The sequence below is a fragment of the Lynx canadensis genome, chromosome A1, assembly GCF_007474595.2.
Source record: "Lynx canadensis isolate LIC74 chromosome A1, mLynCan4.pri.v2, whole genome shotgun sequence".
NCBI classification, from domain to species: domain Eukaryota; kingdom Metazoa; phylum Chordata; class Mammalia; order Carnivora; family Felidae; genus Lynx; species Lynx canadensis.
In genome coordinates this window covers 207,127,122-207,182,668 of record NC_044303.2, presented here as the reverse complement: position 1 = coordinate 207,182,668, position 55,547 = coordinate 207,127,122, and the positions used below count along the sequence as shown (strand labels likewise).

The 55,547-nt window shown below is 39.9% G+C and overlaps 1 protein-coding gene across 1 annotated transcript; it reads left to right on the top strand.

Moving 5' to 3' along the window:
* Positions 1-40,136: 40,136 nt before the first annotated feature.
* On the top strand, positions 40,137-53,017 carry PTGER4 (prostaglandin E receptor 4). Its single transcript, XM_030330728.1, has 2 exons — positions 40,137-41,039; positions 51,087-53,017. Exons 1-2 carry the CDS (start codon positions 40,161-40,163, stop codon positions 51,675-51,677), a joined length of 1,470 nt encoding a protein of 489 aa, XP_030186588.1. The 5' UTR covers positions 40,137-40,160; the 3' UTR covers positions 51,678-53,017.
* Positions 53,018-55,547: the final 2,530 nt, after the last annotated feature.

The following is a 55,547-nucleotide window of genomic DNA, read 5'->3' as shown; positions in this document are numbered from 1 at the left end:
AGTAAAGAGGGCACCACAGGAACAGGGACCATAATCTAGGGTGAAAATTGTAGTACCAAGTATTTGAAGTTGTTTTTTGGTTTTTGGGGTTTTTTTAGTTCAAGTTAGTTAACATACAATGTAGTCTTGGCTTCAGGAGTAGAACCCAGTGACTTGGCTCTTACATATGACGCCCAGTGCTCATCCCAAAGGTGCCCTCCTTAATGCCCATTACCCATTTAACCTACCCTCTACCCAATACCTCTTGAGTGACCCTCAGTTTATTCTCTGTATTTAAGAGTCTCTTATGGTTTGCCTCCCTCTCTGTTTTTATCTTATTTTTCCTTCCCTTCCCCTACGTTCATTTGTCGAGTTTCCCAAATACCACATATGAGTGAAATCATATGGTATCTGTCTTTCTCTGACTGACTTGTTTCCCTTAGTATAATACCCTCTAGTTTCATCCACATTGTTGCAAATGGCAAGATTTCATTCTTTTTCATCTCTTAGTATTCCAGTGTGTGTGTGTGTGTGTGTGTGTGTGTGTATCTTTCCATAATTTGACTATTGTTGATAGTCAAACATTGGGGTACATGTCCCCTTTGAATCAGCATTTTTGTATCCTTTGGATAAATTCCTAGCAGTGCAATTGCTCACTGAAGTTGTATTCTGAAGGTCATGGGGACACTGACAGAGAAAAGAGAAAGGAATGGCGCACTCAACGGAAGGGGAACAAAAGAGTGTTATGCAGAATAAGGCCTGGAGGTCAAGTTTGGCTTGGGCTATCAATGATTTCCATCTTTGATTGCACCTGCAAACTTTTTAAACACACCCACACCCAGAGTTCTAACTTCACTGATCCATGTAGTGCCCAGGCATGAGTATTTTTAAGAGAATTCCCCACGTGGTTCTGGTGTTCAGCCAATGTTGAGAATCCCTGAGTAAAAGGACCATGTAACTCAGTAAGGAAAGATGATGTACTTGAAATGGGAAACAGATATTTGCAACTTAGTTAAAAGACAGCTTTAAATTCTGGAATTAATTTGGTGTGTTAGACTGTGAACTTCTTAGAAGCAGAAATCATGTTTTTGTTCATTTTAAAATAAACATAATATCAAATTTGTATTTTTGAATGAAACGTTGAATAAATGAATGAATAATTACCTTAGGCAATTCAGTCAACAGAGATGATGATAATGGTTAAGGGAGATTGCTTCAATATTATAACAGAAGAAAGAAGAGATAGACAACAGCTAACATCCACTGAGTGTTCCCTACGTATCAGGCTGGTTCATACTTAGAACCAGCCTATTAAGTGGAAATTGTTATCCCAAATTAGGGAATGGAGGCCTACAGTGATTCAGTGTTGATGAACAGCAAAGCTGGAATCTGGCTTTACAAAAATGACATAGTAGTTCTTCCTGGTGGATGCCTACATGTATATGAGCAGTATACAAACAGTATACAGTATACAAACCAACACAAGCTCAAATTTCTGAACAGAGCTTCAGCTTTTGACTTATTCTAATGATGCAGAAATGGCATGTGATTTAATTAAGGTATTTACCTAACTACAAGATTAGACCTCTTAACAGTAATCAGACAGGTGGGTCAACATCTGGTGTTTCTGGAAAATAATTTCTATTGCTCTGTCTCTTCTCACATAGGACTTTATTAGAAATATAATAAGAAAGAAACCATGCCCCAGTGCAGTCTGTTTTGAAATAGGAAATATAATTGCTTTATAATTTAGGGGAAATTGTTCACCATCTATTGTTTCTCTGTTCAATTTAAGGAAAATTTTTCCTTTCATCCTTTCAAAGCTTGTCTGAAAAGAAATGTTTCCACTCTACCTGATGCCATGTATTATGTAGAACAGCAGGATTATATGTCAGTAGAAATAAGAAATTAGTAAACTGAGGAGGGTTTCTCACACTCATGTGTTAAAGATTGTGATTGACATTAAAACACTGCTTTGGATGACTTTACACTGGGAACTACAAGAGAACCAGCCACTCAAAACAGTAAATTTGTTAAAAAAAAAAAAAAAAAAAAAGTAAAATTGAGGACATTTTAGGTAGTATCTCTCTGCTTAAGGGTAAGTAGAAGCCCTCAATTGCTAAAAGAAAAACTTAGCTTTCTTAAGAAGGAAAATGGGAAACCATTCTATTAGCATACAGTAATATCAATATAAACTTAAGCACATTAACCGCTCTGTGATTTCTTGGGGAAACCAGAAACTAGATCTTTTGAGAAGCTCTGTGTTTGGGTATAACCAAAGTCAATTTACCTGAACAACAATTTGCAATATATCGCCAACTGGAAACACAGTTGAATTTTTCTTCTGTCCCTAAAACACTTTAACTTTGTAAACTCAAAAATCATAACCTTTACACATTTCTCATTCTATCTCCTTTTTACATTAATGATCTTCTCCCTTGAAAACCTTGAATTCCCTATTAGCATTTTAGGCTCAAGCTCAGCAACTATGCTCTCTGAAATATTCATTCATTTATTAATGAAGTTTGCTCATATTTTTAAATATCAAGCTTTTAATGTCCCTCTCTGTGGTTTGTTCCTCCTCCCTCAGATCCATGTATGACTCTATCATAAACAGCATCATTTATTTTTAATTGGCATCAAAACTTCAAGGTTCTAATTGGAGGTTTCATTTGGCTTCATTTTGGCTCTTGTGACAGTGTCTGAATTGCTCTGGAAGTAAGAAAATAGCATTATCTAGAAACTTCCATGAGCTATCTTTAGGACTAACCTACTACCCTCTCGCAAGAAAGCTTACTCTCTGGATCTCCTGAATTACCTGGAAGGACCCTTTTGGAAGGTGGAAGGGCCTTTCTAATTCATCAGATGTAAGATTGGAGCTTCTCCATAGGCCAGCTTATGAGGGCTGCTCTGAAAAAGATAAAGGCCTTCCTTGGGCAGGGATGTCTAGAGGAGACACAGAGGTCTTCCCTGTTGGGGACACAGGCTGTCACATTACACAGTAGCTGTAAATTCCACTTCTTCCCATTTTCACTCTCTACACTTCTCATCACTATATACTCTGTGTCATATTCTGCATTTCAAAGTGAAAGAAAAAGGGAAGTGAAGGATGATAAAATAGTTCAAAGATTACATAATCAAAGGCGGAACTCAAACCATAAAACAAGTTGCTACAGTAAAACCACCAAACCCCCCGTCGGACAAAAACACTACCAAGAGAGGAGAAGTCTTCTAAGTTCGGTTCATTGAAAGGAAAGTATTTTTGGAACGGAGGCCAGGCCAGAAGGCATCTCACATGAGGGTATCAATGGTCATACGCCCATTACTACCCAGAAGAGGCAGAGCAGAGCTCCTGCCATCAGCATTCCATAGCATACAAAAGCTCTTTGCCCAGCAGACAAGGCAGATCTTCCTGTCTGTTGTACACACATGGTGTTCTTCCTTTCCCATTTTCCTTCCTTAAATTACTGCTTTGCAGAGACTGGGGCTTTAGTCATCTTCTTTTCCCAGCAATACAATGCTCTGCAATAAATTCTTGTTGAATTAAAAACTTCCAAATTGAGGCTGTGCTATTAATACAGGTCTTTTAATTACAAGTGCACCAATGGGAAGATCTATTTCTATACATACAGACCAGTTCTCCATGACTACTATGAAGGATTTCCTGTGTCAAATTGATCATCAGGATGCCATGTCTTAAGCATAACGTTTTGTATATAGCATTCAAATACCAGTTGTCAATATTTTGAATATTAGTCTTTAAACTTGTATTTTATGGGGTATCTGGGTGGCTCAGTCGATTGAGCGGTCGACTTCGGCTCAGGTCATGATCTCACAGTTCATGGGTTCAAGGCCTGCATCAGGCTGCTGACAGCTCAGAGCCTGGAGCCTGCTTTAGATTCTGTGTCTCCCTCTTTCTCTGCCCCACCCCTACTTGTTCTCTGTCTCTGTCTCTCAAAAAGGAATAAACATTCAAAAAAAAGTTTAAACTTGTTATATTCTATGCGGTGACATTTAACTGTCACAGCCTCTCTTTCCTTTTTATCCTAATACAAGAAAAAACAAAACAAAATAAAAAACAAGGGACAAGAGGGAATTTAGGCCTCTTCTACACACACACACACACACACAAAATTAAATTAGATACATAGAAATATTAACATGTTTCATATTTGAAAACCCTGGTTATATTTTCTCTTTTTAATTTTTTTAGTGTTTATTTTTTTGAGAGACAGAAAGATAGAGCGTGAGCAGGGGAGGGGCAGAGAGAGAGGGAGACACAGAATCCAAAGCAGGTTCCAGGCTCCGAGCTGTTAGCACAGAGCCCGATGCAGGGCTTGACCCCACGAACCGCGAGATCATGACCTGAGCTAAAGTCAAATGTTTAACTGACTGAGCCAACCAGGTGCCCCAAAACCCTGGTTATATTTTCTATTCTACCACTGAATGACAGAAAAAGGTTTTCCTTACAGTTTAACCAAACCAGATTGAGAAAAAAATGAACATATCTCCTACAGCATCTTCAGTCAATCATCTTCATGGCCACTGAATTTTCTCTAAATTCATTTCCCCACTCTCAAAACAGAAAGCAAGGGAGTTAGAATTTCTCAGGTCAGAAATATCATACCTTAAGCTCTCTGTTCATCTAGGTTAAGTACAAGAAGGGGAAAATATTTCCACATACAGGCTTCTGTCCCCACTTCCCTTTGCATGTGAAAAAAAAAAACTATCTGAAAACAGTAGTGATACTAACAACAATCTGGAATTCTGACTGTTCACAGCTTTACACACACTATCTCCACCCAACTTCCATCACAGCCTTATGAGATCAGTATGGTTGTTATCTGCACTTTACAGATAAAGAAACTAAGGCTTAGAGAAGTAAAGCAACTTGCTAAAATTTCTTTGGGTAACTTTTTTCTTTCTTACAAGAAAAGGGAAAAGGGGAACTTTTCCAAGGTCTAATACCATAAGAATACCCACAAGGGACTAGAACTCTTTAAAATTTTAAAGAAAATGAGGCTGACAATATAAATTTACATGGAAGCATGGGTGATATCAGATTCCTTTCTCATATCCGAATTCAAAAGTACTGGCTTGTTTTCTCAAATCCAAACAGAAAGAAATTCCCCATGTGATGGTAAAGGGAGCCCAAGTTTCACCGACTAGCTGTGTGGCCTTAGGCAAGATCCTCAGCCTCCTAAGGATGGACTGAGAAATGGAAATGAGAAAGACTTGCCTCTTGTGGTAGCTGTATGGGTTAAATGAGGTGACCTATGAAAAGCCCCTGGTATGTAGTAATCACTCAAGAAAGAAACTTACACTAAATTCTCACTGGAAGACATAAAGACCCAGGGTTCAGGAAATGGAGTTCAGAAGTTGGTAGACTTGGAGTAAGTGTCTCCATATTCAGAAAATACTGGCCTCTGTCAGCATCAGAAGGGGATCATATGTGGAAGCCACTATCTCCTACTGCTACCCTGCCCTCAGGAACACTGGCCTCCACCTGGCTCTTAGGACAGGTCACCTGATTCCAAGGAGGTCTTCCTTTCACTCCATTCACAGCCACAAGGACATCTGTGAAACACAGTTTATTATACAAAGCAAGTTGTATCTGTTGGTGGGAATGCAAACTGGTGCAGCTGATCTGGAAAATGGTGTGAAGGTTCCTCAAAAAATTAAAAATAGAATTACCCTATGACCCAGCAAAAAACTACTAGTAATTTATCCAAAGGATACAGGAGTGCTGATTCAAAGGGGCACGTGCACCGCAACGTTTACAGCAGCGCTATCAACGATAGTCAAATTACGGAAAGAGCCCAAATGTCCATCAATTGATGAATGGATTAAGAAGATGCAGTACACACACACACACACACACACACACACACACACACACACAAAATGGAATACTACTCAGAGATGAAAAAGAATGAAATCTTGTCATCTTGGCTTTAGGAGTGGAACCAGTGATTCATCTCTTACATATAACACACAGTGCTCATCTCAACAAGTGCCCTACTTAATGCTCATCACCCATTCCCCCCATCAACCCTCAGTTTGTTCTCTGTATTTAAGAGTCTCTTATGGTTTGCCTCCCTCATAGCATACACTGTATGTTATCTAACTTGAGAATAAATAAAAAATAAAATATAAAAAAACAAAGCAAGGTGCATGAAAACTTCAGTGTCAGAATAGTCTATGTCCCAAGGCTAGGGTCTAGACCTTCTCCCTTAAAACCTCCTCACCCCAACCACTGCTAAGCTTGAGTTTATAACCACAAAGCAATAAGCAGACATGCTAACCCATCTCCCCTTATCTAACTTTATAAAGTAGGCACATGGGGAATGGTTCAGTTTATGTCAATACAAATCCCTTTATTACTGAGGAAAGCTTACAGAATCACTTATGCACATTTTCTAAGCCTATAAAAAAATTAATCTGCACCTCAACAAGGTTCACTCACATTACCAAGTATTATATATATCTCAGTATCTAACGATTCCTATCTTTAGGGCTTGGTTCTAACATTTCCTCTAAATAATATAGTTTAGTTCTGTACTAGAGTTCTTTCTCAGTGATGAAATCCAATGTCTTTGGAACACATGATTTAATGTTTATTTATTTTTAAGAGAGACAGACAGACAGAGGATGAGCGGGGAAGGGGCACAGAGAAAGGAAGACACAGAATCTGAAGCAGGCTCCAGGCTCTGAGCTGTCAGCACAGAGCCCAACACGGGGCTTGAATCCACGAACAGTGACATCATGACCTGAGCCAAAGTTGGACACTTAACCGACTGAGCCACCCAGGTGCCAAGGGACACATGATTTAAAATAATTACTATAAATATTTCCAATTCTTTGATTCACACTGCATAGAGATGTTACAAGAACCCAAACATGAACTTTTTGGATACATCAGCATAAACAAGATCAACAACCAGGAACACCATGAAATCTCTCATTCAGTTTATATAGTTTCTAACATCAACTCCACAAGGAAGGTAGTTAGGAATGCCATTTGTGATACAACCATACATAAGGGGAAATGAAAAAGACTAAAGGAGGAAAATATCTAACATTTTTAAATGATTATTTTTGTGTGGTGCAAATATAAGTAATTGCTCCCTCTTTCTGTTTTTGTTATCTTCTACATTTTAAATATTGTCTTAAAGAAAATCCATATTTCATAAAATCTAAGATACCATCAACTTTTTGTTTGCTGAATTAACTGCCCAAAAGTAGTTATTGTAAAATGTCATCAATTATAAGATACATCCCACTTTTAGAGATGTAAAAAGATATAAATAGGTGCATCTAGGAAACACGAAATACGGTATAAAGTAAACATACTTTTCAAAAGTGGTCTTCTTTATCTTAGATTTGTCTATTTCAATACAAAAAATATACAAATAAAAGCTGAACGTCTATCATTCTTAAACTACATCATGCAATTTAGCAACCAATTAATCACTGTCTTAAAATATACTCCAATGGCAGTAATTTCTCTGACATCGGCCATAGCAACATTTTTCTAGATATGTCTCCTGGGGCAAGGGAAATAAAAGCAACAATAAACTTTTGGGACTATATCAAAATAAAAAGCTTCTGCACAGTGAAGGAAACAACAAAACTAAAAGGCAACCTACTGAATGGAAGAAGATACTTGCAAATGACTTGTCTGATAAAGGGTTAGTAACCAAAATATATAAAGAACTGATACAACTCAACACCAAAAAAATAAATAATCCAATTAAATAGGGCAGAAGATATGAGCAGACACTTCTCCAAAGAAGACATACAGATGGCCAACAGACACATGAGAAGATGCTCAACATCACTCATTATCAGAGAAATGCAAACAAAAACTAAATGAGGTATCACCTCATACCCATCAGAATGGCTAAAATAAAAAACACAAGAAACAAGTGTTAGCAAGGATATGGAGAAAAAGGAACCCTCGTGCACTGTTGATGGGAATGCAAACTGGTGCAGCCACTCTGGAAAGTAATATAGAGGTTCTTCAAAAAATTAATTTTGTATGATCCAGTAATTGCACTACTGGGTATTTACCCAAAGAATACCAATTTGAAAGGATATATGCACCCTTATGTTTATTACAGCATTATTTGCAGTAGCTGAACTGTGGAAGCAGTCCATGGGTCCATCAATAGATGGATGGATAAAGAAGATGTGGTGTGTACACACACACACACACACACACACACACACACACACACACACACAACTTGGAATATTATGCAGCCATAAAAAAGAATGAAATCTTGCCATTTGAAACAACATGGATGGAGGTAGAAGAGTATGATGCTAAGCAAAATAGTTCAGTCAGAGAAAGACAAATACCATATGATTTCACTCATATGTGGAATGTAAGAAACAAAACAAACAAGCAAAGGAAAAACAAAAGGAGACAAACCAAGAAACAGACTCTTAACTATAGAGAATGAACTGATGGTTACCAGAGGGGGGGGGGTGGAGGGGGGGGGGAGGATGGGTGAAATAGGAAAAGGGGATTAAGAGTACACTTATCATGGTGAGCACTGAGCAATGTATAAAAATGTCGAATCACTCTATTGCACACCTGAAACTAATATAATGCTGTACGTTAACTATACTAGAATTAAAATTAAAAACTTAATAAAGAGAAAAAATATGGTCCAATAGTTTGTAAGTTAGTTTTCTCTCCCCAAGTAGACTGTACAAGTCTGTCTCCCTCAGGAACTTTACCTTTTTTATTCCTCTCATACTGTTTGCATCATTACTTTTTACATTTTGTGTAATGACCCATTTGAGAGTTATGATATCACTCTAGAGTGATAGGTGCAATACATAATAAAGGTAAGAACCATTACATAATACTTTTGGGTTTTTTCAATTATATTTATAATGTGTATACTGGTTGTGATATCTAATATATTTCTTATAGTATGCCATAATCAAAAATGTTTGAAAAATATTACTATAATAGCATAAGAAGCATTCAATAATATTGATTAATTGATTTTTGCAGACTGAAGCCTATTTTAAACGTTTTTGAGTGGTCCAAAATTGTGGTTTATTTCCTTAAAAGTTATTATCAGGTTGATATACTTTTATCTTCTTTAAAGGAATATTAGAATACCCTTTCAATCTGTTTATCTTTATGATTACAATATCACAACCTAACATATTTCTGTTTCTAAAGGTAAGAGTCTCAATTCCAACTTGCAAATGAGAAAATCAGAGTTCAGTCATCTGGACTGGATCTAGACTTTTGAGTCCTAAAGAGGCAATTTGATCAGCAAGACTGGCCCCAAATCTGCAAACTCAAACCAATGATAGATACAAAGACCTGATCCACCAGCCCTTGAAAGCAGTTCCAGGACTAATTTATTTGAGCTTCTCAAACACAATACTTGAGGGTACCTCACATCTCATGCACATGACTTATCAAAATATATCTTCCAACAAAGTCAGTAGTCTTTCAGGGAAGAGTTCTGGTACATATTTCTTCCCTGTTACTTTCTGTTACTTTCTCAGTAATGTCCAGTTCCTAGGCAAACTGGCTTCCTCCAGAGCTGCCTGACTAACCTACCTTTTACTCCTCTTAATCTAGCTCTGGCTATAACAGGAAAATCTCTGCCCTGGGGCCAGCTGATTTGAGTGCCTATCCTGGTCATGTCATATAACAAAGAACCTGCAGTATTTTATTTAGATTCACTGAGCTTCATTTTCTTCATTTATAGACAAAAATGAGTTCCCTGCCTTTATGTGATCTAATGCTTTATTCTCCATGGTTCCATATCTTTGATGAGTTGTCTTCATATCTGCTCCAAAGAATGGGGTATATAAAAGATGGGAGTATGGACCTCACAATCATGCCCTCCTTTTAGCCATAAAAATTTTACTATAATCAGTTTTCTTTTCTAAATCTAAGTAAGATTTTATTTGAATAAATAATTCCCTGGACAAAATAAATAAAAATATTCTAGGAAATTTATTCATGTCAAGCATTTGTTGAGTAGGGACTATGTACCAGACATTGTTCTAGGTGCTAGAGTTTTCCTTGTGAACAAGACAGAGAAGTCCCCTATGTGGTAGATATTTGAGTGACTATTCATGTTAAAGTAATTTGTAACCTTGAAAGCACTACACAAGACAATATGTTTGCTTACGTAAGTGAATACAATTTTATAAAAAATAACTCCTTATTTTATTCTTAAAATATTTTGTCAGACCTCATATTTGTTATGGTCCATAAGAATATAGTTGAAAAAATCTCTAAAATCAACTAGAAAAGAGAAACATTTTATAAGGAGAAATGAATTTCTGTAAAATATATTTCACTTAATGATGTTAACGAAGAAATGCTATTAATATGGCACTTCCTTTCAAATAAGGAAGTAGAGGTAATCTGTGAGATTAACATCAGGAGAATAGAGACTAAAATAAATAAGAACATACCAGTATTGTTTTGACTCAGTAATAGCCATCTCTTTCTCAACACTGTAAACTCCTTGATGGTAGGAGATGTACATCTCTTTCTCTCACAGCACCTACAATAGGACTTTATTACATATTAGCTTCAGGAGCGAAACATGCCAAACACTCAACTCTGGGAAATTACAACATGCTGCCACCACCATTGTTAGGGTGAATACATGACACTCATTTAGCCAGGCCAGCCGCAGTTCAAGCCTGCTGCTGTAAGGTAACAGTGTCGGGTTTAGCAAGATAATCATATGCTTGCTCTAATCATAAGCCTCAATCACATGCATCCTGTTTTTCAGTTGCTTTTAAGGTAAAGAACTCTATCTAGAACATTCTGGCTCAGGTTCTGATTTTATTCTACTCTATGAGCAAGCAGAGTAAGTGCAGATCTTGAGAACTGTATTTCTGTTCCTCTTTCATTACGGTATGGAGAAGTACAGTCCCTCAGGGGAAAGGTCTATCTTTGGGAGACTGAGCTAAACCACAAGCACACCTTGCTCTATGAAGACAAGGCCTGGCTGAAAGAACCTTTCACCTCAATCCTGGTGATCCAACATTGCTATTAGGCGGATATGCCCTGCTGCCTGCTACACCCGGGGATTTAGGAGGATAACTGGATCACATCTGGTAATCACTTTGAGGTCCATATAAACGGATGCCAGATAAGTTCCTGGCATTGTTAGAAGAACGTTACAAAGGCCAGACTGTAGAAATTTTCACTAGTCATAACTTCAGGGAAATTATCTTAACCAAACTTCAGCTTTCATCAAACATGCATAGGAAGAAGAAGAAGAAGAAGAAGAAGAAGAAGAAGAAGAAGAAGAAGAAGAAGAATACAGCAGCATCTGTTTGACTCTTACCTACCTGCTCTCACACAAAAACCCTGTGAAAGTAGATGGGGAGGTAACACCGTGGGGAATACAGCAGCCAACGTTTATGTCAGGGAAATGCCTACATTGAGTAGCCAAGCTTTGAACGAAGAGAGTAGCCTTGAAAAGAAATAAAGTAAAAGCAGTCTGCATCATTTGTATTAATATAAATAAAGCTCAGTTCGGGGTGCCGAGCCATTGCCTTCTGATTTCTAATCCCCCTCTGTCCTGGGCCTGGCAGTGATAAAGGCAGTTCTGTGGCAGCCACAGCACCATACTGGACACTCTGAGAAGGTCCTAGAAAGGGAGCACCATTGCCCTTCTTTCCAAGGTGAGGTTAATTCCTGCCCAGTCCTAGAAGTTCAAATTAGAGAAAAGAGTTCTGGGTCTGATGCAAGGGGAAGTCTGAAGGTAGGTACCCACTCAGGTATTCTTGAGGACAAGAAAATTAGAAATGTATGTTGACTTGACTGGTTTATGTCACCCTGGACATGTATAAGACAGGACACATATCCCAAATTTAATTCTGGTAACAGATTAACTTACCTCCCCTTCTTCCTCTTTCCCTGTTACTTCTTGGTTACCCCCACTTTCGTACCTAAAAGTGACAAATCATTTAACCTCCCTGTATTTTAGTTTCCTCATCAGCAAAATTGGTGGGGCAGTTGGGAGCGGGTATGGATTACATTTAGGCAATGACAATCCCAGAGTATTAGAGAAACCCCCATATTCCTTCAAGAGGCAAAGGCATAGCTATCATCTCCCTTCCCCAGTCATGCTGGCCAAGTGTGGGGACCAAAGTGAAAGGAACCTGAGGCACCAATAGCAAAGGAAAGCCAATTCTGTTGCTATAACAAAGGATGGTTAGAGCATAATCAGATACTCATTTCAGTTCCTTCCTACTTTCTTTTCCCTCTGTCTTTAACTTAGTGAAAATGACTGGCATTCTCATTATCCCCATCTGTCCTGCCCATAGAAAGGGCACACAGCTAGACTTTGGAAACCTGGCATCCAGCACGCTCCAAACAACAACCAGTGGTGTGGCCCTGGCACAGGAACTTAACTCCCTAGACTGATTTTCTTCACCCGTGCAATCAAGGGCATGGGCTCCATGAAATTTAAGATCTCCTCCTACTCAAATATCTGCAATTTCCTAAAACTCCTCACTCCTTTTTCTTTGCACCCCCTCCCTTCTGACTTCTTACAGTTGTGCTTGTGCTCCTGAGCTCCTATATATTTAATCAACTGGCAGAGGCAGGAGAGACCAGAGATTAAAAAGTACAGAGCTCTGGCAGCAGAGAAACCAGAATTCAAGGTCCAATCCTACAACACACCAGCTGTGCGACTTTGGGTAAGTTATTGTGCCTTATCTGTAAAATGAGATTAATAATAGTATCTACCTCATGGGCTTGTTGTGAGGATTAAATGAGATACAGCATGCAAAGTGTTTGACATGTAGACTTACTGTGGTGATCATTTCACAGTATGTATAAATATCGAATCATTATTCGATAATCATTATGTTGTACACCCGACACTATTATGCTATATGTCAATTACTTATGTGTATATATATGCTTGACACATTTTCATTCAATGATTCAAGCACTGACCGTGTGACAGGCACAGTCCTAGAACCTGGGAATGCCGCACCATAGAGAGGTTATATAGCGGGGGAACAAGCTCTTGAACAAATCACTGCAAAAGTACAAGAGTGGTCTGTTATGAAGGAACCATCTGGAGATAGGATACTGAGGATTGTAACAGGGAAGTTAATTTTGGTGGTGGCACGGCAAAAAAATCTTCCATGAGGAAATTCGGTCTGAGTAAAATGGGGTCAAGGAAAGAGTAGGAACAAGATCCCAAGCAAGGTTAAGGAAGGGCTTATGAGAAAACCTTAGAGCTGGAAGGAGCGGCCATGACGGGAGATCCTGAGCGCAGGAGGGGTTCCATCATGCAGGTAGACGAGGTGCAAAAGGTTAGCTGTTGACATGATTATTCTCCCCACAAATGTCACATATCCAAAATGGAATCTATCTTTCTGCAAAAGTGACTCTTCCCCTCCTGTTTTCCCCATTTCTTGTTATGGTATTATTTTGCTGACCCTCATATTTTGATGTCCTCTTTGGCACTTTTCTCCCTTAGCTCTTTCCATACATTTATCCCATAAATCTTCAGTACCTATTGTGCTCAAGATACATAATCTAGTGCTTCAACTTTTGAGACCTTCTTCTACCTTGCACTCTTGCTGTATGTATTCTGTGTATTCTGGATGAAGACCTGAGGGTGACTCCTCTCCTGACCTCCAACAGCATATTCAAAATTCAGTGATGGATATTTTTCTCACTACTTAGGGGTCTATTAGTGCCACGGATCATTAACCCCAAGGCGGCCAGAAGCTTGAGATAAAGTATGTAGGAGAGACCCTCTGGTTGAGTAACTCTGTATTACTTATGCAAGTGATTCTGGTCTTTTGGTGGGAAGATTGCAATAGGCAATGAATGACCTATAGGTGAGTGTTAAGAGTTAATATCCCCATCCCCATCCCAATCATAAGACGTAAAAACCTAAGTAGCCTTTGTATTGCATTAAATATATGTTTGGAATTAGACAGTCATGGACTTAGACCATTTCCTAAAAGTTTACTTGGGCCTCAAAATGTAGTTAGGTCCTTGAATGTATTCCATGACCCCCCTAACAATAAAGGCTCACAATCTCCTGATTATAACCTTATACAAAAGCATCTGAAGCCTTTCCAAATTACTTCTCATGTCTAACATAAGATTTAGGACAAAGTAAGCACTCATATCTTTCATGTCATCAGCAGCTACCGTGGTAAGATTTTGCCCTATTGATAACTCTCTGGCTATTGAACTTATAGTTGTATTTTAATGCATATATTTTCTTCCTACTTTAAGCTCCTGCTTTTCTTAAAGAAAAGTGAAAACTAAAGCTATTTCTGCACCTACATTGTTGTTATGGCATCTTTATACCTGCAAATAAATCTTCCTTTGCGCATTTGGTTGGTTTCTCTCTCTCTCTCTCTCTCTCTCTCTCTCTCTCTCTCTTTCTGCCCCTCCCTCCCACCTAATTGTTGGAAACTTAACATGAAAATGAATCAGCAACAGCGAATGCTGCACTTAAGGAAATGTATGATCTGCTTTATAATTTATGCACCGACTCCCGAAGGAACGTATTTAACTCCTAATTTATGAAGAAAGTATGAGTAACAGCAGCTCTCAATTTGATTCAACTTGCTCATTTTATCCAAATCGAATGTCTAGATTTAGTTCTCACTCAGCACGCATTTCGCCAGCAGCTGAATCCCTAAAAGTGGAGCTACTGTAGAACATCTGGGTTTAGCTAAAACCCCTATTTCTAGTTTCAAGACAAACCGCAGAGGCCTTTGATATTCACAGAGAACATTAGCGCTCTACCTGACAGTAAACAGCGTGAGGCAAAGGAATTCCTTCTCAGGGAACTGAGGGGGTGAGAAGGAAAGAGAGAGGAAGGCAATCACAGAAGCATTTTTTAATCTGACGAATTAGTACAACTAGTTTCAGAATTTTCTGGGGATCATTTCATGCATGTCTTTCCTGACAGCACACCTAACGTCAACTTCTCTCTGGTTTAGCAGATTTGGCACTTACCCTTTATTTTTTAATTTTTTTTTTCAACGTTTATTTATTTTTGGGACAGAGAGAGACAGAGCATGAACGGGGGAGGGGCAGAGAGAGAGGGAGACACAGAATCGGAAGCAGGCTCCAGGCTCTGAGCCATCAGCCCAGAGTCTGACGCGGGGCTCGAACTCACGGACCGGACCGCGAGATCGTGACCTGGCTGAAGTCGGACGCTTAACCGACTGCGCCACCCAGGCGCCCCGGCACTTACCCTTTACATAGACCTTCCGTTTCCCAACGCAAAGTGCCAGCCCCTCCCCCGCACCTTTGGCACTGGGTGACTTGACCATCCAGGGGGTGTGTGCATATGGGAAAGACACCAGATTAGGAGATAGTAAACCCGGATCTTATTCCTTTCTTGCTAATAAACTGGGTGACCTTAGCTATGTTGTTTAACCTTCCTGAGTCTCGGTTTCTTCATTTATAAGATGAGAGAGTTAGCTTGATATTGTCTGACTATGTCACTTCTTAGAGCTTTCTCTAATTTAACCTAAATATTCGTTTAATTCCATAGTACTTATCATTTGACATAATATATATTTTACTCATTTTTTTCTTACATCCCTCCATTAGAATGCAAGTTGTGTGGGCAAAGACTTCTTCCCATTTTGTTCACTGCTGTATACTTCCAGCACTTAGAGAAGCTCAAAGCATCATGGCCACTAAACAAATATTTGTTGAATGAACTGATATATTGAAGTATCATGCATACTATTCTTCCCTAAAGATGCTCTGCAAGTCAAATTTCCTCCATCAGACTCTGCTGACAACTCCAAACCCAAATCTCTGCCTTCTGTGAACTTCTAATACAATAACAGTTAGTTTCATACAGGTTAGCATTTCAGAATTATCTGAATATTTCAGATATATCAGCACTAACTTGTTTGAGTAAGAGTTTACATTTCTCAAGGCCAAGGCTATCACTTAGACCTAGTCTGTCACACATTTATTAGGTATTTGGCTGATTAAATTTAGGAAACATTTTTTGCTTTGTGTTAGGCAACAAACTCGGGTTTCAGTCATCTGCACCTCTTATCTGTTAATCTCTACATCTGTTCTCTGGCCAGGGCTTGCAAGGATGATGAAACCGCCCAAGAAACCACCCACACCCAAGTCTCTGCAAGCAGCAAAGGAAAAAAGTAGTCAAACATTTCCTTTGCCCATTACTGTCAGTGAAAGCATCCAGTATCTCCTGGTAATACAGAGAGTACAGTGGGTGCCAAGGGAGTTTTTTGGGAGAATCAAAATAAAAATAACTGGAAGGATCTTTTAAATAGGAGAAAGAAGTAGAGAACGTGACTTCACATGGAATTCTATAAATAAAGAAGTATCCTAGACGTTGCCTCTTCTCTTACCCTGCGTTTATCTGAGAAAAGTGAGGATTACAAAGTGAAGTGACTTGCCTAAATGCACACAGATTATTAGTGAAATATAATGAAATACTGCTGATCAGACTCTTGTCTAGTAAATTGAATTTTCTCATTAAAGTTGTACAAGACATCCATTTGATTTGTAGCTGTGATCAAAAAAGCTTTCTAAAATATATCTGCAAGGATATAAAAAATATTGGGGCATATTACTTCTAAGTATAGCCTATTTAAGTAATTTAATCTGTCTTTGATATTCTAGGGAAATATTACGGAGCGTCAATTATGTCAGCAGCATATTAAAGATGTAAAAATTATAGGAGATAGAACTGAATTGTTGATGACAATTGACTTGGGGATATTTGGTTTTTATAATAAACTGTCTTCTTTAGATTTGCTTGTTTCTCCTAAAAGTCCAATGCTTAAACAATTCATTAAATTAGAAGTCCAAATTAGTGCATTTCCAGTCATCATTTTATAATCACAAAACAGAGGGGCTTTTTTTCAAATATAGGATTAACTGTATTATTGCAAACACTTAGATTTTGCCCTTATGAAGACATGTAATGAGTTAATGAAGTAGATCTTTATTGACTGTACTTCTACTTGCACTGCAGAATCATCACAGACCACTGAATTTAGATGGGAAATTAAAGAACACCTTGTTCTATTCCCTCACACATGAGGGAACTAAGATCCAAAGAAGTTAAGTGACAAGCCGGAAGCCATATGGCCAGGTAGCGTTAGAACCTCTCATAACATCGCGATGGTTAATTTTAGGAGTGTAACCAAAGGTATCCTAGTTGTTGGAGGAGGCAACCTCCAACAGGCTAGCAGTAGCTCTCAGTTGCTACAAACCAAGCACCACACACACAGCTTCCTTGTGATTCCATCCTGACTTATTTGCTAGAGCTAAATTCCCAACTGCTGGGCATTAACCTGATGGCCCTACAAAGGCTGTCAAGTGAGTGCTCTTGGTCTACTGTGTCCTTCATCATTCTGTTAAGTAACTCACCACATTGAAGCCACATCTGTGGAGTTCTGAGAAAAGCTCATTCTGTGTTCTATTCAAATTTCTGAAGTGACTCCTTTGTAGGGAACTATGATCAATACTGTCTGTACTTCACTTTAATCAGCTCATTTTGGGGGCATGCACTCACTGCATAGCACTCACTGTACAAGATCCGAGGGAACCACCGTTTCTGAAGAAGGATTGTGCCATTAGTGCTCAGCTGGTAAACAGTCTCAAATTTGGTGTGGGAAGCATGTCTTAATTTCACAGGTTAAAATCTACTTTGCTTATGGCACGCATTTACCAGTGAAATGATTTTGTTTTGTTTGCTTAACTGAGTAACATCACAAGTATAGGACACCAATAAAGTAGCTGGCTTGGCAGTCAGGGGTCTACACCTATTTCAGTGAACTGATAAAGACACCTTAAAAAGCAGACCCTTGGAGCACTTATGATGCATCAGACACTCTTCTAAGAGCTTTTCACTGATTAACTCATTAAATCTTGAAGAAAACCCCTGACAGGCAAGTATTAATACCATGCCATTTTATAGATGGGAAACTCAGGCACAGATAAAGTAGGTAACTTGCCCGTCGTCACACAGCTAGTAAGTGTCAAGGCCAGGATTATGAACTCAGCAGTTCCTATTTTTACCATTATGCCACACCTACCAGAGGTAATTTGAAAAAAGAAATGAAAACCTTTCAATCTCCATTTTCCAAGCATTTCAAGTTAAAAGTACATGGGGATCTGAGATAATTATTTGGACAACTGACCCAATAGCTAAAGACTCAACCATGCATTTATCTGACTTTTGTTTTAATCATAATTTAGTTCACATTTTCACAGTTTTACAAAATAATCATATGTATAAGAAATTTTGTATACTACTTGACCTTGATACGTTAAATATTTCACTAGCTACCTACTATGTGCCAGGCTCTGGAGCAATAATCATAAATTAGTTATGGCCTTTCCCAAGATGCTCACTGTCTTACTGGTGAAGACAATATTTGAACATAGAGGGAAAAAAAAGGCAACAACACAGGCAATGCATGGTACATGTCAAATTGGGAGGCTGACAGTAAGTGTAAAAAAGAAATTCTTCTAGAAATAATTTGGGCATTGAGCATTCTAAACACTAAGGAATATAAAAACCTCTTGGAATAACTCAAATTTATAAAATTGTGGAAAGTTTTGTATTTTCTATTATAATTGTGGTGCTATTACTTTTCAAATCTTGGTATAATCAAATAAACATTTTATTAAATATATACTCTGATTTAAATAGTTGGATTATGCTTTTAAAAAGATTTTGAATTGGATACCAGGTAAATATTTCCTTTGTAACTGAACAACATATTCTATAAAAGCTTCGGTGTGTTTAATGTTTATACCTTCTTGCCATGTCTGCTTTTCTTTAAAATATAATAAAGATGGGGCGCCTGGATGGCTCCGTCTGTTGAGCGTCTGACTCAATTTCAGCTCAGGTCATGGTACCAGGGTCATGGGATTGAGCACCATGTCGGGCTCTGTACTGAGTGTGGAGCCTGCTTGGGATTCTCTTTCTCTCTCTCTTTCTCTCTCTCTCCCCCTCCCCTGCCCCTCTCTGCTACTCGCACACTTTCTCTCTTGAAAATAAAAACTTTTAAAAATTAAAAAAAAAAATTTATATATATATATATATGTATATATATATATATTTCCAAAGAAATCACACAAACACCAAAAATGCCAGGATTCTTAACAAGTTACCTTCCTTCCTCTGTAAATGTACAATTTCTTGATTATTCTTCATGCATTAAATGTGTCACATAACTTTGCTTACATCTCAAGATGATATTCAGTTTTAATTTTATTTTGCACAGTGGGTTCATGATTAACATGTTATTCTTCAGTGAACTATGGTTACTTTGAGTCTGAATGTTTATAGTCATTTTCATTCCCAACTCATTTCACTGAAGTCTGTAAGAATAAAAAGCTCTAAGAAAATGTATCCAGTGATACAGACTGAATTGTATACCACCACCCACCCCTCCGCCAAATTCATGCTAAAGCCTAAACCTCAGAGTCTGACTATATTTGGAGAGAAGATCTGCGAAGAGATAATTAAGCTAAAATGAGGCATTTTAGGTCTGCCCTAATCCCATCTGATTGGTGTCCTTATAAGAGGAAATCAGGACACACCTAGAAGAGCACCCACAGAGGAAAGATGGGGGGGGGGGCACAGTGAGAAGGCGGCCATCTGCAAGCCAGGCAGAGAGCTCTCACCAGTAAATGAACCTGCCAGCACCTTGATATTAGACTTGCAGCCTCCAGAACTGGGAGGAAATAATTTCTGTTTAAGCCCCCGAGACTGTGGTATTTTGGATGGCAGCCTAGCAAACTCCTACACCCATGGAGGAGCGTACTCTCCTTTCCCAAGTCAGTTCCTTAGAGTCAACTTCATGTGTTCTGCTTTGTCCATATCACCTCGGGCTCTGCCTTCCCTCCATGTCATGCTTCCTCTCCATTTCTTTACTCAGTCATGCCTAATTTTAAAATACAAGCTATAGTTCTGGTAAGAGGATCACTTCTGAACCACATGCAGAAATGCCGACAGCTTTTTTGTTTTCAACAAGAACGGTATACTAGGTCAGAGTGTCTCTCCAAAACTAAAAGCATTTGGGAAGCTACTAGTTTTGTACAAATCATTTTTATTACAAATGTAATTTATATTATGTTTTTAAAAATCAAACAATATGAGCATATATAAAGTTGAAAATGGAAGCAACTCCTATTTGCTGACCAAATCCTTCTCCAAAGAAATACCCACTGTTGACAACATGGTGTGTAAAACTCCTGCTTTAAATAGGGCGACCTTTTTAAAATCACATTTGCAATACTCTACAGATTTCTCCACAGACTCTTCTGCAAAATGTCTCACTCCCGGCCCAGAAAGATACCTCCTCCTTCGTTTCTAGAGACAGAGGCCCAGCCATGGCTTCATAACCTGGGTATCTGCCAGCCAGAGAAGAATGTCAACCTTTACAGAAAGGCTTCTATCAAGTCCTAATAAAAGAATCCTAGAATTGTTTAAACATTAGATGAGTAACTGTTAAGATTTATTTGTTCCTGACACAATATGTCAGCCCTTGTCGTTGAAAATTAAACGATAATATACTTCCCCCTCTGCTCCACAAAGCAATAACCTGTTTCCCTGGTGGTTGATCACAGGCCAAAGGGTGGGTAATTTATCACAAAAGAGAAATTGGAAGACTGCCAAGAGTAACAACAGGGCAGTGATATCCTTGCTCCCTCCTGCATGGCACCAGTTTAATTAAGGCAAACCTAATAAACTTTACCCCTGATTCCTAACCATTTAAGATCAAGTTCAGTCTTCTTAAAGCCAAGATGGCCAGCCAGATCCCAGAAAATATGTAGGAAGTAAAAGATACCATGTCAATCACCTTTTTCATTTTCAAGCGCTATATAATCTAGGAATCAAAAGACTCTATGTTATAATCTAGTTGGTTTCTTCAACAATCTCTGGCAATATTTTATAGAATTATGTAAATTAACATAGGCCATACTACCAGGAACTAAATGAAATCAAGACAGGTCTCAGGAAAAAGATGCAAAGTCATTAAGAAAATTAAGTTCTGTATGTTTTTAAAAATAAGTAATTTATGGGTTATTTTTCATGAGAACTGTGTGTGTGTGTGTGTGTGTGTGTGTGTGTGTGTGTGTGTTTGAAGCATCCAGCGTCCATTCATTCTCACAATCAAATGATAGTTCAGAAATGACACTGAGGAAATAGAAAGTAATATTAATAAACACATGAGGAGTTAGCGCAAATTTCGTAGCTGCTAAACTGTGCTTGCAGGTTCAAACTTATATATAGAAAGGGTGACTGTGGCTTTACACATAAAATGAAACAAGAGAATTCAAAGTCAGTGCTTAGATAATACAAACATATGTGTAATGGCATAAATGAAGAAGAGATTAATCACATGGCTTGTATGGGGCATATATGCATATGTCTGTTAATTTAGACTGAAATAATCACTTTGGGTCATGGTATCCCAAATAGAAAACATCCTACAAGTGTCCTATTTCAGGCCCCCACCAAAGACTTGCGCGAGCAGAAGTCCTCCAGCCTCACTCTGGCTATCTCTTCAGGGAGAGGAAGCTTACTGAGGAAACCTCTGTACAAGCGGCTCTGACTGCTAGCAATTTCTTTCTAGTAGAGATGCACTCCTTTCCCCTATAGCTTTCACTTAGGCAAGCATTCAGTATTTGGTTTGCACCTTAGCCCTAGAAAATCTCATTCCCCATTCACTAGACAGCCTTTGAACGTTTGTGGAAGACGTTACCCCAGGGCTTTTTTTTTACTATGTATTGAAAGTGATTTTCCCCTAAAAACAAGCCAAATCACATCACTCCCTATTGGAAATGACTCTTCACTTATGAGGCAATGTCCCAATTCCTTTGCATGGCAAGCATATGCCATGGCTCAAACCCAGGGAGTCAGTTTCTTCCTTATACTGAATCCAAAAAGGGTGTTCCTTATCTGCAGGCACCTATGTTCCAAAAGGTGATTCAAGAACCTAGGCATTGTCCGTCTTATGGCTTTACCATCTTCTATAAGTGACTTCTAAAGTTGCCACAAATGTTTACAGTGAGATGGAGACTAGCTTGTGGGAGACTTTTAAGGGTGCAAAGAAGTTTAGAACTATGCAAATCACTTCCACACACATTGCAACCGTGAGGACTCTATCACGTGGCCTCAGCTAACTGCAAGAAAGACTGGGAAATATGCGTGCTCAGGAAGAGGAGGAAATAGCCTTGGGATCAGCAAGCCTCTCTGGTGAGACCTTAACTTCTCTTTTCTGCTTCATATCCCACCTCTCCCTCAAGCAACTACATTCAAATCCAACCCAACCTCTTATTATTTCAAAGCATATCAGATCCTCATTTTGCCTTATGCATCTTCGCTACATGTAAGTTCGTTTGTTTTATGAACTCCTATTCATACTTCAAGTCCCCAGTTCAAATATCACTCCCACTCTTCTCCACCTCATTTCTCTGAATACTAGTGTTATTTTCTGCCTCCTGTGTTCCCATAAAACTTTACACATGTATGCACTGTAAATTTCAATATGTCTATATGTGTATAAATAAAAACCTCATTGTATCAATCTCTTCTATTTGTGTGATCTTCATTATTGTTACAACTCTTGTACTCTCCTTTTTACATCTCCACAGGCCTTCCATTTCTCTTACCTGGACCATCGCAAAAGCTTGCATACTGATCTCCCTTTCTCACCATCTTACCACCCTCTGCACAGCTCCCCAAGTAATTTGTCAAAAATGTAAATCAGGCTGAGAACCTACTGAGAACCTTCTAACTCCCTTAGAGCAGCTAACCTTAAAACTCAACTTGAGTTCCTCCTCCAGAGGGTCCAGAATATGTCTTCAGTAAGTCAAGAGTGGGGTTCAGGAAAGTCCCCATATGATTTGGATGTGAGACGTTGGTAGACCACATTTTGAGAAATATTGAGTTACAGAATAAAATCCAAATGTCTTGGCAAGCCGTATGTTCTCTCAATAGCAAGCTATACATAGTCCCTGTATACGTGTTACAGTTTCAGTCCAGTGGTACTTCTGTACATGTTCTTCCCTATATTTAGATTGTTCTTGTCTGTGTGGTCTTCCTAATGGATATCTACTCAGTCTTGAAAATGCTGCTGTCTTAGAGCCTTCCCAGTCCCTCCCTGCCCACAGGAGAATTAATCTCTTCTTCCATATAATTTCTGTGTCTTGTAAATACTTATACTTTTTACATATAACACATTGATATAGATATCAACAGCTCGGACTGAAAAGGACAGAGATAATACAAAGTGAAAAGAGGACTTTATACCAAACTTCTACAAGCAGGAAGTAAGCTACACATTGACTACTGAGCTGCAAACACATACCTCTCATGGAAAAAAAAAAAAAAATGGCTGAGAGCTTGAAAATAAGAGCAAAGAGCCAAGGAGCATTATTTCCAACACTTGATTCCTAATTAAGAACTGTTAACCTGTGCCCAGCGAGAAATCAGAACTGCAGGGACCAAGCACTACTGTGCACATTCGGTTCACCCTCTTTCTGACAGAACTGTTTACAGTGGTTCTGCTAGGCCCATCCCACCATTGTAGGCTGGCTGGGGTGGAGTAGATAACTTGTCTCTTCAGTTCACTGGTCTTAATATCAAGAGGAATGGTATTAAAGGAGCTATATGTAAGGGACTACGCCCATGAACTTGTCTCTCCATACTTGGACCTGATTTTGAAGCTAACATCCCACATTCCAAGCTCATAATTTAAATGAATACAATTTGGGGGGGGATGGTAGGAGGGGTTTGGATATTTTTCATGTGGAGGCAATATAAGTAATTTATGGCTAGAGGAAGAACTGTGGTGGTTTCCAAATATGCCCACAAATTCTCTGATACCCCTCCCTTCAAATGATGGAGTGGGACACCTGGGTGGTTCAGTCCGTTGAGCGCCTGACTCTTGATTTTGCCTTAGGTGATTATCTCACAATTCCTGGGTTCAAGCCGTACATCAGGCTCTGCACTGGCAGCTTGGAGCCTGCTTGGGATTCTCTCTCCCTCCCTCTCTCTCGGCTCCTCCCCTGTTTGCACTCTCTCCCTCTGTCTCTTTCTCTATCACTCAAAATAAATAAACATTAAAAAAAAAAAAATGTAGCCAACTTCCTCTCCCTTTAAATGTGACCTGTATTTGGTGACTTCCTTTTAACAAAGGGAATATAGTAAAAGTGACAATACGTGACAGCCAAAGTTCTCTTTGCCTTTTGGATCATCCCTTTAGGAGAAGCCAACTGTCATATGTGAGAACACTCCCAACAGCCCTATGGAGTCACCATGAGGCATGTAACAGAGGCCTTCTACCAACAGCCCTAATAACCCACAGAAAATAGAAAAATTAGTTAATTTTTTAAAAAAATTCCTGGCTTACTGAAACTATGACATGAGAACTCTTTGTTGTTTTGAGTAAATATTTTAAGTAAATGTCTAAACTTGTGCCTTCATTTGCTACACAGCAGTAGGTAACTCACATACTGGGTAATTACAGATCTTGTATTTATTCAGGACCAGGTGGTATGCTAGGGACTGGGGATATGATGATGAACAACGTAGCCTAAAACTCTTCTCTCAAAACACACGAGTGAGGAAAACAGATACCAATAAACACATGCATTTATAAATTGTGATAAGTACCAAGAGAAAAGAAATACACAGGGAGGAGAAACACTGCAGAGACATAATGTAGACTTGGAGGGTCTCTCTTAGGATGTGGCATTTAAACACGGATGGAAAAGAGGGGCAAGAGTTAGCCAAGTAGCAAGAGACTTACAGATAGAGGGAACAGCCTGCATGAAGGCTCTGAGTTAAGAAAGGGCTTGCACGGGTTAAAGAACATCTTAAGTGTAATGGGCAAGAGAGAGACGGGATTGAGCTGAGGTCGGAAAAGGGAGTCCAGAGACAGACGGTGCAGGAATTTGTGGACCATGATGAGGACTTTGCACCCAAGGAAAGCCTCTGGAGGAGGTGGAAGAATGACATGATCCAATTTATTTTATTAAAAAGACCGTTCTGATAGTAATGTGGAGAACTAATTAGAAGGGGTCAAGAATACGAGGGGAAACAGGAGCCCATGGCTCTAGACCAGCACAGGGAGAAGCAAGTACATCATCAGCCCAGGGTGGTGGTGCGGGTGGAGAGAACTAGGTGGGGTCAAGCAATATCGAAGGATCAGGGTCAATATGACTTTAATCCATCAAGTCCAGCAGGACAAGCAAAACCTCTAATTCAGATAATTGAAAGCAAAACCAAACTCCACAAAAATTTTTCTATGAGTTATTGCCAAATATCTCACTACTTGGTAAGCAGTCTGCTTTTTCTAAATGACTCTCCAGAAACATATGAACTTTAGTGTCCTTCAATGTCTAAAGAGAAGAAACAAAGGGATAGTTTTCTAAACTTCTCTTTTGGCTAAAAATTTGAATTATCAACCATTTATAAAATGATCCACTTGCAAACCTGCAACACCAAACAGGTGAACTTAGGTTAAATAGAACACCTTCGGGAGTGAGCAAGTCAGTTGTTTGTTTGTTTCCATTTTATTGCTACTTGTACAGTCAGGTAAAACCTTAAGTTACAGTGTTTCACCTGGCTACTACATAATACAGATAATATACCCATAAGATTGCCAAGATAAATAAGCTAAGGGTGATCCTTTGAAAAGCTAGATCCTTTCTACCAGGTCAGTTCCAAAGATTTTGCAATCAAGGGGTGTGTTCTGAGCTGGGTGTTTCCTGTTCTGGTTACACAAACTGTACCACCCCTATGTTAAACACCATGTGTCTAGGTCTACAGTAGGAAAGTCTAGAAAGGACTGACGGATGAAAAATATTTTATTACATGTTTTAAAAACTGATCACGAAATGTGGAAGGGTTGTCTTAGGTAACTGCTTCAATTACCAACATTTGCAGAATGTCTTTCTTCAGAAGAGACATTTATCCCCTAGAGCAACATTACTCAAGTGTGGTCCAGGGGCCCTTTGCAAGCATCAGCATCACCCACATGCTCATGAAAATGCAAATGCTGATTCAGTGAGTCTTAGCTGGGTCCCTTGAATCTGAGTCTTAAATAAGCATGGAGATAACCCCTATTTATATACACTATAATTAAAGTACCTGCATTATAGGATACACTATCATGGCTTACATAAAAACTCTTGAGTAGTTGCAAAGTTATCTGGTTTGATAGTCAAATGACATCAAACCATTTCAAAAGAGATCAGAATTATATTATTTATAATATATTAATTATACTCAATTATAAATCCTATTTTACTATATGAGGAGAATATAATTCAAAACTTGCTGCTGGCTGTCAAAACTAAATTGGTCAAAGCAAAGTCAATTTTCTTTCTTCAAAGGTTTTAGCACACAAAATGGTCTTTACACTGGAAGGTGAACACAACTATAGCTGGGTGAGATGTGTTTCTTCATCTTGGTGTTTGTTACAAAGTTGTGTTCTCTTTGTAAAAATTCATCAAGCTAAACACTTGTAGTATATCAACATTTCTGTATACAGAGTACTGCTCAAAAAATTTTAATTGATCTTTTAAAAAATCCAACCTAATTAGGAGTTCTATAAAAACGTGATATGTCTTGCCTTTTGCATTACTAACCCTCAGTTTTGATGACTGTTGAACTGAAATTGTCATTCTTGTAAGCATTATTTTGGGGGAATATAAACACATGCAAACCTTCTGAAGAGCAATTTGATAATCAATATTTGACCAAAGCTTTTAAAACAATCGTACACCCGTTGGCCTAGTAATTCCATCCTCAGAATCTATCCCATGGAAAGCATCATCAATATGGGAAAGCTCTAGTCTCAACATCCAAAATATAAACCAGTATAAATAATCACAATAGGGGAACTACTAAGTAAATCATAATACATCTATATGGCAATATTTATTCACTGGTAGTAAAAATAAAAAGGAAATGATGGCTAAAAATTCCTGATACAAGTGGGGAAAGGCACTAAGAGCTCCCAACTGCCTCCTCATATTCTATTGAAGTTTGGTGTATACACAGATATTCCTATTATTATCATTATTTAAACTATACCTATATTTTATATACTAATATATGTGTCTATGTTACATTTTATAATATGCAATTTTATATACTCTAGGACAAATAATGTTTGCTAAAATTTATTAACATGAAAAATGCTCATGTCATAATGATGAGTTAAAAAAAGGATATAAAATTGATTATAAATTATAGTAGATAGATTATGTGAAAGAAAGTTGGAATCGTCACTACAAGACAGAAATCATCTCCACTACTATTTGATGTTGTGCTGAAGAATCCCAGTAAAGAGTTCCTCTAGAAAAACAAATCAGGAAAAACATATTTAAGCTGATATTCTTTTCATGTGATATAATTACGTGCCTAGAACTTTCAAGAAAATCAACTGACAGTGTACCAATATGAGTGACAGTTCAGGAATCTTACCAAAAAATTGTCCTAGACACTGGCTGTAATAATAATAGCTAACAGTTTTTGAGGGCTATTTACCAGGTACTGTACTGAGTGTTTTTTAATGTATTTACTATTTAATTCTGAGGGAGATTAGTAGTATTATCCTTATTTTAAAGATTAAAAACACCCAAAGGAAGAGACAAGTAAGAAACTTGTGTAAAGTCAGTTAGTAAGTGACAGAGCCTGATAGAGTTTGTGTACATAACCATTATATTACAGTTACTTAACCGTAAGCCATTAGAAATGTAATAGATCGCAGGATCGTATTCATAAATCAAGAATCATTAAAAACACAAAAATCAAAACAGAAAACTAAAAAGCTCTAGGGATAAATCTATCTAAAGAAAGTCATTATTTTTGAAAATTTAAGACAAGACCAGACTGAAAGTCTAAATACTACATTATATGGATGACAATTCTGCAAAATAACAAAAAACTGCAGAGAGGGGAGGTGGGGTGGGTGTAAAACCAAAGAGAGTAAACCTTACCCTCCAGATAGTCTCATCCACAGGCCAGAGAATTCCCTGGAGCTAGAACTGCAGGGTGCCCCATTCACACAAAGAGCTCAAATCCAAGAACCTGGCTCAGCTATTTTGAGAAAAGGGCGCAAAAAGATCCCAAATATTGGCATGTCAACGAACGAAGCGTTCTGCTTCACCGACACCCAGGAACCAAAGCAAACCTGACAGCCCAAGTAAACCTTCAGTAAGGTGCAGTCAGTGCAACATTTGGCCACGGTTTTCCCGGTAGAGATAGCTACAGGATTACAATTCTCCAGCTATGCAACAATAAAGGAGCTTTGCCTGAGTGCCTGAGGGGAGTTAGCAGATCAGATGGTCGCTGTAATCTTCCATTCACATCAATGTTGCTGAGCTTAAATCAGCCTCAGATGTTCTCCAATCCAGCAATCCCTATTTACAGATAAGGAAACTGGGGTCTAGAACAGGCTTCTCTTCCAGGTCATAAAATTATTTTAAAAACAGAACCAGAGAGCTACTGTCCCTCTTCCCTATATGTCCTGATGATGAGTTTGAATATACACATGCAAATTACTGCAACCTATTAATATTTCCCAATCCTCAATTACTCACCTTCTACCTTCACGATTTTGCCATATCTATATGTCTACTATCATTCACTTTATACTTTCTTTAAATCTACTCATTTCTCACATACATTAACTTAGATTCAGTCCAAGCAACAATAGCCGTAAAATCATGAATGAGATACGCATTTTTCCTAACACATAAAAATAAATACATATCTACTGCAATTACAATGTTGGTCTCTGAACCACTCCCCCAAATAATAAATTATCCTTTCCCATATTAGGAAAGATTCCCTGCATGTGTTGCAAGGAATTCTAATCTATATCATGTTAATAGGTGTTACTGATGAAAGGATGCATGATCATATAAACCTGGGAGATGTTAACTAAAACTAAGACAGTTTTGAGTTTTTTAAATTGTCAGACATCTCAGGGCCCTTTATAGCAATATGCAATGAGACTTTCTAACAGGAATACAGTACAACATCTCCAAAACGTATTTGACCATGAAAGCCTTTCTTCCAGGCAGGATCAGTATTGAAAACATTTTCTAAGCTGTACTAATTTTCAAAAGCTAATTTTTCTTTTTGAGTCTATAAATTATACAAATGGATATTATAAATAGTAATTTACACTGTATCTCTATTAGCATATTCAGAATATTTTCATAGTGGTAAAAAAGAATAGAATTTTTATCTTCTTTAGGCATTCTTATCTTTGAGTATTTGTGGTATCATGGGGAAAATATTTTTAAATATTTTAATATTAATAAGATTATTAATATTTAATATATTTAAATAGTGTTGTTTGAGTATAGTGGACAATGTTACATTAGTTTCAGGTGTACAACATAGTGATTCAACTTCTCTATACGTTATGCTATGCTCCCCCCAAGTTTAGCTACCATCTGTCACCATATAATGCTATCACAATATCACTGACTATATTCCCCCTGCTGTGCCTTTTATTCCTGTGACTTACCCATTCCATAACAGGAAGCCTGTATCTCCTGCTGCCCCGCACCCATTTTGCCCATCCCCCACTGCCCTTCCCTATGGCAACCATCAATTTGTTCTCTGTACTTACAGGTCTGATTCTGCTTTTTGTTTGTTTTAAACTAATGCTTTAAAGCCGAAGTATATGAATATTTCTTTCTACTGCATTTTCAAATAAAATTAAGAACCAAACTCAAAGCAAACGCTATAATACCCTTTTTCAGTATAATGAAAGTATTACATTAATACAGAAGAACCCTGATATGTTAAGAAAAAAGCGTTCCTTCATCTAACCATGCACCAATTCACAGGCCATTTTGAATATTCTATCCTTAATAAATACTTATTTTTTCCCAACAACCAAAGGTTCAATATAGTCTTCCTCCACACCTTATAGGGGTTATCAACTTACAGAGTTAATTTTTATTCTATAGAATGTGTTTTGTTCTTTTGTTCAAAAATATTTATTAACTAGAAAGCTGTATTCTTCTGAGGTTCCCCACCAAACACCGGATGTCAGGGAAACATTCAGGAAGATGATTCAGCTCTTATAAGTGACCATACTTAAGACTGATGCACTGCAACATAATCAGCTTGAATAAGCTCAATTCTCTGGAATTTAAGGTAGGTAGAAACTGAGACTAAAAATGGAGTTTTCTCCTCTCTCTGGTTCTAAAATTAATTGTGCACCGTCCTACACTTACAATGAAGAAATAAATAGCATTTCACCCATTTGGTAAAGGAGGTAAACAAGAGTTCAACTTGTATAAATACGATTAAAACTATGTACTCTACTTGATACAAGTGAGAATTGTTAAAATACACCAAGAGTAAAAGATAAAATAGATATAACTAATAAATGTTTGATCCTTTAGGGAAACATTCCCCCCAAAGGGCTCTAGTATTTTAGCAAACTTCTATGCATAGGTTTTAAATGATTTAATTTTTCAAAATTCATTTTTGTGTACATTTAAACATCACAATACCAACTGAATAATGTACAGTTAGGTTTTAATGATCGCAATTCATCTTTTTTTCAATCATTTACTCCTTACTTGGGTCCCAAAATTCTATTTGAGTTATTGGAAGATTTAGCTAGTTGGAGCTGAAAACATTCAGATATAAATGCTGGTTTGACCCAAGAACAAGCTGTTCCTGACTCTTCAATTTGTCTCCTGCTGCTCCCTGACTTGCAAATGTGGGTATTTTGCATAAAGTCATTTATTATACTATGAGACACATTCCAGACATTCTTAAAGCATCTAATAGGTGAATATGCTGCTTTGCAAGACCCTCCATCCTGAGATTTATTTTTCTAGTTACGTATTTAATGATGATGATCTCTCTCCTGCTGTACCCACTTCACATTCTCTTCATACAAAGTTTGCCCTCCAAAGCAAAAAGTCCTGATAAAAGATTTTCATAGCCCTTCCATAACCTCCTAGGCAAAAAGGACCACAAACACATATCATCACAAATTTACAAAAGCACCATCTATTAGGGTCTCTTCAAACCAACTCTGTACACGTCATAGGTTAGATCAAGCATGACAAAGGAGTTTCATTTCTTGTGCCATTGCTAGCAAATCAGTGGTGGACCCTTGAAGGAAAGAGTGATGTTATTAGCAATGTTTGCAATGAGTATAGAAAAATAAAAAGGGGTAGATGATGTATTTCTCCTTCCACCACCATCCCTGAGTTTATGCTTACTTTCTTGATTATGCCCATTCCCAACACCATTTCCCCTAAAAGAGATATGCCAAATGAATGCAGATTTTTCTAACTGACTTGACACCCTGACAGAACTGCAGGTGCAATAATGCCAACTCCCTTGAAGAATTACCATAAACTTATCAAAGATAAATATAAAGGGTTTAGTATAAGCCAAGCTATAAACTATAGCACACAGTTTATACTCGATTGATGCTTTTTCATGTTCTTGACAGCACTCTCCACCTATAGGCTCAACCTAAGCAGGAAAGTTGATTTTCACTGTGTGTCGGTGAACAAAATAAGCCAGAGCTTCATAAGGAAGTATTCGATCATTTAAATGTCATAGAAACTGTTAACGATCCCCTTGGTAGTTGCAGAAGTTGTTACCTACTCCACATAAAATTGAAAGTTAAAATAAGTGGCTATAAACTCAAATCAGAAACACTGTGCATTTTCTACTTCTTATTTTGCACCTGCTTCCTAGGGGCACAGGGATAGGTGGTGGGTGTCTAGACTGAACATATCATTATTATTCAGAGAAGTTTTGCCTGTATCCTTTATTAAAAGGTAGTGGCCTTTTGTTTCCTTTTGCTTTTTTAAGGGATAGGCTGAGGTGTTTAGCAGTGGGCCCCTGCTCAGTGCTGGGGAAGGAGACTCTGTAATTCTGTGGTCAGTAACTTGCATGCTCTGTCACAGCACTTACGAGCTCTGTGACCCTGAAAAAATTACTCAACTTCTCTCTGCCTCAATATCCTAATTTGTAACAAACGGCAAAAAAAAATTCGCCCAAAGCATGATGCACATTGCCTGGTACATGGTAACTACTTAATAAATGTGAGTTATTGATATCGCTGATACAGAAATGCAAAGGGTGAGGAGAAAAAGAAAGAGGGGAGATGTGCGTGGCTTTGCTTCGTAAGTAATTTTACAAGGTGTCTGGAATCCTGTTTGTCTAGACCCAAGGGTTTGTGGACTTAAAGCTCAACAGGTCTGCCATTCTAGAGAAGAGTGGTGGGGACCCATTGTCGCAGAGCAGGGACAGGGTGTGGAAAGGGAAGTTCTCAATAATGAGGCTTAATTTGAATGATAGGAAAGCTTTTATCATTATTATGGATGGAAGGGGGAAATGAGATATTAGCATTTGCCCAAAGTTTAAAATGCCACTACAATTAACACATTAGCTCAGGGATTACAGAGTTGATGCTGGCTCTGCAAGGGAAATGACTCCCTCAGATTTCTAAAAATAAACAAGAGCCCCACAGAGCTCCACACGGCAATGCAGGGGTTACTTGGGCAGAACGGATAAATTCCTGAAACAAGAATTTCGGATAAACACAGCTTTTATAAAGCTACAGATCTCAGGCCCCTTTCTCCAAAAGTGGTGTTTGTGGGAAATCTCTAAAACAGTAGATGCAAGCCTCTAACTCTCTTGTACAGAGCCCATCTTAGAAAAACACAGGGGAAAAAGTCAATGCAAAAACACATTTTTGTCAAAGTCCTAGGAGAGTACACTAATCCTTAAAAAAAATAGCAAAGGGACATTTTTGAAAAATACAAATTACGGTTTAAAATATACTTTTAAATCATTCTTAGGACTTGCCTTTGGCAAAAGCAAAACCATTTGATTTGGGGTTAAAAGCTGAATCATCTGCCATCTAAGCCAAAAGGAGAGACCCCTGGACTTCCTTCGACAACCTAGGATTTATGGACACTTCATAAAATGGGCATTTCTAGCACCACGCCTATAAGAACCCAAAGCAGTCTGTAAACAGGATCTCCAAAATTATGGGAATCCAGGGAAAATCGTATGTAGCATATGTCCTCCTCCTCAAGAGGAAAATATATTTTATTTTTATTCTTTTGGGAGGATTTTTTTAAAGTGTTCAATTTGGGAAACAAAAGAGGAGCTGCACGCCAGGAAAAGGAAGACAAAACTAAATAATACTTTTTCTTTTTATGGTTTGCTTGGCTGTAAAAAAAAAGCAAAAAAAACCAAAAAAAACCATTTTAATCAACAGGTAGAATACTCAGGTAATAAGTAACTGCTATCAAAGTTCAAATTAGGGGCGCTTGGCTGGCTCTGTCTGTAGAACATGCAACTCTTGATCTCATGGTTCTGAGTTCGAGTCCCACATTGGGTATAGAGATTACTTAAAGATAAAATCTTTATTATTTTTTTTAAGTTTATTTATTTATTTTGAGAGAGACAGAGACAGCACAAGTAGGGGACGGGCAGAGAGAGGAGAGAGAATCCCAAACAGGCTCCGCACTGCCAGCACAGTGCCTGACACGAGGCTCAAACCCACGAAACCATGAGATCATGCATGCCCTGAGCCAAAATGGAGTCGGACGCTCAACTGACTCACCCACTCAGGCACCCCAAAAATAAAATCTTCAAATAAAAAAAAGTTAGGGGCACCTGAGTGGTTCAATCAGTTGAACATCTGACTCTTGATTTTGGCTCCCGTCATGATCCCAGGGTCGTGGGATCAAGCCCCTGGTTGGGCTCTTCAGTGAGCATGAAGCCTGCTTGGGATTCTCAGTCTCCCCTCTCTCTCTGCCCCTCCCCCACTCAGACTTTCTTTCTCTCTCAAAAATAAATAAATAAGTAAACTTAAAAGAAAAAAATGATTCTCTCTCCCTCTGCCCCCTCCCCTGCTCTCTCTCTCTAAAATAAAATTTAAAAAAAGTTAAAAACTAAAGTTTAACTTAAACATATATAGTTTAGAGTGAGTTGCATTTTAGACAATGCACTGCCAATATATCTTTTAAAAACACCGCAGCACTGGTGTAATATGATCAGAGATGTAGACAACTCATTAACACAGCAAGACAATTTTGAAAAGTGTATTCTGCTTTTTCAGCTACTAAAATTTCACAATTTTTTTTTTTTACTTCTTAACAGTTGACACCTTATACTAATTCAAGATTCAGAGAAGAAAAAAATCCATATTTGATACTCAGCCCTCCTATTAGACATCCTCAAAATGTACTTGCTTTTCCTTTACTAGATTAGATGAATGAATGTTTCCACCAAAATGCTTTAGGTATATTTTATAGCTCTTTTTAACACATAATCTATTATCTTATAGGAAAATACTCTAAATAACTTGGTATCAGAAAATCATACTTAAAATTGCTGTTTACATGAAAAATCAAATCTCATTTCTTGTTAGATCCAGCACTGTAGCTATTTAAAAAATAAAAATAAAAATAAAAATAAAAAGATTAAGTTTTCGTATAAAATTAGCTGTCCATCTGGTTCATTTACTCTGAAGGAACTGACCTACCTCAGACTTCCATATCTTTAGACCTTCATAAACTCCAGCAGAGGTTCAACTTGTAATTTTAGTGTGCTTTGGGATCAATACCCATTACGCTGGAGGTTAAGGAGCATGTCAGGGAAGAGATGAATTTTTGGATTGGATTTCAACAAATGGCAATCTACTTCATCTCTCCCTCTGCTCCCCAACGAAGAGCTTCGAACTTCTGTTGCAGGGGTTCACTAAGCATCACACGTAGCCGAATGACCGATTCTCTCAAGTCGTAAGTTCCTCCTTTTAGTTGGCCTAGACTTTGTCTAATGCCAGAGAGATAGGTGGGTGTGAGAAGAACCTGACATATAATCCGAATGTCTGTCTTCCTAGAAAAGAGACTCCTGAACTAGTAAGGCCTCCCTCTCTACCACACCTTCAAAGTGGACAACAATAAGTAAATAATCCTCTTTCTTTGCCCTTTTTTCTATCCACAATGGAAGAGTGGTGGAAATATCGTGGGGGGGGGGGGAGAGGGGAAAAATTAAAAGGGCAGAAAGCTATCACTTTGAGGGGTAAAACTGCTGGACAAGGAAGTAGCCTGAAGTTTCAGTTGGTGGCAACCAGCCTCCACAGCAGTCAATTTATCATCATATGAAGATGTTGGGGACTTAATCACACAGTACTGACATGCGTACAAACTCTAGGCACTAGACTCAACATAAAATTCACCCTCAGAAAATGATAATAATTGGGAGACCACGCATTTGAAATGCACCACTAAAAAGGGAGGGCAATCATTTGACGGCCAAAGCCACAATTGTGGACCTCGCCTCATGCCCACGGTCAGGTTAACGCCACATTTTATGATCCACTGAACCACTGGGTGAATGCGTGGAAAGCAAATGCATCCAAGAGCACTGGGTTATTTACACCAGCTAGATGCCTTTTTCACTGTTTTTAGCATCCGCATGGCCTGTCATGAAAGATGGAGAGCAAACACAACTTACTCAGGCTTGCTACATGAATGTTAGTGCTTTAGGAATGCTCTAAGGTCTGGCCAGGTTAGGCTCTGCAAAGGGTCCAGACCAGATCTGTTTCATCTTGCTGTCTTCCTCCCAAGAATTATCCTCTTTCTTACCCATCCCTTCGATCTAAGGAAGATTCAACTTAGTCAAGGGGAATGTGGTTGATAACCTCCAAGCAGCCTTTGCTTTTGAACAGGTTCCCACCTTCAGGTGTTTACTCAAAAAAGGTTGTCAAATAACTAGCTAAAGCAGAGCAATCAACCTGATCAGTCAGGCAGTTCTTGGACTAGGTCAAACCTTCAAAGAGGATTTAACAACAGTTCTAAAGAACTGAACCCAGGTCTTCCAGTGCAGAGAAGTAGGGATTGAGGTGAAAACTGCAAGGGAGGATACAAAACAACGTTTAGAATAAAAATCTTTTCACTGAAATATACAAATAAGGACAAGAACTGTCCATATGCTCATGGCAATTCTTCATTTCCTTTTGCAATGTAGATTCCTAGCAGAGTGTGAGGGAAATTGAACTACACCATCCCGGTTTTTCAAACTGAGAAAGTAAAATAATTGTTTCCCTAACCTTCAGATTCTACTTCTAAAAGCTAAACTTAAGTTTTTTTGTTTTAATGTTTATTTTTATTTTTGAGAGAGAAAGAAAGCGTGAGTGGGGAGGGGCAGATAGGTAAACAGAGTGTCTGAAGCGGGCTCTGTGCTGACAGCAGACAGCCTGATGTGGGACTTGAACCCATGAACCATGAGATCATGACCTGAGCTGACTGAGCCACCCAGGCACCCCTAAACTTAAGCTTTTAGAAACATACACCAAAAGAGGGTACAGGTAAACCTTATTAAAATTTTTTAATCGTATGTCCTGGTTTCTCACTTATGTCAATCTTCCTAAAGCTACTGTGATGATAAATATTTAAAGGACCAGTAAGAAAAGATAGCTCTAGGGGTGCCTGGGTGGCTCAGTTGGTTAAGCATCCAACTTCAACTTGGGTCATGATCCCATGGTTCATGGGTTCGAGGCCTGCGTCGGGCTTTGTGCTGACAGCAGAGCCTGGAACCTGCTTTAGATTCTGTCTCCCTCTCTCTCTCTCTCTCTCTCTCTCTCTCTCTGTCCCCCCTGAATCTCAAAAATAAGTAAACATTAAAAAAAACTGGGGAGGCAGCTGGGTGGCTCAGTCAGTTAAGCATCTGACTTCGACTCAGGTCATGACCTCATGGTCTGTGAGTTGGAGCCCTGTGAGCCCCGTGTCAGGCTCTGTGCTGCCAGCTCACAGCCTGGAGCCTGCTTCAGATTCGGCGTCTCCCTCTCTCTGCCCCTCCCCAGCTCGCGTTCTGTCTCTCTCTCTCTCTCTCAAAAATAAAAATAAACATTAAAAAAAATTTTTTTAAAAAGCTCCATTGATAAGCCCAGTTCATCAATGACGTGCGAAATCCTGTAACACTCACTAATTACTTCAGCAGTGTGCCTCAACTGTTACATTTAATATACTCTTCATCCTTAAAAATTTAACAGGTACCCAGCCTAACTGTTTTCCATGTGAGGAACTTCAAATAGAAAGAAAACTGGAAAAACTATTTTTAGTAACATAAAATGAGTCTAAGTGGAACTTCCCACCTCCCCTTGGTGTGTTTACTGATAACCACCTGACAGGGTGACAGTGATGCAATTCAGTTAGGGAAGGATGGGGGTAGAATGTGCTGTTTCCTTTTTCTAGTGCCAACTTGTTTTCAATGCTAACACAACCCTAGAGGTTACTACTCAAAGAAAACATAGACAACAGACGTGGTTATTATGGTGATAAAGGGAAAACTGAGAAACTGACCAATTGCCATCAGTTATTTTTACAGATTCCTTCTGAATCCCTGATATTCATGAGGAAATAGCATAAACAAGAGAATGTTATACTAATATATCCATATGGAATCTTTAATTATCTTTAATTTATCAGTAATTAGTTAAGTCTGGGATGCTTTGTTTCTCCTATTACTCATTTGTTGCTGTGCCATTTCACAATAACAGGAGAACCGGATCAATTCCTAGGAGGTTTATTCATGAAATCGCATTTTAAGGAATGAATGAATACCTGCTCCTCATATAAAAGAATCGAGGTATTTGCTTAATCTACGATGAGATGCAATATGTTAAATGCATGTATCCCGCACTTGGAAACAGATTTTTCTAGGAATTTAAAAGGCCCATACAATCCTACTTCATGGTTTAAAAAAAAAAAATGGTGAAGCAGTTAAAACACGATGGAATTTTGCAATCGTTTCTTTTTAGTTTTCAGTCCCGATTTTAGGAACCAGAGCACAAAGAAGTTAAATAATGCGTTTACAAAAAAACTACTTCCACCACAAAGTAAGTCCAACTGTAATTTAAAGAAAAAAGGTAGAGCGACTAGGCCGATCCAAGAGTAAATCACAGAGGTAATGACTGGAGAACTCCTTGACTCCAATAACTTTCAAATCCCCGTCGCACCCTCCATCAGCCCGCCGACCAAAGGATTCGTGGTCAAAGTGTCCAAAGTGAATATAACAGGGCCGAGCCACGAAGCTCAGACTACCGTTCTTCCTGGGAGGAGTAGTTCCCCGGAGGAGGAGAAAGATCTCCGCGGTTACACACCCCTCCCACCCTAACACTCCCACGAGGTACCTGCGGGTCACCTCCTTCCACAGCCGCAAGGCTCCGCCACCAGCGCCGGGAGAGCCTGCGGTCTCTCTCCCTTTTTTTTCTTTTTTTTTTTTTTTTTTTTTTTTTTTTTTTTAGCCTGGGGATGCCCAACGGGGCGCAGCCCACAGCCTGGGCACTGCCAACCAACTACCTTCATGGATGGATTGTAATTCCTTTCAAAGGGCAGATTCTTCGTCGTTCCCCCGCCCGCACCCGCCGGCCCAAACACCCTCCCCGTCCGATGCGCGTTCCTGACTTCGAGCCCGGGTCCGCGCGCGCGCACAACGCGAGCCTCGCCACCCTACGTCCCGCGGGGCCACGCGCGCGCGCACACACACACCTCGGCCGCTCCAAGGTGCAGTTCTAGAGCAGTTGACCTGCCTGCCTAGCGCCCAGGTGTTGCGATCCACGTGTGGAAGGTGCGAGAAACAGCCCACTCGGAGCAGGAGGCAACTAGGGAGAGGGGATGCTGGTTTCAGAGTTAGCCCCCTCTGAGTGGCTAAGAGGGTTCCCGGGAGAACACCAGGGCTTCCGAGGCTCCGCGCCGACGGCGGCACTCGGCACACAAGCCTGAGGCGCGCGGCCATGTCCTTGCGACCCCAGCCCGGCCGGGGCCGGGAACGCAGGGAGGAGAGGGTCCAGGCCCGGCGCGAGGGCCCGCGCAGCTCGGAACCCCGCCCCCCCAGGCCGGTGCACCGCCTCTCGGCGCAGAGCACTGAGGACACGCCCCGCCCCCTTCCCGTCCGGCCAATGGGCGCCCGGGCCGCGCACTGTGTGTCCCCGCCTCCGCCGGGGAAACTTGGAGCTGGAGAAAAGTTTGTACAGAGGCTGGAAGGGCGAGAGCGGAGCTCGGAACCCTGTAGCCAAGAGGAAGAAGATGAAAGGTCCCAGGTCAGAGCCTCAGGCCGAGTGGACCTCAAGCCGCCCCCAGGGCGCCGGAAGCAGCCTCAGTGGCAGCCGCCAGCCCCGATAGCCGCCGGTGCTGCCCTGGGCTTCCGAGGGGGGGCGACCTGACTCCGGGAGTGAGGCTCCGCGCCACCTGCGCGCGCGGCCCCCACATCTGACTGCTGTCCGCCCGGGGACGGCACCTGCGGGCTCCGAAAAGTTTGGTCCCGTCTTTGAAGGAACGAGGGAAAAAAGAAGCAGAAGAGGGAAGAAAGAAAGAAATCCAAGATCAGACTTCATTGACCCATCCCGCTACCCTTCTGGTTCTCCCAAGTTCTTTGAAAGCTGGCCATTCCGACCCCAGTTCCGGAAAATTGGCAGCCGCGGAGACCCGGCTCTGAGAAGGCAAAGACTTGGCAAGCTCCACACTGAGCTGGGCGAGACTTAGGGCAGGTTGGAGGCTTATCCTGGACATCTGAGTGTTGACCCCGGGGGCTTACGCGGCTGCCACCGCCGCGGCAACCACAGGTGAGATGAGGCTTTGAGGGCACCGGGCGGAGAGCGATGGGCGGGCGCTCCTCGAGCGGAGCCCGGGAGGAGCGAGCGCGCTTTCCAAATTGCCTTCCGTAACTTGTTTTCGGTGAGGATTTTATTGACTCAGAATCTGTCGGGAATAAGAGCGAACCACTCGCTTTTCCCTTGAGATAGGCCTTGTTCATCTTGGCAGTGGAGTGAGTTGGGCTGGAGGGGGCAGGGAGGAGGAGAGAATGGAAGTATCAACTAGCAAATATTAATGACAGCAGAGTGGGGGGCTGCTGGCAGGAGGTATCCTGAGCCTGGTGATTTCGGTAGCCGAAGTTGGTAGGTAAATGGCTACTCTCCACGACGCAGGCGGGATCCAGTTGTTGGTCTTGTCTCATCAGCATATTGTTGTCTCTTGGGAGCGGGTCTGACAAGTGGTAATTTCATCTCACCGCGCCTTTGTCTCTCCTACCATCCCCAGGCCCAGCTTCGAAGGCCAAGGCTGTGTACCGCGGACCACCACCATGTCCACCCCTGGGGTCAATGCGTCCGCCTCCTCTACCCCCGACCGTCCCAACAGCCCGGTGACCATCCCGGCGGTGATGTTCATCTTCGGGGTGGTGGGCAACCTGGTGGCCATTGTGGTGCTGTGCAAGTCGCGCAAGGAGCAGAAGGAGACGACCTTTTATACGTTGGTTTGCGGACTGGCCGTCACCGACCTGCTGGGCACGTTGCTGGTAAGCCCGGTGACCATCGCCACATACATGAAGGGCCAGTGGCCCGGAGGCGAAGCGCTCTGCGAGTACAGCACCTTCATCCTGCTCTTCTTCGGCCTGTCGGGCCTCAGCATCATCTGTGCCATGAGTATCGAGCGCTACCTGGCCATCAACCACGCCTACTTCTACAGCCACTACGTGGACAAGCGGCTGGCGGGCCTCACGCTCGTCGCGGTCTATGCGTCCAACGTGCTCTTCTGCGCGCTGCCCAACATGGGCCTGGGCAGCTCGCGGCTGCAGTACCCGGACACCTGGTGTTTCATCGACTGGACCACCAACGTGACGGCGCACGCCGCCTTCTCCTACATGTACGCGGGCTTCAGCTCCTTCCTCATTCTCGCCACGGTGCTCTGCAACGTGCTCGTGTGCGGCGCGCTGCTCCGCATGCACCGCCAGTTCATGCGCCGCACCTCGCTGGGCACCGAGCAGCACCACGCGGCGGGTCCCTTGGCGGTGCCCTGGGCCCCCTGCCGGGGCAACCCGGCCGCCGCCTCCCCCGCCCTGCCGCGCCTCAGCGACTTTCGCCGCCGCCGGAGTTTCCGCCGCATCGCGGGTGCCGAGATCCAGATGGTCATCTTACTCATCGCCACCTCCCTGGTGGTGCTCATCTGCTCCATCCCTCTCGTGGTGAGTGGCCGGGAACGGGGCCCTTCTGGGCCCTTTCCTCGCATGCACCTCCCTTCTCCGTCTAACGCTTCCTCCTTGCCCTCTCCTGCCTCGGCAGTGAACTTGTCCTCCAGCTCCAGCCTGGAATCTTGACCCTCGGCTACTCAGACCAGGCCCAACCTCCCCTTCGGCCGCATCCCTCAGGAGATGTAGTAGGTGATTTTCTCCTACATCCCCGAGTTGCTTTCTCCGAAAGCCTGGTTTCCTTTCTCTCCCGGGACAGCCCCTACCACTTGCTGCCTGACATTGGCCTTGAGCCTTCCGGGAACACCTGCCACTCCTTAAGATGTGGAGGGGAAACCGCTGTAGGGTGACTTAGCCCCGTCCTCCACAGTGAACCGCAGAAGCCCGAAACTTCGGGGGTGGTGATTTCTTTGTTCTCCCCGATTCCTTAGGGGCAGCGCGGGTTTGGTGCTTTGATTTTTTGTACGGATTTGTTTTTTGCTTTTGGTTTTGGTTTTGGTTTTTTTGCTTGCTTGTTTTGGTAGATTATGTAGAAGTTTAGAACTAGAGAGACTGGATGTCTTTTGATCTAATCTAATCACCGTCACTTTACATAGGGCTTGACTTGCTTAAAATAATCGAGCAGAACCACACTGTCAGGCGCGATTCCCTGCTCCTTCCCAGGCTGTGCCCTGGGAGAACATCTCGTTGCACATGTGGGTCACCATTCCTACCCGGGCATGGCCTAGCGTCAGGTTCCTTCATTCTTTCTTGGAACCAGGAAAGCCAGGTTTCTCAGGGGGGCCTATTAAGTTCAGACTGATGTACATGGATCACTGAATTTGAAATCTCAACAACCCTGAGAGGTACAGTGTCATTCTAAAGAAAGGAAGCTTTAGAGATGGTCATCTAATTATTGCCAAGCCCAAACCCTGCAGCTTGTGATGAACCTCAGACCCACCTGACTCCAAACCCTGTTCATATAATATTACATCACGTCTCACTCCTAGAACATTTCTAATTTTGGCCTTCGTACAGTGTGTGCATTTGAGTTTTGGCACACTTCACTTTCAGGACACCGCCTTCTTAAAATTGCCTTTGGATTAACTTTGTTATAAGCAGAAAGGTGGAAAACGTACCTAGTTCTCTACTTTGCCTGTCATTAAAACAGAGTGCACCAGAAACTGCTGGGTTCACACGCATAATACTTTATCTAGAGTTTCTACTGAAAGCAACAGGTTCTGAATTCTTTTGTCTCTCAAAACACTGCATTTCTGGAAATTCTAAACTACCAACTCAAAAAGAAATGACTTCTCTGTCTTATGCTGATTGGGAGCAAGAGAAAATAAATGTAATGAGCTATTATTCCTTTCTCTTATTAATACTGTCCAGGGATATTTAATATAAAAATATTATATCTCTGATAAAAGTGAGTGTAAATGGAAGGAACTTAGATGTGGCTGAGAGCCAGCTTACAGTAGCTTCTTGACAATTTCTATAAACAGAAATAAATATAATTGGCCAGAAGGGCCTTTAAACCATTCCAGGACCCAATATAACTTACCAAGTTAAGTCACACTTGAGCCACATAAATATATTTTACTGTCTGTAATGGCAACTCAATACAGTGAGATTTGGAAGAAACAAATCTGCTCCAGCTGGGACTCCCTTCTTTAGCTTCTGCCTTATGTTTTACAGAACAGTAAATGACAAAGTGAGTGGTTGTTATGTACAGAACATCCACTTTAAGGAGCTGAGGAATTAGAGCTAGAAGTTTAGCAACGTGCACATACTTTTCAAATATGAAGGTAAGGATATGGGCTGTTGATGACTGCATAGTCACAGATGAATTGTTTTCTTGGAGCATCTAGAGATGCATTAAAAACTTCATTCATTTCATGGGCAGAAGTGGTGGACCCGACCCCTATGGTACAGGGCCATTTAGCACAAAATGTTTGAAGTTATTTGAGAAGCTAGAGGCAAGAAATTATAGGACCTATATTTGTAGTTTGCAAAAGAGCTACATTTTAACTAACAACTACTATCCACTCTATTATATAAAGTCAGGAACGTGCAGTAGATACTAAGTAATTTTACTCTGAAAATTGGAACTGGCTCAACTAAGAAGTAATCACATAGTGATGTACTCACATGCCTTTGAGTAATAAAGAATAACAGTAATAAAGAGTAACAGTAGCTTCAGTTTTTAGCCTTTAGTTCTGGCTACTAATCTCTTAACTTCAGATTCAGTTTAATTGTAAATTAATGATAAGCAATGAGGTCATTATACTACTCACCCACCCACAGTTTGGCTGTTACTGAAAGAGTTAAAAGGGGAATTTACCCATAACTGTCATCTTCCTTGGCTTCCTTTCGCAACTTTCATGTATTTTCATGTTTCTCATATTGAGATTGTAATTTAAGTTTAAAGCTTCTGAACTCTGACATTTGAAGCAGTCGGACCTATCTTCAGTTCCAAGGAAACTATTGAAGCACCATTTTTACTTACATCAAATCAAGTTGGTGGCTAATCCTACTTGAGGAAAACCAAATCCTTCAAAACACTTAAAATGCTTTGGAAAGGCTAATAGAGCAAATATAGTTTACTTGGAATTTCAAAAAGCCTGACATAGTATATGAGGTTAACAGTCACTTGAAAGGCAAATTTTGTCTCTTGGACACTAGGGAAGAAAAAAAAAAAAAAAAACTACAGTGTCTCTTACAGGGCAGTTGATATTGAGTTTCATAGAAAAAGTAAATTTTAATTTGTTTTCCAAAACCTATGTCTCACAAATAGAGCTTGGAATGGAAATTGAGAAAGCTTAGGGAATTAATCGTGGATATAAGAAACTGGGCTAGACTTGAGAAACTTTCTCAAATGAGTCATAATCAACAAATAGAGAAGGTGTAAGTACATTTGACAAGGAACATTACATGACAAGATTTGGTGGTTCCTGTCATTTTGTCTATTCTATTTAAAACCAGTCTCTGTTTTTTTTTAAACCCAGAAAAAGCTGAAGAAATGAAAGAGTCTATGCTTAAAATAAATAAAAGGGACTGAATTCTTCAGAAACATGCAAGCAAGACAGGTTTCTAAGGTCCCATGTTACATGCTATAGCTGTATCAACATCTGGTGCCCAATTTTTGCAGTTACTAACGTTAAGATAACAATTAAAATCAAATCTTTTGCCGCAGGACTAAACAGCTAGACTGTAAGATTTTTGGAAAGGCATTTTCCCCCATGCATAGGCAAGCCGAGGCATATTAATAGCTTACTTGTTTCTTTCATTTTCTTTCTTCTTAGTCTGAAGTAACAAGTATTCATCTCTGTTAGGGGTAGAATGGCCAATTTGATTCGTCTTCTGCCTTGGACAGGTAAAACAGATGGTTAGGAAAATAGCTTCCTGTGAGTGTTTATTTGACTGTTTACTAATAAACCAGTTGTCTTGATAAAGCCTTCACCAGCATTTGATCAAGGAAGATTTATTATAGCAGAGGAAGCTGTAAATAGTTACACTTTTGTTTACTGTAGGCAAACTGAAGTAGAGTCACAGAACAACTGATGGGATTTCAGATGAGTACAAATCACATTTAAAGGTGTAAGAGTAATGCCATAAATTTGAGTGCCATTACAGCAGAACCTGAAGGATTTGATTAGTTTTTCAAATAAATTTGGCTAAGTTAAAAATGGCAGTTCCTGGGGTGCCTGGGTGACTCGGTCTGTTAAGCCTTGGACTCTTGATTTCTGCCCAGATCATGAACCCAGGGACGTGGGATCAATCCCTGCGTGGGGGCTCCATGCTGAGCATGGACTCTCTCTCTGCCCCTCCTCTGCGTGAGTGTTCTCTCCTCTCTCTCTCTCTCTCTCTTTCTCTCTCTAAAAATATTAGCAGTTCCTAAAAGCAGTGTTTTAGTCGTAACCATGGAATTGGTAGAACCTTGAAGACTGCAGAGTAGCACATAAAAGGGATTCCCACGTACAGCATCTCATCTGAGTCTTGAAAGCTCTAGGAAGAACCCAGGGCTGGCCAGTATTTTCATTCTGCTCCTCAGTTTTCTCACCTGCAGTTGAGGAATTTATATCCTTCTGCAACTTGCTGGGGGGAGTCCCAGTCTAACAGACTGTCACCATACTTGGCTGACCTGTCAAGCCTTGGTTTTATGGAACATCTACTAACAAGATTTTTTTCTCCCCAGAGATGAAGTGATTCTTGTAATCTCCTATTAGAATATTGAAAATTAGAGTTAAAAAAAAACCTTCATAAATAAATGTTCAATGTAGAGACTGACCTGTAGTGATTAAATAATTTGCCTATAGTAAATGGTGACCCAGAAGGAGGGAAAACTCTCTTACATCACCACACTCAAGAACTCTTCCCACTATCCTTTACTTAAAGATTTTTTTTTGTCACTAAAAAAAAGGGGGTAAAATTTCTAGTAACAGCTGTGTCAATTTTGGATTCTTCACAGGGCAGTTAGATAACCGAGCACACACAGATAATTCCTTTTATGTTCTTGGAACAGAACACATAGCACACACAAATTCAGCTGTAGGACCGTGTCGTTTATTGGAAAACATTTGTACTTTGACAGTCAATTACTAAATCGGTCTTATCAAAATTTCAACATTCTTTTTCAATTAGACATTCCCTGCCAACAGGTTTTTCTCACATAGGAAGTAAATGTCTTTTGACACCAAAGCTACCTCTGAGCTGTGGTTTTGGAATTATTCACACATTCCACACTAGCCGAAATACCATGTATGGGTTACCAAAAAAGCAAGGGCAGCAGATATTTATGTTACGTGCTAGGCATTGAATGAAGCACTCATAATTTGTACATTAATTAGGAGGAGCAGAGCCAGGATTTGAAGAGAGGTTTGTTTCATTCCAAAGCTTCTGCATGGACCTCTACAACATACAGCCTCCCTTACAGCTCTCCTGTCATCACACCTTTTGAATTTATCATCTCCAAGTTCTGTTCCAATGCTCCCGAATCCTAATTTGTAGTCATCCTCTCAAGAAGCTTAGAATATTGTAACATATGCCAATATTCTAAGCTCCTTGATTCACTTTTAAAATTGCAAGAGAGTATATATGTTGTTTGTGTTGAATGAACTTTTTAAGCTTTTTCCCCTGACACAGAGATTCTGTTTTATCAGCAGCACACTCTTCCAACACTGAAAACTGCCTGAACATGTGTATTTCTGAAGCATATAAGGACAGGAATTCCAGAAAAGTGCTTTCACCACCCACCCCACGTGACATTGGAGTACTGCTGTGGATATTCCCATATTCATTTGGACTTTCCCCTGCTATGGGGAGAGCAAACCAAGTAGCCTTTCAAGTGAGGCAGAGACAGGGGCGCCTGGGTGGCTCATTCGGTTAAGCGTCCCACTTTGGCTCAGGTCATGATTTCATGGTTTGCGAGCTTGAGCCCCATGTGGGGTTTTGTGCAGACAGCTCAGAGATTGGAGCCTGCTTCAGATTCTGTGTCTCCCCCTCTCTCTGTCCCTCCCATGCTCATGCTCTGTCTCTCAACAATAAATAAATGTTAAAAAAAAAATTAAGTGAGGCAGAGATCGCTAAACTTTTTCAAACATTACAGAGTACATGGAGATTTTGTTCATTTTGTCTTTTTCTCTGCCCCAGGGCAGTCTCCAATGCGAACATGCTATGAAGGAAAACTAATGTGTCTTCATTTTTTTTTAATAATTTGAGAATGTTTTTATCTGAAGTTTTAAATGTTGCTTTTCATTCTCCTCTTTATTGCTATCTTGTGAGCTCCCCTTTGCTGAAATGACATTAAATAACCAGGCTCAGTGGCTTGTATTAATTGTAAGCCTGTCCCCCCTCCATGGAACTCTAAAATAGGGCTTCCTTCATTCCCTTGGATGCTAGTCAAAATCACTTAAAACTGTGGAGGAAGTGAGACACGGAGTGATGTGATCTTTCCTTGCTTCTCATCACCTTTGATTATGAAATCTCATTAATTTTTTTTACAACAGTCTAGCTTTTCTGAAAGGTCACAAAAATTTTAAAATAAAATGCTAAGTCCTAATACATTCCAGTAAATAGATACAAATTTCATTCCTTTTATATCCATTTCAACTGTTCAAAAATGTTCCTCCTTTCAGTACTAACCGTGTTTCCTTTGAGGTGGGAGAGGCAACCAGCAACAAGAGATTTCAATGTTAAAAATCTCAAAAATGCAAAGTCCAGACTTTACCAAGATTCTGTTCTGAAAGAGGGTCTTAGAGATGGCTAAGCAAACCGCTTCTTAGGGAGAACCCCCAAAAACTTCCAGGTGGAGCAACACCGCCACCTAGGGGCTATAAGTCTCCAGTCCTCACAGACCCTGTCTCAGTTTTGTTTTTTTTTTCTAAAGACTATGCACAGGGAAGGCCTGATACTAACACATTTTAGTCCAATGTTTCTTTTACTCTTAGGAACATAGTATGCGATGTGAGTAAAATACAGACCTCATACGTTTTACCAATGATTCCATTGTCAGGAAATCTTAAGCAGAAAGCCAGCCAACCTGGTAGAACAGAAAAAGGGACATGGAAGTCACCAGAAGACCAGAATGAGCCACCAACAAGGTGGCTTGATAAGTTCCTCAAAACCTTCAGGTCTCAGTAACATTTCATCTGAGAAAAGGCCTGTAGACCTGAGGGTATCTCTCAGTGCCCAAATACAGCTATGACAAGAAGAAACCAAAGTGCTTTGTGTCACTAGTTTTTAGAAAATGGAAAATCAATCATGCTTTGTCTTGATAATATCATTTATCCAAGCACAGTTTCTAAAGGTATTTTAAGTCATCATATACTTCTGTTTATTCTAGTTCAGTTTTTATTTAGCTGTCTGCCAGAGATCAAGGTATTAATTTCATGCTAGTTAGAGCCATTTGACCATTTTATTTTATTCTGTGAGATTTACAGGACAATAACCTGATTCAAAACATTTAGGGCCAGATGTGTTTTAGAATTCAGAATTCCTTGGCTTTTAGAATTTTAGTAATAGGTAATATTACATATTAATCATATGTAATATTCCCATCAAAATGGGGACAATACCTCCAAAGCAAAACCCAGGAATACTTATACTAAGTAGAATAAACGAACTATAAATAGCCTCACAGTCTAGTTCGGTTCCAGTTTTACTGCCGAAATAAGTTTAGGTCAGGTTTTGCAATCAAAAACAAAACAAAACAAATGAATAACAACAAAGGAACAGCAACTGAAAACCAATAATTTCTTAACAAGGGACTATAGACCTGTATAGATCACAGTCTGAATTCCAGCTAAGGAAGAAATAGAAATACAGCTACATCTCACTAATCTAGGCTCATCTAGAGATGTTTCTCATGAATTGAGTTTTACAGATGAATGCACTTATTTCCTTAAACATTTTAAACTTATTTTATCAAATTGTTATAAATCTTTCTAAACTATCCCTTCTTTCATGGTGATTCATAGACCATGAATATTAATTATTATACTGTATAATAAAGTAGCAGTATCCTCGAGTCTTGTTAAAGTTAGAGATATTTGCCCCTAAATGGCTCCAGCTCTGCTTTTGTGGGTTCTTTCTCCTTTTTATGGTTTTTGTGCATCCTCCTTGGCTGAGACTTGCCTCTTCTCCCTTACGAAAATAATTACTAAAGGCAAGTAATAATTATTAAGTAATTACTAAAGATAGAGATCATGTACCTTTTTTTAAGTTTATTTATTTATTTTGAGAGAGCAGGAGCACAAGCAGGGGAGGGGCAGAGAGACAGAATCCCAAGCAGGCTCCGTGCTGTCACTGCAGAGCCTGATGCAGAGTTCCAACTCATGAACCATAAGATCTTGACCTGAGCTGAAACCAAGAGTTGACGATTAACCGACTGAACCACCCAGGCACCCCAAGACAGAGATCACTTTTAAAGCCCCTTTTTATATGAGGTGAGTTTTTTACATACAAGATCCTATTGGAGGGGTGTCTGAGTGGCTCAGTCCGTTGAGCGTCCAACTCTTTCGGCTCAGGTCATGGTCTCACTGTCCTGAGACTCAGCCCCAAGTTGGGCTCTGTGCTGGGTATGGAGCCTGCTTAAGATTCTCTCTCTTCATCTCCCTCTGCCCCTGCCCTGTTCTGTCTCTCAAAAAGAAAAAACAAAAACAAAAACAAAAACAAAAATACACCTCCTAGTGGAATTAGAAGATTTAGACAATAATAACAGTAATACTCCAAGAATAAATATAAGAGTGTACATTTAGCAAGTGCTTTCTCCTCTAAGGAAGAAAATATAGTCTTCCTTGAGTTTGCATAAATTCATACTCTCTTCATTGAATCATTTGAAATTCCCAGAAGTCACTTACAATGACTTTACACAGGGAATGACCTCTATTTGAAATGTTATGTCCTTCCTTCTAAATTTAGTAAATTCCCACTCACCCATCAAAAACTCCCTGCAAGATTCCTCTTCTGCAGGAGGCATCCACTGATGCCCTCCCCTCCAGAACTGGATTAGTTGTGCCACCATATACACCTCTCCCATTTCATTTAATCACCCTGCAGTCAGAGTTGATCTTCCTTCCTATGTTCTGTGCTGTAGATTACTCTCTGTCTTCAAGAAGTTTGTGGTATTCAGTGGTGCCTGCGTGGCTCAGTCAGTTAAGCCTCCGACTTCAGCTCGGGTCATGATCTTGTGGTTTGTGGGTTCGAGCCCCACATCGTGATCTGTGCTGACAGCTCAGAGCTTGGAGCCTGCTTCCGATTCTGTCTCTGTCTCTGTCTCTCTCAAAAATAAAATGAAAACATTTTAAAAAATTCGTGGTATTCTAAATGCAGCTTTTTTGGCCAGACTTATCACAATGCCTAATACACAGTAAGTACTTACTATTAAATGATTAAATGCATGAAAAAATGAAAGTAATTATAGGAAGAGCAAAATTTTTGAACCGCCAAAAATAAGACCCCAAAATAGCAAACAGGTTGTTAGGGTCTCCTTCTGTTTACTTCATTTATGCCTGCCCATCCCATGGTGGGCTGGCAGATGTGCCCTTTGCCTCAAATAGCTCAAAGAGCAGTAGAATGAATTGTCTTCCCCACTGGTCTGTGCAGAGTGTGCTTTCAGCACTTGGCTCTTTACTGGCTCTAATGCTCTATAGACACAAAGGAGGGATTGATTCTGACTGGAGTTTCAGGATGGATTCACCAAGTGGCAGTCATTGAGCCAAAATACAGTTTGCAAGCAGCAGGGGGCCACTGAATGTTTAGGGATTGAGCAGCACAATCAGATCTACTTTCTAGAAGCAATCCTCTCGTGGCAGTTTGGAGGCTGGATTGGAGAGGACAGAAACTACAGGTGGGAAAGCTACTTTGGTGGCTGATGCAATAATCCAGGTGAGGAATGCAGTGAAAGGGCAAAGATTGGAAGAGGTTTTTAAAGGAAGAGTCATTAACACTAGATGATTCTTATAACTGGGGAACAGACTCTATAGAAAAAATAGAAACTATTCACTGGTCATTCTGGATGACAGGAAATTCAGACATTGGTTTAAAAGTTCCCAGTATATTCTTACTGGACTCTATAATTAAAGGGATCTCTGGGCTTTTCTGTGATGATTGGTTAGTTGACTTAAAAAATGAATTTCATTTAAATATATATAAAAAAAAGCAACTGGAATAAGGGAAATCAGTGGCTATCTGGGGGGAAAAAGATACCTCATTAGAATCACAAAAACTTAAAAGCACTCACAAAAATGAAGTTAATAAAATGTTTCCCAAAGAAACTTTATGCTTCTGTCGCCTGTACATACATTGCATTTTTGTATACCATCTTTGATCTAAGGAAGATATTCATAGGATAGTTACAAAAATTTTAAAGTTACAGTAACTCAAAACAAACGTAATTGCACAATCGCTGGTTTTCCTGAGGCTTATCATGTAAGTTGCTCTTTCTTGGCAGTTATTAACAGAAAATAAGGCAGCTAGCTAATGTTACTAGGTTAGACATTGCGGGTAAATATTTCCCTAGTTGATTAATGGTGAAATCTAAACGTGGGCGTCTCATTTATGCAGGTACGGGTGTTCATCAACCAGTTATATCAGCCACGTTTGGTGCCAGAAATCAGCAAAAACCCAGATTTGCAGGCCATCCGAATTGCTGCTGTGAACCCCATCCTGGACCCCTGGATATATATCCTTCTGCGGAAGACCGTGCTCAGCAAAGCAATCGAGAAGATTAAATGCCTCTTCTGCCGCATCGGCGGGTCCCGCAGAGACCGTTCCGGACAGCACTGCTCAGACAGCAGGAGGACATCTTCCGCCATGTCTGCTCACTCTCGCTCCTTCCTCTCGCGAGAGCTGAAGGAGATCAGCAGCACATCTCAGACCCTCCTTTACATGCCCGACCTCAGTGAAAACGGTCTCGGAGGCAGGAATCTGCTTCCGGGTGTACCCGGCATGGGCCTGGCCCAAACAGACACCACCTCACTGAGGACTTTGCGAATATCGGAGACTTCGGACTCCTCCCAGGGGCAGGATTCAGAGAGTGTTTTACTGGTGGACGAGGTCAGTGGGAGTAGCAGGTCTGGCCCTGCCCCAAAGGGGAACTCTCTGCAAGTCACATTTCCCAATGAAACGCTGAACTTATCAGAAAAATGTATATAGTAGCTACAGAAAGAAACACAGCACTAGTTCTGGAAGAACATAAAAATCCTGTGCAATAGACACATAAATGAAGTGTTTAGCTGTGCTCAGAAGGGCTGTTCGGGCCCTTCAACTCACATTAAAGAACATTTGGGCTTTTTAGCACTTTTCAAGCAATCAAGGTGATTCTTACAGGACCCGATGTCTGAAGCACATTGGTTGTCACTTCACTAGGACACAGGATTTCTATCACCACTTGATGGCTGGCAAGATCTACCCTCAGTTTTTCTACTTGATAGGAGGATGGCATACGTTTTGCTATTTTCATAACACCCAGAGCTTTATACCCGGCGTACAGCAGAAGGCCAGGTACAGAAGGGCTCTAAATAAACTATGAGGACTATCTTATGACTTAAGTGTTTCACTAAAGCATGAAATGTGAATTTTATTGTTGTAAATATGATTTAAGGTATTTAAAGTATTTTCTTCTCTGTGAGAAGGTTTATTGTTAATACAAGGTATAATGAAATTATGGTAATTCCTCTCTCCCCAGTATAACCAGCTCAAGTTGCAGAAGTTATGTATTTTTTTCATAAACAAGTTCAGGCCAAGGTGTTGAAAATCACAGTGAGACTCAGAGCTATTTAAAAAAGATACAAATTTTTAAAAGAAAGAGTTTAGGATTATAAAAGGAATCAAGCAAAATGCTATTTTAAGACATGAATATTAGCCCAAAATGTTAGTTCTTTCCAAGCTATGTATAATAATACATGGTGAAAATTTTTAGTGATGCTACATGTATTTATCCAGAAAATGGTGATTTCAGGAGAGGCTAACCTGTTGGTAAATATTTTCTATTTTTGTCCCCTCTGATACTTTTTAAAATATAAAATTTTTAAAGTCTCACTAAATAACCCATAATTGAAGTGTATAATATAAAAGAAGTCCAAGCAACTTGTTTCCCTCTTAAAGTGTTCATAGTTTTACTTTCCTAAGGAATGATCTAGAATATCCTTTAAAATTTAAGAGGAAGGCAGATTGTACCATGAAGGCCTTTATTTTGAGATGTGGAAGGATCACAAATTTTGTGAGTTCAACAACATAAGGGGTATAGAAGTTGGACACATGAGGGTGCCCTTCTAGTGGTTTTGTGAATTACCCAGTGATGCTGTACACATTTGAAGGACCTTTCTCAAGGAAATACTAAGCATGTTTTGTTGCTTAAAAGTGTTTTTGTGAATCGCTTGGTTATAACCAAATTCTGAGCCTGATAGTGATGTGGTTTTGAGAAGCGGTTGTACCAACTGAAATTATTTTGGAGATTATAATAAATAAATACACTCAGTCTGAGTTCCATATCATCAGTTTTGGAAATTGTTTGTTTCGGGTCATCGTCTATATCCTTTTAAATTGGAATAAATTGTTTTATTTGAAGTAATGTCAAATTTAGAAAAAAAAGTTGCAACAGTGCAAAGCCTTGGATCCACTTACTGGAGAATGATCCTTAGAAACTAAGATCTGGGTGTAAGGTGTACTCATGGAGAGTTTGTGGTGGAGAGTGTGGCAGAGACAGTCTTATGCCTAACTTGCTGCGTGTGAAGAACCCACATATTTATTACAAAAAAATTAACATAAGCTTATGGCCCTTCCTACTTGTAAATTCTCTGAATCAGGGCTTCTCAAACTTTATCATGCATCAGAACATCTGGAGAGCTCATGAGAATGGTTTCTGATTTAGTAGGTCTGGGGTGTGTATACATTTCTGAAAGAAAACTCCCCGGTGATTCTCGTGGTGCCCTTGGAGTAGAAGTAATACCCAGGAGTGTGGTTGTGATTTGCTATTTGCAAGTTAAAAAAATATTTTTGGATGATGTCAGAAAAATAGGACTGTCATCTTCACAGACCTGAAGGCACAGTGATTCTCAGCTGAGGTCAGAATAGCTTAGAAAAGGAGGATCTGGCTCAAGCCTGAGATGTTCTATTTCACCATGCTAACCACAACTAAGAAAACAATGATTTCAGAAATATTTTACCTGTGAAAGAGGCTTTCATTTTTCTCCCATGTATGTGGACAATGAGACAACCCCCAGATTTGTATACAAATGAAATATATTTATTACTATATATATATGTATATATATATATATGTTTATATATCACCTGTGTTTAGGGAGGAAAAACAAAAGCCTCATTCACAAATTAGCATTACTAATAATATTTAGAGCATAATCTCACTCATTCTTCACTTCAGGTTCACAACCCAGAATACTGATTCTAGCTTATTCTTTTTTAATTCAAATACGATTCACAGATTATGAAGCTTGCCCCATATTTTATTATGTTCACAGAATGCAGCCATCACTGCTGATTCCAGAACATATATATCATCCCAAAAAGAAACCCATCTACAGTTACTCCCCATTCGCCTCTTTCCTTAGCACCTGGCTGTATTTCCACGGATTCTCCGATTCTGGACATAAATGGAATCATACAATATATGGCCTTTACTATCAGGCTTTTTTCACTTAGCGTAATATTTTCAAGGTCCATCCATGTTGTAGCATGAATCAGTACTTCATTTCCTTTTTCTGGCTGAATAATATTTCTGTATTACTGATAGCAGCATCTGTATACAAGGTTTTATGTGAACATATGTTTTCAATTCTCTATATACCTGGGAATAACATTGCTGGGTCATATGTTAACTGTATGTTTAATTTTTTGAGGAACTGCCACACTGTTTCCCAAGTAGCTGTACCATTTTACATTCCCACCACCAATGTACAAGGGTTTGGATTTCTCCATATCCTCTTCCATACTCATTATTGTCTTTTTCAGTTATAGCCATCCTAATGAATATGAAGCGGTACCTCACAGTTTTGATTTGCATATTCCTAATGATTAATGATGTTGAGAATCTTTGCATATACTTATGGGCCATTTGTAGATCTTCTTCAGAGAAATGTCTATTCAAATCCTTTGTGCATTTTTAAATGGGGTTATATGTCCGTATTAGTTTGTTAGGGTTGCCATAACAAAATACCACACAGACTGCATGGCTTTAAACAGACATTTTTCTCACAGTTCTGGGGGCTAGGGGTCCAAGATCAAGGTGCTGGCAGGCTTGGCTTATCCTTGCCTTGCAGAGGGCCATCTTATTGTTATGCTGTCACATGGCCTCTCTGTACACATGCTTCCCTGATATCTCTTCTTATAAGGACACAACTCATATTGGATTAGGGTCCACCCTTATGACCTTGTTTAACCTGAATTATCTCTTTAAAGGCCCTACCTCCAAATACAGTTACATAGGTTGGGGGGAGGGTGGCAAGGAGGGTAGGACTTCATCAATGAATTCAAGGAGATACAATTCAGTCCATGACAGTGTCTTTTGTTTGTTGAGCCTGGCTTATTAAAAGAACAACCAAAGGGGTGCCAGGTGGCTCAGTTGGATAAGCGTCTGACTTCGGCTCAGGGCATGATCTTGCAGTTTGTGTGTTCGAGCCCTGCGTCAGACTCTTGTGCTGACAGCTCACAGTCTGGATCCTGCTTGGGATTCTCTCTCTCTCTCTCTCTCTCTCTCTCTGCCCCTCTCCTGCTTGTACTCTCTCTCTCTCTCTCTCAAAAATAAATAAACATTAAAAAAAAAAAAAGAAAATTAAAGAAAAAAAAAGAGAACCAAGGAAGAAAAACCAGCATTATTCATCATTTGTTCTACATCTATTTATAAAACTTACCAGCTATGTTTTATGAAGACGGTTTCTTGTGGGAAACCTGTTCCTGATCATTAAGAGCTTCAAACTTTCTATGCAAGAAAGTTCTGATAGTCTAACTGGCTGGTATTATTAAATTCTACCTGGCCCCAATGGGTCATAGCTGACAAATAATTTT

What these genes read in the sequence shown, in the direction of transcription:
- PTGER4 (XM_030330728.1), top strand. Translation starts at nt 40,161, where the DNA reads ATGTCCACCCCTGGGGTCAATGCGTCCGCCTCCTCTACCCCCGACCGT. An exon ending in TCTGCTCCATCCCTCTCGTG is followed by an intron (nt 41,040 to 51,086) that starts GTGAGTGGCCGG and finishes TCATTTATGCAG; the next exon opens with GTACGGGTGTTCATCAACCA.